The sequence below is a fragment of the Thermobia domestica genome, chromosome 14 (genome assembly GCF_964235325.1).
Source record: "Thermobia domestica chromosome 14, izTheDome1.hap1.1, whole genome shotgun sequence".
In the NCBI taxonomy this organism is placed as follows: Eukaryota; Metazoa; Arthropoda; class Insecta; order Zygentoma; family Lepismatidae; genus Thermobia; species Thermobia domestica.
In genome coordinates, this window is record NC_137467.1 from 62,334,175 (window position 1) to 62,406,263 (window position 72,089).

Here is a 72,089-nt window from a genome sequence, read left to right on the forward strand (position 1 = left end):
TATAAGATTTAGCAAAGTTGACATGGTGTCATAGGATTCCTTAATCTTCACTGAGTGCGCAAGTGGTATAGAAGGTTTTTTATTTCCATTATGTAAAAGGACAGCTTTAAGGCTGACCTTTGACGCGTCGATAAATAACCTCCATTCTTCTAGAACGTAAGGAATTCCTACCTCCGCCATCAACCCATTTATATCCGTACATACGCACACATTATCTTGCATTGAGAAATAGCTTGAAAATTGAACATGCCTTTTCCTGTACACTGATATGTTCGTTTCTGCATCCAATAAGTTCCACTGCTGGAGCCTTGATCCCAGAAGTTCCGCCTCTTGTTTTGTCAGGTGCAAATCACGGACTAGGTCATTAAGTTCACATTGCCGGATGAAATGTGGCTCGCGAACACAGTCAGGGATGAACATTGGATCCTTGGATGTACACGTTGATGTCGATGGTTCATCAAGGTCATGATCATCATCAGAGTCTTTTGGCCATATCTCTTCCCAGTTGGTAGGGGGCTCGGGAAGTGGAAGTTCATCCCCGTGCGGAATAGGTCTAATTGCGGATTTAACGTTGGAATAACTTATTGTGTATTTGCTTTTTTTAGAATGTCCCTTAACTACTGTGAGACAAAAATAACAATCATCCAGATGGTTGGTGGGTTCTCTCCACACCATTGGTACAGCAAATTTCATGAACCTCCGTTTTCCTTTGGCCCATGCAAGTAAAGTGACGTAGCACGACGCACAAATTATGTTGGGTGCCCAAGTTTTGTCCTGATCTCCCACACGACATCCGAAATATATATAATATGCTAGTTTCACCGATGGCGTAATGGATCTACACTGTCCTTTAACTACCAACTGGCCACACACATAACAAAAACTATTTGGTGAGTTAACACACGAACGCCGTCCTCTTGACGCCATTGTACTGATCACAAACTAAACTTCTGGTCTTAGTTGGGTATAATGCCGTTAAGATCAAACATGAAAGCACTCTTAGCAGCAAAGACAACTTTGAAAGTGAAGTAGTGTTAAACCACAAGTCAATACAAAAATGTACAAAACTCCCTCACCAGGTGTCAAGAACACAAGAAAGAAAGAAATGCGCGGGGGGAGGGGGGAAACGATACCGTAGTGGAAAATTCAGACTGCATTAGTTCATTGTTGTCAACAATGAGTCTGTATTCCATTCTGTCTTTCTTTTGCATTCTGTTACATTTAATAACAAATATTGATAACCATTTCATGAACAAAACGAAAAAACTTGGAGAATTGTATATATATATATATATATATATATGTATTAAGATATACATATACTGTACGTTTAAAAAAATATACGTTGGAAGTATTTACAGAGAGTAATACAAGTGCGTTGTTGACTATTGTAAATATTCATTTTTATGTCTGTGTTTGTAGTAATAAAGCAAATCGTTTTTACCCCAACTCAGGAGATCTGAAAGCATTACTATCAGGTGCAATAAACAGTACACACAGTATACATACAAATATATTTATTTCTCTAGAAAGAACAAAGCGATTTTTACGAAACTTTTAGGGTTTATTAAATATAAATCAAGATATACTTAGGTATAATTTCTATGTTACTATATGTAAGGGGACAGGAGCTAGGGGAATAAAATATCTGAAAGGGGAAATTTTTGAGGGAATTTCCCGAAAATCCCTCTGTTACGGGAAAACTGTACGTGATGGAAAGAAACCGAGTGCATATTCGAATTCAGCGCAAAAAGTTCCTTTAAGATCAGGTGATTTTTCTCATGTAACAAACAAAAAGTTTAAATTTATTAACTAGTGTTATTTAAAAGACATAGGGTAAAATATGATTATCGATAGAACTCGTTAAGTAGAACAAAATGACGTGAGAGTAAATCTTCATTTATAGTTTTAGAAAATGTACAAAAGCGAATGAAATGTAGAACTTTCAATTGTGGCCAACAATAACAGACTCAATAACACGGCACCATATTAGAGTGAAACTGATTCTAAAACATATCGCTTAAGTTTTCCGTTATTACCTCTTAAACTTGAAAATGATTCAATAGGAATTTTGACAAAATTCATAATTGTATCTCTAATTATGTGTCCCTTTCAAATGGGATCGTATAATTTTTACTGCCACAGAAAAGGTGCCCATAACAACTGACAAGCCTGAAAGTGGTCGCTTCAAGTATGACTAACTGATCAGAGGGTGATGTAGACATTCCCGTGGAATGATCTCCAATATAGAAGCAAATCTTCTGATGGAAGTCACGATAAGGGATGTGTACTCTTGAAATGAGATTTACCCTATTAACCTCTTATTTCCAAGGCTTTTCTTTCTTTCTTTCTTTCTTTTTTTTTGCTTATTTTTCCAGATATTTTGTAGTCTCAAGGTAAAAGTCTCATCTAATGAATAAACTTTTTCTTCAACTATCACCTATCGTTCTGAAAATTGACGTAGAACATGTCATAGCGACATGTGCCACTGAACACTTGTAATTAAGGTTTGTTATTACAAAATTGTTCGAGATATGTGCTTTTCACGAACTAGGCACTGCTATGAAAAGATGTGCAGAGTACTGTATTTTCAAGCAAGAAAAATCCATTGAATAATCCGTTTCGAAGCGTCAACTCACTTCGGAATTGAGCACTCAGTGAGATCTCATAATGCTGTCAGCAATTACCTTTAGCAGACGGATAATATACAAATGGTTGTTGCAAGACTAACGAAATTCTGACCTCATAACCATCTCTATCGTTTGTTTCATCAACATATGTCTACTTATTAGTATAAATAAAAACACCAGAAAACAGCAAAAAATGGCAATTACGACATTCAACCAATACCTCAAGCTAAAGAAGAGCTGCATCCACTCTTTGTGGGACTGGGAAAATGTAGTTATATGAAATGAAATGCAATCTTTGAGTTTTACATCCCACGGTTATGCCGGTTAGGCTAAAGGAGACGGTGATGATGAGTAATGAATGGAATGGTGAAATGAAGAAAATGGGAGGAAACGGGAGAACCCCGAGGAAACCCACGCACACGGTGTTTGTCCACCATAAGTTCATTCGGCGGGGGCTGGGATCGAACTCGGGATTCCAAGCACCAGAGGTGAACCCTCTACCACTTAGCTACCGCGCCCCTAAATGTAGTTATAAAACATGTGAAGGAACGAAATAAAGGATGTACATCTCACGTGCAACAAACAAAGGACCTCAGCTAAGCAATCGAGGTGAAACGATCGGATTAACCACCCAACAAACATGATCATGCTTAATCTGTTGGCTAGCTGACCAAAACAGGTAACCGAGAACTCAGTGAGAAACTTCCACTCAATGCATTTTCTAGAATATAGTACTCTCAGATTAACATTTCCAATCGTTAGCAAACAATCTACGAGGCACTTTCTTGAAGTACAACATGCAGATGAAAACGCAATAAGTTAATTCTTGGGAGTAGACCCGGCGATTTCTAACTTCGAAGGAATGATATGTTAGTGGAACATTGTCATAAAGTCGTGTACAGCAAATATATATATGACTGAAACACTTGGATATATATACAGGTGTCTAACCTAACTTCGCGACCTCAAATATTTCCGAAATGACAAAAAAAAATTCTGTAAACAACGAGTGCCCCCAGGAGTCCCATCATAGGGCTCCAGGGGCCAACTTGAAAGTTTTAAATGGAAATTCCCTATTTTTATTGTAGATTGTGATTCTGCAACCAAAAATAAGCAAATTTTGCTTGAAGTACTTTTAGTTATCCGCCTAGATAGCACTGTAATGACAAGAAAAAGAAATATCATCTACGCTACCTGAGGTTGATGATAAACTAAATATCTCGAGAAATACACATGCAAATACAAAGCACGAAATACGTGTCCAATATTTTATAAAGGCTTAGCATAAAATAAAATTGCTTTCATTTACATTTCAATGCGACTGTGGTAGACCATTATGATATGGAAAGGAAAGTTTTTGTGTTTTGCAACAAGAAACATCTTCCCTAGAATTGTAAAGGCCAAGTAGACCAATATGTTTGTTAAATATCACGTGACACAGGCAAATTAAGTATAATCATTATTTCACACTAGTACGTAAAAGCAAAAATGATAAAAGAGATTTCACAGAACAGATTTAGAAAACCGGATAAAGCGCAAAGAAACTTAATTGATATACAGGGCTATTGTAAATGATCTCTCGATTTCAAAGGTTAATAACTCACGTGAGTTTAGTCACAATGACATGCTGCTTATGTTAAATGACAGAAAACTCAAAATTATTTTTTTGCTTATAAATACATGCGTGTTATGTTCCTAGACAAAGTTGCTCAAGATGAGTGCCGTTTGTAATTCAACATACATCAGTTTGTTAGTTTAATTCTTGGCACACTTTTTTTTTTTTTTTTTTTTTTTTTTTTTTTTTTTACATTTCACAGCCAGGAGATCGATCTGCTTCTTAAATGCACTCTCAAAGTTGAGTTTAATTGTTAGGAATGGGTGACTGAAACACTTGGATTTAACATAAGCCTAACTTCGTTGAAAATTTCGTTTCACATGAAAGTAGAGAATAATAATAATAATAATAATAAAACATTGTGCTGTCTTCGTTCCCCGATAACTAGATTTACTGTTACCCTATTTACAGAATGCGTAGCTACACCATCTTTACTAGCCATGTAGTATCTTCCAGTTTTTTTTTTTACCCCGAAAATTTTATTATCATGAGTCTCCTTCCTTCTCACGACTTGGTTGTCTAAAATTAGCAAATGAACAAAGTGGAACTGATATTTCACAAACTGCGCACCATTTTTGGTATGACAGTGAGCAATTCGATGGTGAAACACTAATACTGCATTCCTGATGACGTCCAGTTCAATAAGTGCAATTTCATCAATAACCCTTTAACGAAGATTTTCCAAAGTGGTTGGCATCGTTTGTTATACTCGGGTTTTTAGATAAACCCGGAAAAAGTAGTCTAGTTGCGATAAATTAGGGAACAGAGAAGCAGCGGGATACCCACATTCACCTCTTCTGTAAATCCGTTATTTAGGAAATTCCGTGTTAAGAAATTGCCGCATATTTAAACGGTTGTGCGGTCCTGCACATCTCGCTGAAACTATCTCTGGGCAAAATTGTCTTCTGCAGTGTCTCCTATTGCTGGAACTACATGATTTCGAAGCATCTCTTAACACAGTTCAGAAGTCAAATTGTTATTAATAAAAAAGGTCCAATTATTGTATATTTAGTACTATCGCCCAGATATTCAATCTTTCAAGATGTAGAACGTGTTTAAAAGAACCAATGAGATTGCCGTCAAATCAAAACCTGCAATGACCTTTGTTAATGTAACCGGTTAGGCGGAACGTGACTTCATCAGAGAACGCATTGCTGGTAAGAAAAGTAGGATCATCATTGATTTATTTCATCATATCTTCACAAAATTCTACACGCCGATCAAATATATATTCATCCAGCTGGTGTATCAGATGAACTTTGAATGGGTGGATCATCATTTTCTTCATTCTTTTTGCAGAAATGTGACTAGTGTCATGTTTTTCAGCAGCTTTATGAATACTAAGTTGAATATTTTCACCAAATAACTGCAACATCAAGCTGTATGTCGCCGATTTCAGTCGACCAGGAATGTTATAATCCTTTATAGTTACCGTTCCCTCGACACGTCTTACGATGCATTCAACAATAGATCTCGAAATGGGATTATGTGGAACGGGATTATTTTTGGTTAGATATTACCCTTACTTCATCACATGACCTTTGGAGATTGCCCCATCCTCGTATCATCAAGAGCGTTAGAACTTTACTTTGAGAGCTCTAACACAAATCAGTTGAAATACAGCTTGAGTGTTCAGAGGTTCTCTGTAATAATGATTACTGCTACCAATATCTAATGGCTTCTACGTTGCTGAACGTAATTTACAATCAACCATAAGAATATACTGAACATGACATATTGGTAACACATATGTGTCTTCTGGTCAAATGTTATTTTTTCCACTAAGTTTGTAAGAGCATATTTACTCTCTTAGATCTACGGATCAACTTTACAATGTTCATATTTACTTACACTTCTCAGATGGAATTACATGCAGTTTCAAATCAAATCGTAATTATGCACATCTACATCACCGTAACAACAAAATGATGATGTCCTTTTAAACTTTAATAGATCCACCGATCAACCTTACGTGTTCACGTTCACTTTTACCTCTCAGGTTTATACATATCTACATAAACATGAGAAAAATTACTAAATTCTCTTTTGACACTATGTCCGATTATCAATCGAAACTTCATGTCCTAATAAAGAGCTAATCAACTTTCATAGTGTCACAAGCTCACACAAAAAATCTCATTTCTTGAAGAATATTGTTACAAACATGTTCACAACTTTATTTGTTTGCAAGTCTTAGCACCAACATCACACAGCATGTCCAGTTCTTGAAGCGGGTTTTCATTCATCAACCTCAAGTGACATACAATATTATTATTATTATTATTGCGGTTTATGTGTTATCTAGGAGGGCAACGAAAAAAATAAACTAAAAGTTGCTTACTTTCGGTCGCAGTATCCGAGTCTGTATTAATGTAGAGGGTTTCCATTTGGAATTTTGGAAAGATGAAGGAAACTTTATTTTATGTTGGTTGAATAGATGTTTTAAAATGATTGGACACACACTTAAATTGCAAGTGCATTTCTTGAGGTATTTAGTTGGTCAGCCTTAGGTAGGTAACTTGATATCAATTTTTTTTAAATTACAGCTCCATCTATTAGAATAACGAAAAAGTGCTTCAAGTATAAGTTGCTTAGATTTGATCGCGGAATTGGAATCTGCAGTAAAAAAGAGGGTTCCCATTTGAAATTTTCAAGCTGGTCCCTCGGGCCCTATGATGAGAAACCTGGGGGCATTTGTTGTTTACAGCATTTTATAGGTCCCTGACATGGGTACATTCTTACGGAACTAGATTTGTCACATTTTTTGTCGTTTCGGAAAGATTTGAAAAATTAAATGAAATCTTTGAGTTTTACGTCCCACGGTTATGCCGGTTAGGCTAAAGGAGACGGTGATTATGAGAAATGAAGAAAGTGGGAGGAAACGGGAGAACCCCGAGAAAATCCCCACACACGGTGTTTGTCCACCACAAAGTTCACTTGGTGGAGCAGGGTTTGAACCCGGGACCCCAAGCACCGGAGATGAACGCTCTACCACTGAGCCACCGCGGCCCTCGGAAATATTTGAGGTCGAAAAGTTAGGGGACGTACGTACGATGATATTCAGTTTTTTGCGATCAATATCTCGCGAAGTATACAGATCAGCAAAACAAAAACAACACGTGTTAAATAGTTTTGAAAAAGGTATCCAAGGATACCAAATTAAACTCACTATCCCCACCCCCTTTGGGGGTACGGGGGTGAACTTTAAAATTTTAAATGGGAGTCCCTGTTTCTTATTGCACACTTGGATTCTCCAGAAAAAGTTACAGTGATTTGACCCAAAATTGAAAACAGTATCTTCGCAGATAGCGCTTGAATCGACACAAAAAAAGGCGGTGCAGCAAAACGTTACGAAAATGCTGATTGTCAGTTCCGTGCTCTGTGGCCGTAAGAATAGCGTATTGGGTTGCGGAAACAGAGGTTCTGGTTTCGATCCCCGTTCAAGGCAACCATTTTTTCTTTTATTTCCTCAAATAAATTCCCTACGTTTTAATTTCAATTAGTACTTTTCAGAAGTTACTTAGAATACAAATTTCGATAATTGTTTTGCGAACTAGCTTTATGAAGTGGCTCTTAGTAATAGGGTTCTTTACAACAAAAATAAACCATTTTGTCGCTATTTGTATTGTCTTGCAAATTAATAAATATGGACAAATATATTATTTTTGTCAAAGTTAAAATGTATGAATTCATTATTTGGGTAAAAAAATCACAAAAACGTTACCCTGTGCGGGACTCGAACTCATGACCTCTGATTCTGCAGTCCAGTACGCCAAACGTATGGCCACAGAGTACGATACTGATAGGCCACATTTGCACAACGTTTTGCCGCCTCCTTTTTTGTGTCGATTCAAGTGCCATCCGTGAAGGTACTGTTTTCAATTTTGGGTCAAATCACTGTCACTTTTTCTGGAGAATCCAAAAGTGCAATAAAAAGTGCGGATTTCCATTTAAAGTTACATACCGTACCCCCGAAGAGGATGGGAATGGGGGTTGCGTTTGGTATCATTGGGTAGCTTTTTGAAAACTATTTAACCCATGTTACTTTTCTTTTGATGATCTGTATATTTCTCGAGGTATTGAACCGTTCCGGGACTTTTTCCGCACCCTGTATATATATATATATATATATATATATATATATATATATATATATATATATATATATATATTAGGGTGGTCCAAATTTATATGGGGAAAAATTAATTTAGGAATTTCTTTGGACTCACCCCCTAAATGGTTCCATATGGAACCAAATTAAGCCAGGAGAAAAATTAGATCCATTGAATAATTTTAAATGGTGCCCCAAACGACCCAAAATTTTGAATGCGTTTACAATACATAGTGTATGGGGAAAAACTGGAATAAACTCTCGTAATTTAGAAACGGCTAAGGGAATGAAAAGATATCTTGGATAATGGAACTAGAGGAAGAGACCACCCTAATCTTGTATACGTTATCATGGCGGCCGTCTTGAAGTCCGCCATCTTAAATTCAGGTCAAAATTTTTAAATAGGAAGAGGGTCATGTGACATATCTTTTTGAGGTAGCGTTTTACCTGCACAAATCTGGTATTATTATTTTAAGTTACCTATATTCATGTAAGAGTTATTACGTTTGAAAAACAAAATGCTTCATGTAATATTATTTTATTGCAGTTATGGAACACATATATGTAAGAATTTTGGAAGTCTTTTACATAAACTGAAACAAACTGCTTGTTTCGCTTTGAACTACAAATAAGTTGTTTTCCATCAAGATGATTCATAGACCATTATGAGGAAAAAGAAAAATTATAACTTAGAAGAAATTGAAATATCCCTTATTTATGTAGTATCTTTATACTACATAAATAGTACCAATGATAAAATATGAATCATATTCAAGATAATCATTAAATACAATCCTTTCTACTGTATGTCACCATACCACAATAAAATGCAATAAAACAGATACAAAAAGTGCGAAATTAATGAACAGAGCTCATAATGCATAAGATTCTTTCAAAAACTGATTTTCTGTTAAGATAACTGCGAATATAGGAGTACTATATCTGTGAAATGATTTCAGAGCGCATGGCACTGTTTTCAATTTTATTCTAGTTTATTCCATTGCATTCTTCGAAACGTAAGTGAAGGGCGCAAAGGTGAAATAGAGGAACGAAGTTCTTAAAAAAGAAGGTACATCAAACCATCTCGTTTAAAATAAGATTAATACATTAAATTTATGACAGGAAATGAAATGAAATCTTTAAGTTTTACGTCAGACGATTATGTCGGTTAGGTTAAAGGACACGGTGATTATGAGAAATGAGTGAAGTGGTGGAATGAAGAAAGTGGGAGGGAACGGGAGAACCCCAAGGAAACCCACGCACACGGTGTTGTCCACCAATAAGTTCACTTGGTGGGGGCTGGGATCGAACCCGGGATCCCAAGCACCAGAGGTGAACGCTCTACCACTGAGCCACCGCGGCCCTTGAAATTTATGACAGGACTTTAAAAGAAAGAAGAAAAGAAATATTAAACAAAACAGACATCTACTCGAAAGTATAAAATGTTAAGTAAATAATTATTACAAAAATAATCACAAAACTTTTTGCTTTACTTTTTTAAATGATCATCTACAAATTTATCTACCACTAGCAAAAGATATATATTATTCTCGCACCTTCGCATATGTTTAAGAATTAATTGACTTTTAAAACTTAGTACAATCAAACAAGTTTACACGATACGTTTATCGCATTTGGTTACCTAATATGTTTACGGTTTGTGTGAGCGCCGTACATTGTACATTGAGAATTGCCTGTTATGAAGATTGTCAAGCTCATGTTCAGTATCTGAAGTATGGCAAAACAAAATACGGACGAAAAGATAGTAAAATGTTCAGTCAAATCGAAAATGTTAATCTGAAAACGTATACTGTCAGCTATAGAAGATAATGCATAAATAATAATAATAATAATAATAATAATAATAAATTAGTATAACGGAAAATTGCTGGTATTAAAAGATAAATAATGATTATAACTGAAATGAACTATAATGTATACAAAAGGAAGAGCGGATCTGAATACAATGCACGCTTCTTCATATGTAATTCGTCGCTGTGTAATTCACAAGACTGATGTTTTAAATTTGTTTTCATGCTATGTAATAAAGCATATTAAATATAAAAGCTTCACAGATTATTTAAAAATGCATGAGAAAAACACGAAACAGATATGGTGAAAGTAACACCGTAATTGTATTTTTATAAATACAAAATAAATAAATAAACTTTCTGCGCTGAACACGATCTATTGTGCGATATATTTAAAGGTTTCTTTGTATTTTACTGCATGCAGTTTTCCATCTGAATGCTGTTAAAGGAACTAAGATCCTAGTGTCACTAGGAAACCAGTCATCACTACATATTATCCATACCATATTTTTTTTTTTTATTCAAATATTCGACAACTAGCGAAGCACACAAATTTTAGATCTTAATTTAAACTACGGGTAAGAGAAAGATAATGCAAATACGATGTAATACAGGTAATTTAAATAGTACAAACAAAAGAATTTTCCAAATTAAGGATACTAAATCAACACTGTGTGTAGCAGTACCATACTCATACACGACGAAAAGTAGATTTTCAGAATTACGAATTCTATATTTTTTGTAGTTACAAAATACAAAAGCGCATCGAAAAGAATCTCCATTACATGAGACATGGATTACAAGTACGACTATCAATAATATTACGTGAGAAAGAATCTTAATTATGGAAATTATATACGTGCACGCTTGTGAAGCAAGTAATGAATTCATTTGTTGATAATAGTTCTTTGTTCTTATCCTGTATACATTGAACATTGTAAGTAGAATTAAAAACTACGAGAATATAAGTAACTTTAACAATAAACTTTCTGTTCCATAACTAATAAAGCGGAAGTTTAAGCAATTGTAGGCAATGAACTCTTCCAATTAATAACCTTAACCATGTTACTAAACTACGCACAAATCATAGTTACATGCCATTTTTTAAATTCCGTAGCTTCTAGAACCATCAATCGAATTATATTTATCCTGCTCATCACAATATTCTTGCCCTAGTTTATTCATGAAACTACAATGGAATATAACTCACATACTTTCGATATACACATATATTACAACAAAATCAAAAACAGACTACTACATTTATCCAAAAGTAAATATTTCCAATAATTTCTATCGCTCAGAACTATTTCAACACAAATATATGAGACAATGTACAAAGACACTAAAAAAACATATACGTAGTACATTCTTCTATGATTTTATTCAATTAGTAGGACAAATATAGTATTGTTGTAATTGACTGTTCTGGAATCATATTAACTTGTTCCAACATGACATTTAATCACGTGCCTTGAAATATGACCTTTACTTCTGTATGACCTACCACACACATCGCAAATGAATATATTCTTACAGTTACTGTGTATTTGCATATGAATATTTAAGTTTTCTTTGATATACTCCCCGCACAGAGAACAAGTGTTATCCAAATGCCATTTCATATGAGCATAGAGACTACCTTTTGATGCAAAATAATCGCCACACTTGTCACATTTGTGACAATACGATGGGTAATGGATTCCTATATGATTGAACAAGAATTCTTTACGGAGAAATGATTTATTGCAAATCTCACAGGAATAAGGTTTCTCGCTATGCGTTTTCACGTGGTTAACTAGGTAAGGTCTAAACAGGAAATGCTTACCACACTCATTACAAGTGTAGGTTTTCTCCTCATCGTTTCCATGGAGCATTTTATGTCTGTATAACGCACTATTATCAGCAAAGGATTGAGAGCATTTAGAACATTTGTAGGGTTTTAGTTTACTATGAATGATTTTATGTCTTCTGAAGGCACTTGGATCAGCAAACGACTTTTCACATTCATTACAATGATATGGTCTTGTACCGGAATGAACATGAAGATGCCTGTCTAAACTAGTTTTCCAATTAAAGCATTTACCGCAAATTTTACAGACAAATTGCTTCAAACCTCTGTGAAGGTTCTGATGCAAGGTCAGTGTAATTGGTTGAGTAAAACCTTTTCCACACTTATTGCAAATAAATGGCCTAGCTCCTGTATGTACTCTAGAATGAGTGAGTAGTACTGAAGATGAAGCACATATTTTCCCACATTCATCACATGTGAAACGATTGGATTTGGAGTGAAGCTCAATATGAGCTTCCAAATTGGACTGAGTGGCAAAACATTGTCCACATCCAACACACAGATGAAGATCATGTGATTTTAAGTGCTTATGAAAATCAGTCATAGAAGTAAAACATTTTCCACAATGACAACATCTTGTTACGTCACTCCGCAAATCGAATACCAGTTTCCTATCGAGGTGGTTAGGAATTCCCTTCTTCACACTTTTCATTTTCTTTCTCGCTATCCGCTTTTGTAACCGAATTGATAACAACTTGTTACAACTTTTAACAACATCGAGTTTGATGAAGTTCATATTTCTGTCGTTATTTCTCGGCGAGGTAGTGGTGTAAGTCCTGTGAAAATGAAAACATACAGAAATTTGAAAACAAGTGAGATAAAAGACTAATATAAGGTAAAACTAAAAAGAATACATATTACAATATTATGTTTTTACTAAAATAAGGCTTTAGGAAGCAATAAAGTCGGTTGATTTTATATAATTCCTGTTATCAGGTTTCCCAGTATAATTAGTTTGAAGACAAAGCCGGTTTTTTCTACACCTTTGTATTTTTCAAACAAAATTTCCTTTACAGTTATTTTACAAATCCAGTGAATTACATCAATAGGGGAAACAAAGAATGATACTAGTATAGGTTTTAGCCTGTAGAGTACTGACGTTAGCTTTGTTAAACGTGTATCTTGAGCTCGAATTTGGAATTAAAAAGTGGATTTACTGTACACCATTCAAACGCTGTTTTCAAAATTTCTGACATATCCAGAGCACACTGCACTTTTGAATTATTTTCTGAATTTTCGGCAGAGACAGAATTAAGCTTCAAGTTGACTGACAATGGGAAGAGGTGAGAAAAAAACTGTTATGTATTAGTTCAATAGAGATACTGAGTTTAATTGTCACATAAGACCAATAAGTAAGCTCATTAATATTAGAAAAGTAAGCATTTCGAATTAATAAATTAAAAATGAGTGAAATAAATTATATCTAATAACAGAATTGAAAGATAACTATACTACCAACGATAGCGTAGAGATTAGATCATTAGTGCCGGTGTAGGGTACATTATTTATTTATTTATCGACACAACAGGCATTATTGCCCAATTACAGTATCTACATATGAACTTGAATAGGTAATGTTAGAGTATAACGTATAACTTGAATACAAAAATTACATTATAATGAAGCTGTTTCTTGACAAAGTACATCACCCAAGTGTCCAGCTCCGATTTTAATGGAGGTTCTTTTTCTGATAGAGGGAACATATGCATTATTTGTGATGACAAAAATTTGTCATGGTGCATATTTCCTATTTTTTTAAATAATTTTTAAGCGTTGTGGTGAGAGGTTACTGCATTAGCTCCTTGCTACCCTTTGTAAACGGAGTACTAATGAGAAAAGTGAAGAACAACAATGTGGATACATATAGGGCCTAGGGTGAAGTCGTATGGTAAGTATGACTTTGACGGCAGCCATCTTGAAATCTGCAATTTTAAACTAAGGCCAAGTTTTTAAAATGGGAATAAGGTAATATGATACATAATTTTAGACTAGAATTTAATCACGAAAACATTGGTGAAGTTAGTTTTCAGATACGCACATTTGGGGAAAAGTTACAGGCATATTAATTGTTTATATTTACTGTGTAATTCCCTTACCTCCGCTTCTAACCCGCGTATTAATGATAATAAGTATATAAGAGCTTGAGTAATACATATTAGGCCTAGAGGAAAGTGGTACGGTAATGGTAACCTTGATGGGAGCTATCTTGAAATCCACCATTTTGAATGAAAGTGAAGTTTTGAAAAATGAAAACCATAGCATGTGAGACAATTTAAATCGCACATTTTCCCCAAAAGATGCTATGCTTATTTTTGTTCTATAGTTAACCATTATGGATTTAGGACTACTTCTAATGTGTACCAAACGTCTATTATTCGATCTTTCAAACTGGCAACACTCCTAATTTGCACCGCTTGTTTTAAGATTCCAACTAGCACTTTGCAATTGTTGCCATGGCCCATGTTTTGTAAATTTATTAAATTCTTTAAGAGTTGCTATTTGTCAGTTCATAAATAGTATTGGGATAAGCATCCAGCAATCTTTCTGAATTTTGAAGAGTTGCAATGTAATTATTTATTTCAAATCAGAGTACATGAGAAGCCTATAGACGTATGTGACGTAAAGAAATACAAATGAAATTATATAACAAATTGTTATATAAACACAAAATTATTAGGAAATGTAGCATTTATGTTGCGCAAATGACAAATAATAAAATATTTTTAATAAATACAACTTTAAAGGAACATCAGCAATGATAGAAAATATCAAAGAGACATAATATGACTGTTCCCAACATGCTGTTTGTACCATGACCATAATATGAAAACAGGAAACTTGTTTATAAGAGGTGTAACTTGATCGAGTTCCCGGTCAAAACAGATTATAAATCTTACAAATATGAACCTTCGACAATCGCTAGAACACGAATGGCACTTTTGTCTGACTAGCTAAAAAATTGGCATAGAAAATAAATAAAGAAAGAAATAAATAAAAATAAAACAAACGACCACATATTTACACAACTATCATATTTCGTTTTCCTTTCTGAAATGAATTTTCATTTGATTTTTCGTCTCATCTACTATCAATTACGTCTTCGTTATTACCTGAATGCGAAGTTGGAGTTATTTCGTTGTGCAATGATAATGGACGTTTGGTGCACATTAGAAGCAGTCCTAAATTTATAATGGTTAACTATAGAACAAAAATAGGCTTAGTATTTTTTAAAAAAAATACTATTAAAATGAGGTATCAAATGACACGGTTTTCATTTTTCAAAACTTCTTTTATCCAAAATAGTGGATTTCAAGATGGCTGCTGTCAAAGTCATACCTACCATACGACTTCCCCCTAGACCTTATATGTAATGGACTTCAGCAGTAATGTCTAGTTACCACATCACAACTCTTAAAAATTATACATATATATATATATATATATATATATATATATATATATATATATATATATATATATATATATATATATATATATATAAAACATGCACCATGACAAAATTTCTGTCATCACAAATAACGCATACATGCCCTCTATCAGAAAAAAAAAAACTTTCCTTGAAATCAGAGCCGGATACTTGGGTGATATTCCTTGTGAGTATATATTAACACATTTTACTTAAACTTTTTTTTTTACAGGACACTCAATTTTTTTAATGACTTTTTAGAACAATGAAATTATTCTATATCTTCATAACTGTTTAATGATTTTATTGTACGTGGCACACATTTTGCGTGTAAGTGACATGCAGTGCATTTGTACGTGCCTTCCTGCAGTAGAACAGGCGACTATTTTCCTTGCGTATTTCGAGAGATGGAACCTAGGTCTTAATTTTTCAATTATGTCTATACAGTCTATTTTATTCGGCAAAAGTCTGTGTAAGAAAAAGAGGTCGTTCAAAGTCTGTCTTTGTTCAAGTGTCTGAATTGTAAAGTTAAGTAAATTACCATACAGTTCGTATTTTGGGTAAAGTCCTGTCCTCTTGTATGTAAGAAAAGGTATGAATTTGCTTTGTATCTGCTCTACTTTCTGACAACTTCCATCTTACGTAAGAAAAATAAAGCGCTTTTACACTGTTTGATTGTTCTGATAAGAAACACAAGGTTTCAATATGCATTCTTGGTGATATTTGCACAGGTGCAAAAATGTTATTTTTTCTTTTGTCAAATATCGCACATAGATCTTTAATTGTTTTTAATGTTTTAAGCTTGTTCCATTGATCAGTAAACAAAGTCAAACGTTTTTTTACGCCCACTGTATGTCATGATTTCACACTTACTAATATTTACTTCAAGTCTATTGGTAGTACACTATTTTAGTATATTAATCAGACCCAGTTACAAGAGCAGACAGTCATGTATAGATTTCACATTTACGAATATTTTTAAATCATTTGCAAAGAGTAACTTGAGACTTATTAATATAAAATGGCAGATCATTAACAAATAATAAAAACAGAAGGCCCAAGATTAGATCCTTGAGGGATTCCGGAATTTACACGAACGGTTTCATTTTATATTCTTTATACAGAACGGATTGTCTAGTTCACGCAAGTAATATTAAAAATATATATATAACATAGGACTAAAATTGAAATTACCAATTTTCTGAATTAGTATGTCATGAATCACAATACCAAATGCTTTATTAATACCCGTATATACAGTATAACATCTACCTGCCCATTATTATCCAAGGATGAAGTTATGAAATCTGGAATGATAATGAGATTAGTTATCGTGGATCTCTTCTACAGGAAGCCATGTTGATATATTGAAGTTGAAGATTTAACATGATACATGACTTGATCATAAATGACATTTTCAAATACCTTTGCAATTGTTGGTAATATACCTACTGGACGATAGTTTTCTATGCTATTTTTATTGCCGGCTTTTGGGACGAGCCATATTATTGACTCTTTCCATATTTCCGGAAAAATATTTGTCATAATTGAAAGATTAAATAAGGTAGATAAGGAATATTTCAAAATATTACAACTCTTCACAAAATAAGGTGGTATGTTATCAGACCCAATTACATTATTTGGTTTGTTTCTTTATTGCATTTTCAATATCTTTTGTACTAACCTCCATGGTATAAGTTCTGATATTCCCCTTGTAGGTACTTTTTCTCATGTGAGTCAATACTATTTTTAGTTGAGGACTTATTGTAAATGGACTGGAAGTGTTGAGCAAAAACTTTTGTAATTTCATCATTTTTAGTCAGACTGTCCGTCATAGGTCATAGGCTCAGAAGAAAGATGTCGGGATATATTTTAATGTAGACCCAGAAGTATTGTGGGTTATATTACTTTCAGTATTAGAGATAAAATCATTATGTGCTATTGCTATTTCACGCTTTACTTCTCTACATAGCCTGCAGTACTTGCTGTAATGATATTGGTGATTAGACGTTCCTCTCCCCTTAAGCCATTTTATGCGATATTGCCATTTAAGTTTTATGTTTTGTATTATACTTGTAGTAAACCAACTAGAAGCTTTTATGCGCCGGTCTTTTTATGGGAATGCACTTCTCAAATATATCACAAATTACTTTATAGAATATTTAAAACTTTTTGTGGTAACCGAAATTCGCCAAGACCTATACGGAATGAAGCTCCAGTTTTTCTTTTGCGTGAAGAAGAAATATTTAATTCACATTAGCACGATGAGAAGAGTGTCGAACTTTCACTGTAGTTGTGGTTGCAACTAATCGTTCCTTCAGAAGCCTTTTAATACAGTTTTAAACCGTTCTTGATTGTCTAGCTTTGGAAATATGAATAAAAGCTGAATAACAGTTTTACACTGGTACAAAGAGGTTTTACTTCCTTTCTTGGTTTCCTACAGCATCAAGGAAAATGAAATGAAATTTTTAACGTTTCATCATTATACTAGTTAGGCTAAGGGAAACGACGATTAAGGCAAGTAAATGATAATAAGAGAATTAGTGGAGTGGACATGTAGAAGGAAATGGGAGTATCCGAGAAAATCCAAGGACACGATGTTATCCATCACAAACTTACTTGGCCGGGGACCCCACGCAACTGAAGTAAGCGATATACCACTGAGCTACTGTGCCCCCTATAACACTACGGAGAATATACAGAATATGTCTCCAAAAAGAGCACAACATCAATTGTAGTCGTACCAAAACTTTAAACTTAATTGGTTGCTTAACTAACAGTACTAACAAGAACAGAAAGTAGCAGCAACACCACCAAGAAAATTAGTAAAAGGAATACAAGAGAGAAATGTATAAGAAAAAATTACTTAGCATTTCATACAATTCAGAAATGATTTGATTGCACATAGGTCTTTTCAAATTTTGCGAATCGCAACGCAACCTAAAAACATCATAAAGTACACCACCGTATGCTTGTCATCGCTAGCTAAAGCGCAAATTTCGTATCAACGCAAACTACTACGGAGTAATAGTGATGGTCAGTGCGAATATTCCCGGTGGGGAGGAAAATAAATAAAAAAATGGGAATATTCCCGGGAAGGAATTTATTTCCATTTTTTTAACTTTATCTTCCACATTATAAGAACCATATGACTAATTACTTTATTTTTAATTTATTATGATTTACTTCTAGGTTTTAAAATGTCTGGAGGTTAAAAGAATGAAATTCGTTGACTTTACTTTATATAAATAATACAATTTATTTAGTTCCGTTTCCATTTGCACTAAAAAGTGGCAAAGTACTAATTTACAAATGATGAAAAGGAACCAGTTTATAAAGTAATGTAGAAATTATGAAGAAGTAGAGATGAAGTACTATTAATACACCCCGAACCACCGTTAGTGACAGACGTCGGTCTGTCTCCTGTCTCTGACTCGAATTTCTGAAGAGATACTCAGACCTCTTACATGTGAATTAACGCATGAAATTTCGAGAAATAGGTAAGAAGAAAGGTCGTGTGTGGCAATCTTAAGTGCAAATTATAAAGTCAGTATCTTGTAAATATTGTGTTAATATGAGCAAATGTTGATAAAATGGTGAGACATATGTCTTCTGGCAGTTACCCAACCTAATTTGTTTATAAAATTTAAAATGTTTACAATATCAGTAGTAGAGTCAAGTTTAGAAAATCCATTTGCATATAAATTTAAACTGTTTAGCGGTGTGAAAGAATGTGGACTTACTATACCATTCTTTTCACACATTTACTTGCATAGAACCTACTTAAGTAAATATACATTTATGCGTAATCTCTAAATATAATAAAATAACGTAATACCGTTCAGAATATACATTTTAAAGAATTCTCTGGAGACAATAGTAATAATATATTGTGATAAAAAACGAACTTTGAAATCATAATATAGTAATAGAATGGAATTTTCTTTGTGATTGTACATAAATTACCGGAAAATTCCCATTTGTGGGAATCTTCCCGGGAATTTGCCCATCATTACGGAATAAGGCCGAAGGATAATGAATCCCCGCTGCCGAAATACATGGCACCAACTGAGTTAATATTGAAGAAACTTACTCCGTTACATGAAATTTAAACGAGAGAAGATGAACTTGGTGTTATCCAATAATTATTATAAAAGTACTTCTTATTTTCGCTGTCTATTTACTGCAAAATAAACTACATTTAATAAAGATTTGGGTACACGTGTTACTTGAGCGTGGATCTGAGAATTTTACTTGCGTGACGCTTCTCTTCTTATTGTCAAGTGCAGTTATGGTTGCATGTGCTTATATTAAAGTATTCAGATATACAGACTATAATACTAAACACTTTTATGAATAGCTACACAAAGAAATTTGAGTCATTTATCGTTCACTTGTTCCCAGAATAGAGGCAACAATCAAATTTTAAAGTAATTCTGTATAATGTGGATTGAAATAACCGGTCATGTATTCTATTTCCACTGGCTACACTACTGTGATGTAATTGAAGTTCTTCAGGTTGATATTATATTAACCTGAAAGAGAATAGCCTAAAACCAATAACAAAGTTTAGTAGAAACCAAAACAGATTATGGTTTGAGCTTGTAATGCCTTTGCCATACTATGGATATATTAAGCACCCCTCATGTCAAGTTCTCTCAATTTCTGATGGGTTGTTAATGATGAATGTGGACTGAAGTTTCAGCATGGTATACGACACTTTCTGTATCAGTCCCAGCCGTTTCTTCCGAATTCTAGGACACTCACACTAGCCGTGATCTGTATAGTTTCAAGTCCTTCGTTCTTTCCAACGGCAATAGTTCATGATGCACGACACCCTCCTAATCCCACTAAACGCAAAACGCTAAACGTAAAGTTGACACAGACTGTGGAGCTGTTCCCCTCTTTCACCATGACTTTCTCGCATTGTTGTCATAACCCATCTAATTATAATCACTGTTAGTAATCGCTTTAGACATGGCACGAGTTCTTTACTTCTGAGTAGAGATTCGCAGACAGAAAGTCGAACGAGTTATTTTTTTTTATTATTATTATTATTGATAATGTGAAACCTACACGTCCAGCTTTGTGTAGCGAGTTTCCTTGAAATGTTAACACTTTGGTAATAGATGTTTAGATGATTGGCGGCGTCACAACAGCTTACATACTGGTTTTGCACGATTTTTCCAGAACATTTATTTTTTCTGATTTGTCGCTCACTGCTAGGAACATATTGAACATCAAAATTTTCAGAATGAAAACACACACACACACACACACACACACATATATATATATATATATATATATATATATATATATATATATTCGCATTCTTTGTGTCTTTATCGAAATGATATTGTAAAATATAGCGGTTTTCCGTAATGTTCACTCATCTTCATGGCGCATTACCTTAGACTAATTATAAGAAAATACTTGTTGCATATCCACTTGCTTCAACTTTCCACTGGAAATTGGAATTAATTCCCGCTGTAACTCACATATCTTCAGATTTGGGATACTAACCTCAACTCGTGCGAAAATGGCTCAATACTTCTTCGACCATGTCATTTTTACTATTCAAAATTGTAGAACTTTGATTCCCTAAATTAAAATCTTGTTTATATAATGTATTTTTGTACACAAATTATTTAGACTACGTACATGGACTGGTCTAACTGAAACTTCCTCATAGTGTAACACATACAAGTTTAAATTCAACGTCATTGTAAACAGTACCCCGAGTTACAATTTGGAGGATTCTTATATCAATGAATTCCCTGTAAAAGAGGTGCATTACTGTTCCCGTGTGGTCAAATATCTTGTGACAAATCTTTCAGTGTTGAACCACACGAAAATTGAAAAACGAAGCGCCATTTTGCGGAAAGTCTGCTAATCTTAAGGCACAATCCCATACAACGGCCTGATTACAAGAATTTCAAGTCTTTTTACGCATCTACCAGCTACAAATTCAAAAGTTCATGGATGATTCTGAGAAATTCCCCAAACGTTTAATAAGTGTTAGTTTTGAACTTTATGGAAAACGTTTACCACCTAAACATCCTGTGTAAGACTTGGGTTTCTTTTATGAGGAAAAGGACAATTGAATGATAATGTATTTTGTGTTTACTGCTCGAAGGTTCATGAGTAATAGTATTTTATCAACACTAGATTTATTCCGTTCCATTTATCTTATTATCTCCTCTTATTTGTGCAACATATTCGTCCTATCCTCATGAAAACCGCACTCCTGCCTCATGTATCAGTAGATCGGACTATTCGAGACATCGAAACGTATGTGGTCAACACCGTACTAAAATACGTTTTCTTCGTTACATTATCGAAGGTACTTATTTTAAGGAGGCTGAGTGAATCTCAGAGCGGTACTGGAACGACAGGATAAAAATTTCTCGACCACACCAAAGATTGGAACCAAGTCGGCCAGTTCGAAACCAGACGCTTAACTGACTACACAATAGGACCTTTTGCATGGCACAAAGTTTATGTTTCTTGAATATAAGCAATTACTATTCTTGTTTCGAATTGCATCTGGTGAACTATAAGGCGATGCAAACATCAAATATTAATAAAATGGTTGTCTAATAAGATGTTAATTAAATCTCATTCCTGAAGCTCATTTTCGGAGCCATGATAGCTTACATCGTAGACCTTCCATGAATAGTGTTGTATATTACAAAACTGGCCGCATTTAAGAAGAAAATTAAATAACATTATCTTCTTATCACATTCTTTCAGTTCTTATTAATTTTGAAGTGTTGCATGTATGTTAGTATTTTTTTTATAAAAAAATAAATAAATAAGAACAAGAAATGGAACTCGATACAAATTTTAAAAAAATGTTTGGATTTTGACTTGGAAGTCTATCGACTACACCACACAAACTCCTCTGAATTAAACTCCTACTTTCCACCACACACACACGTTTTCCATTCATACAGAATCGCTTCGAGCCTCAAGACAAGGTTTATTTCTGTTTGTATATTTTCTTACGAAATTTTAATTACAGAATCCAATATATGCACGGCAGAAAATAAGGAATATAAATTTAAACGAAGAAGTGCTACAATCTAAAACAGTGTGCGAGGTATAGGTCAAGTAGAAAAGGTCAGTCCATCAATAACTTTTCTGGCAATTTTTTTCTGAAATCAGTGTATAAAGGTTTGATAATACTAGTTAAAAATATAAAGTGTTGGAAAAAATTGCGGAACTGTTTAGAGATACGTAAGTAACATGCAAATCATTCATTTTCTAAATTAAACTTCTCAATAACAGATATCGATGGGGACATGATACTTTGTTTGGAAACAAGGAAGTCCGTTAAAAAGAGGTAACACATATTTAGATTACTCACAATGAACGTGTTAATTTATACTGTATATAATAAATACATTAGTTTTAAAGGTAAAAATACTCGAATTAATTCTCGAAGTACTATATACAGCAAATTACTGGTGAAAATTCTTATCAGTAAAGACATAAAAAGTACGTTTGGAAGGTGGATTATATTACGTGGACTAAAAAATATATGCATCTGTGAATTTTTTGAAGTTCAAATCATATTTCTATAAAACTCCTTTAATTAGCTTACTGATTCTATTGTAGGTGAAACTAACGCACTAAGAGTGAAATGAAATGAAATTTTTGAGTTTTACGTCCCACGATTATGCCGGTTACGCTAAAGGAGACGGTGATGATGGGAGATGAATGAAATGGTGGAATGAAGAAAGTGGGAAGAAACGGGAGAACCCCAAGAAAACCCACGCACACGGTGTTTGCCCACCACAAAGTTCACTTGGCGGGAGAACGCACTAAGAGTATACAAAATTGTTATCATATTTGCATACTTTATTATTAACTACTGAAAATGCAGAGAGAACTAACCAATCGTGGCGGCTTATCAATTTCTTGAGAAAAAAGTCTGCAGTCTTGAGAAGAATAACACAAATTCATCATCATAGACAGCTGTGATGATGAATTTGATTGTGCTATTGTCAAAATCACAACTGGGGGTAAAACAATTTTTATATGTGTAGATTCAAATTCAAGTATAGATGTGTATATATATATTATTTTTTTTGAACGTATTGAAAGTAAGTGTTCCCAAAGCTGTTCTGTTCTCCTGGTTGGTGATTCTAACATTAGATAAATAGAAAATAATGAATTTAATCTGGAAAATAGTAACGTAAAATTTCAAAATTTACATAATTTCATGGCTTTTTATAATATGAAATCTTTTAATCAAATACAAAACAATAATAATCGTACTATAGATCTAGTTTTATAAACACTAGAATGTTGAAATTATCAGGGAATTACTCTCATTAGTGCCAGATCATCAACATCATCCCGCTATAGTAATAAATGTGCATCATGAAAGTCCCTCAAAAAGTAGGTCATAATTCTAACATTTTTGGCTACAATTTTAGAAAGGCGAATTTTATGAAATTATATACTAGTTTAATGCGTGTCGCTTGGGAATGCCTAAGGGAATACAATAATGTTAACAACCTAGTGGGTAGGCTATATGATATTACCTATGAAGCATTCGATACTTGCGTCCCTCGCAGGAAAAACTCTACCTCGAAATTTTCGTGCTGCTTCACTAAGGATATAATTAAAGAATTGAGGACTAAGGCAAGTTATCGTAGGAAATTTCAACTAAAAACTAGCAATAGTACTTCCTATCACATGGAATTTGCTCGTTTGAGAAGTTAAAAATGACATGAAGTTAGGCTATGAAACATTCTTACATAATACTGAAAATATTATTACTAAGATTTCAGGTGCATTGTGGAATTTTATTACAAATAGGAAAAGACATCTACCGTCAAAACCATTAAAGTTTCAGGGTCATAATTTCTGTAGTAACGAGGAAATAGCCAATACTTTCACGAAGTATTTTGGATCAGTGTATGTTCCCTCTTCAGAAACGATAATTGATCCCAACATAGATCTGGGAGATAACAGATATGGTAGCATAGGATCACTAAATATTTGCCAGATAGATTTGAAGGAAATAGAAATGGCTATTAAGAACCTTAAGTCCAAAACGGCAGTTGGTTCTGACGGACTTCCCTCCTACATTATGAAGGGTTGCGCTGATATATTTAAATATCCCCTATTAATTGCATTCAATTTATCACTAAGAACAAGCACTTTCCCAAACAAATGGAAAACAGCTTTAATTTGTCCATTTCCGAAGTCCAACAATAATCAGGATATTACCAACTTTCGATCCATAGCAATATTACCTGCTTTTGCCAAAATATTTGAGCATATCTCCTATCGACGAATCCTTAATCATGTCAAACCGGTTATCTTAATTAAACAACATGGCTCTATTTTACAAAGATCCACAATAACGAATCTTGCAATTATTACAATTTTATAGCGAATTCATTAGATGTAGGCAGCCATGTAGATGTGATTTATATTGACTTTGAAAAAGCTTTTGATAAAGTTAATCATAACATATTACTAGAAAAATTAAAGCTTTTCCACTTTTCTCCGTTCCTGATTAAATTCTTCTCATCATACCTATCTAATCGTAAACAATCCGTTCCTTTTAATGCATACAAGTCTAAAGAGTATATTGCATCCACAGGAGTCCCTCAGGGTTCAAATTTAGGACCATTGTTATTTCTCTTGTTTATTAATGATTTACCTGACTGTATTCCTGACCATGAAAATTACTATATGCCGATGATCTAAAACTATATGCTAAAATCAATTCTGTGGACGACAACATAAAGCTGCAGCAAGGTCTAGATCATATTGGTAACTGGTGCTCTTCGAATCAACTTGGGGGTCAATGCAAAAATGAAATGAAATCTTTAAGTTTAACGTCCCACGTTTATGCCGGTTAGGCTAAAGGAGACGCTGATAATGAGAAATAAGTGAAATGAAGAAAGTGGGAGGAAACGGGAGAACCCCGAGAAAACCCACGAGTACGGTGTTTGTCCACCACAAAGTCCACACGGCGCGAGCTGGGATCGAACCAGGGACCCCAAGCACCGGAGGTGAACGCTCTACCACTGAGCCATGGGGTCAATGCAAGCAAGTGCAAAGTATTATCATTCACTAGGAGCAAATCACCTCATCACTTTATGAAATTAATAAATACATAGTAAACAGGCGTGAATCAGTTAAAGATCTTGGTGTTACGTTTGATGCTAAGTTAACGTTTGACAGTCACATTGTAAATATAAGAAGTGAAGCATTCAAGCTATTAGGATTCATAATTAGAACGGGAAAATAATTTAAGAACTGTTCAACATTACAGAAGTTGTACAATGCATATGTTCACTCAAAGTTAGAGTATGCTTCTACTATTTGGAATCCGACTTACATAAAACATCGTAAGCAATTAGAAAGAATACAGACAAATTTTTTTTTAAAAACTTCTAACATATAAAGAAACTCACATTTATTCTGCTTATGACAGCTGTAAAACCATACTTGCTAACTTTCATCTTCCTACACTAGAACAAAGGCGACATATGATTGATTTATTATTTATTCAAAAAGTAACGTCAAGTAATTTGGATTGTCCTGATTTAGATTCTTTATTCAATTTTCATGTTTCCACATTAAAAGTACGTAGAAACACTGGTATTTATTACTGCAAAAAAATCGAGAACTAATATAATGATGAAATCACCAATCTGGAGGACAACAGCTTTGTATAATAGAATGTGTTCAAATAACAATGAATGTGATGTATGTGATATGTCGCCTAAGAAATTTAGAAATGCCATTATCATAAGTTATGAACATGTAATTGCGTAATTTACAACACTGCCATTGGGCTATAGCCTGTTGTGTTGACAATAAATACATAAATAAGTAGTTATCAGGCATATAAGTTTGCTGGCACTAAGAATTAGGAAGTGTAACTCTGGGCTTTTGGCATCTATGGTTTTTGAAAGCTGGTCGCATATATGAGATATGTCCCTCGGCGATCACACTATCCGGGAAAGGGGCTTGCGATCTGTATGTTAGGTACTTGCCTGCTGTGAATGACGAAAACCAGGAAAAATCTCATTCAGGATGGTTGAGTTGGAAAAGTTTTACACATTTCCGACCAATCTTTCCCACTTGATACTAACGCAGTACCGTTTCTATAAACACTAATATTAATCGAAACTTGCTTGTAACTCGCGGATTAGTTGGAATCAATTAAAAATTTATTTATGAATTGCGGCAAGTATCTTCTGTGCTAAACAGATTTAAGCTGAGAATAATTCCTATCTAAAAGTGGTTAATAAACCGTTGGAGCTCAAACAAAAGGGTTTGTGTCCATAAAAAGAGTCTTCTCAAATAGTAATACAATATTTTTGCCGATACACAAAAATCTGCCCATATTATGCAGGTTTCACTGCATTTACTTTGAACATCTCAACATGAAGTATAAAATTAGTACCAAGTAACTTCTATTTCTCTTTTCCATGTATTATAAATAATGGCTCTTCGAAATTGAAAAATGCTTTCCCCCTTCCTATTAAAAATTTTAAATCTGAATTTAATGTGGTTGATTTCAAGGTCCTTGCAATGAAGATGTTACACAGGAATAGATCTGGTTTTGCTTCTATTACTTTTTTATTCAAGAAATATGGTTTTACTTGCTGCAGCCATCCCCAAATTATACGGGCAAATTACACACTGTTGCGTAATATTGTATACTGTAAATTCTTTGAAATTTTAGGTTGCTTGCAGCCCTATTCAATATTATTCAATTCAGATAATTTTTCTCTTCTCTTCCTTTGGTCTGGTATCAAAATATTTTAGGGAAAAAAAAAATCGAAAAATAATGATGATCCTAACAGCGTGTATTGGACAACACATTTTAAACAGACAATTATCGTATGTATTTTAGGTTTCATCAACTTCATATCAAAGGCCTATTTGTTGTTGAGTTTATTTTGAGTTTAACGTCCCATTCAGCAGCGAGGCTAAATGAGACGTGGACCAACTGATTAACGTGGAATCCGAACCACTTAAGCTCCCACCGGGAATCGAACCCGGGTCTCCCACGCCAAGGCCTATTTTTGTGCTGCCCAGGTCTATTCCCTTCGGTTGCCATAATTGTTACATGTACGTTGGATTGGGTCTGTCCAAGTTCTGATGCATCAGCAAATGTTGGATAAAAGCTAATGGAACTATAGCAGACAAGAGAGAGATACTTATGCTGGTAATTGCAGAATATAAAATCAACGTCTCACAAATTATGCGTTTCACTGACAAAATTGTCGTGAGTTTTAAATGTTTTGGGTCATAGGTCAAATCCAATGCAAGTGAAGATAAGAAAAATAGAAAGTTTTAGAAATATGTGGATTTCGATCTAAGTGAAGAAATATTTTTTCCATTCATGCTAGCAGCTTGGTGTACAAAGTATGGCGCCCAATGTTAAATGGGAAAGCAACTTTTTCTGGTCAGTATGCTTTCCGAACGCAATGTAACTGCAACAGCACGCAAAAATGACGAGGAACGAGTTCGTTGTTATGTGAGTGGAGCTAAAAAATTTTGTATCTCTCAATAATGCTGTGTTGTTACTATGATGAGGGCTGACGAGAAACGTTACCTTTCTTGTTTAATAAGAAAAAAAAAAATGGTCGCTTCACCGGTGGTGCACAAATGGCTATTGCGGCTGATGAAACTCTATCTTCTTAAATTGAAGACACCAATCCAGGAAATTTTTGTCTTTCCATTTTCTTCGTACTTTTTCTCATAACGGAGTTGGACTATGAGCCGTGATTTTTGGCACAGCAATATAAAAATAAGGAAATTCTAGAAATGTATTACATTTAGATCTTTAAAAAATCAAATAGAGTTCTTTCCAAATAAAAAAAAAAGAACTGAACCTAAAACAGTTCTGTAGAAGTTGTACTGTGGGTCAACAAGTTTCAGCCTTTCAAGCCAATATAATTACACTACATAATCATCAGGCTCAAAGTAACCAGAAGAAATATTATGTCTGTGTCAGCTCATTCTAAGGCATCATTTATGTAAGAAGTATAATTTAAAAAACTGACCTCATATTACTAATACGTATATGCCTGATAAAACACGCTTTCAGGATAAGAATTATAAAGTTAAAACATACCTAATTACACACATATGTATACGACCCTCGGCAAGTACAAAGATATCAAGCAACACATTTTAATCTAGAAAGAAAGCACTTCCGGGTTATAAGACTTTATACCAGAAACTCTGTAGGTTACAGCTAATTTCCTGCTCATGAATAAACCATGCTTATAGCCATTCTTCTATTAATTTGCGATTGGGAGAAAAAAAGACCATATGAAGATTGATAATTTTACCATGTTCTAATAGGGAAATATTAGTACCAAAGTATTACGGAAATATATTTTCATACGAAACTTGCAGTAACTTTTTTTTTTTTTTTGAACAAGGAAAAAAGTATAAAAATCGAGAAAATGAAAAGTAGAGGAAGTTATCTAATTCGGATGTCGCTTAAATAATTCACTTTTTGCAGATTGAATTTCGATTAGGATAATAAATTACGAACAGTAATGGTCCATCCATTCTCTCTCGTTGGGAGTTTGACCTACTCTACGGTAAAGTTGTGAATGTGAAATGACTTCGGATGTATACGGTATCTACTTCCTTTTATTGGTATTTGTGAAACTTGAAATGTAGTATTGAAATATGAAATTAACACACGTAGCCTCTTAATTATTTATTAATATATTTTTCCATCTTATTCCGAACTAACTTTATTATCCATGAAAATTTCGATTTTGGCTTATACCTTGTTATACTTGCAGGTTTTGAAGCCATCGTTTGTTTTACTAAACTACAACAATTTATGTCCACCGTAATTTATATCGCTTTTGATTTAAGTTATTTATAGCCTGTACCTTAAAGTTATTTAATGTGTTTGGCTTCCTTCTTGAACTTACCTAATTACTTCGTTGTTGTTTCTAAATATCATACTCGACTCATTTTCCCCATTTATGGTTTTTATATTTGGAATATTTTTTATACATGAATCCGTACGTTTATTGTGAAAATCACTCAGTAATTCAGTTTTACTGCCTGATATCTTCGAAGTTCTTTGCGAAAACGAAAGCATATATTTATCATGTTCATTAATTGGTGGTAATTTTTCGCACAACACAATTGCTGTCTTAACCTTTGCATCCAAATATAACGACTGATTTTCATTTTCAGCTTTCGGCTGTACTTTAAAGTCGTTACCAATTTCTTCTCTTTTTGAAGAAATATTTTTGTTTACTTTTGTAGTTGAGCACAATGAAGACATATTTTCTATCTTTCTTACAAGTATTGGTTGGAATTTCAATTTCATTTCGTCAATACCAGTATCCATTTCGACGTGGATTACTTACGTAAAAACCTAAAAGTAAAAATAATATTGACAACATTAATAATAGGAGCAAATTATTTCATAGCATTGCGTTACAATAAAAGAAAAATATCTTCAGTTAGGACCAAGAATAACGCATTTTCAAAGTAATTATGTGACATATAATCTTTAAAAACAGATAATATATACTATAAAGGAAACAAAAATTCTCACAGATGGTTTTTTAATGCATGGACAGCAGTGTTAAAACATTAAAATAAAGTTTTCACTTGAAAACTCTTCAGTTTCAATCATTCACAACACACACACACACACACATATCTATATATGTATATATCGAAGATATTAAGGTTCTACATTTATCTTAGGCCAATTTACTAAAAGCATACGTAACGACAATGCTACAGGGTTTGAAATTGATTCGGTTTGGAATAATCTATCCGTGATTTAGTAAATTTGACTAAGTGATGTAAATTTATCTACCTGGTAATGAAGAAAGTTTAAATTGTTCAAAGTAATGTACACAACAAATAAGAGAAAAATTAAATACTCAGAACAAAACACAGAAAAAGAGTTCGTGTAAAAGAAGACATGCATGTACTATATATCCAAAGATGATGTTTTGTGATAAAACTTTCGTTGGGTCTTCGGTAGTAATAACTCGGTAAACAATGTTACGTTACACAATCTCAGAATATTTCTGACATGCCTATCATATTGAAATACAAATGTTGCAAGATAGGTCAATGCTTTGACTTTTAAAGCTTAGCCATGTATTTTTATTATTGAACTTTACGAAATCTCAAATCCTGTGCAAAGTTTATAATTCATTTTTTACAATCATGATATGGAACTGTATGAAAACGGTGAGAAAAAGTTAGATGCTGGTCTGAACGGAATGCAACATATGCTTAACAGATAATTTTAACATGTACGCCAACAAGAGTAAAACATTTATAAAATGCCCAAGAAAAAGAACAAAACATGAAGATCAAGAATAGAGATCGGCTGGTGGAAACTATGCAGGTACTTAGGACGTAAAATAAAAAGCGGTAATAGGTGCAAACAAAATAGAACCACGAATAGTTCAGGCAAAAAAGGCATTTGAGGAAAAATAATACTGTAGCCAGAAACTTAGCCTTAAAACTTAGTTAAAGGCTAATGAAAGCAGAAGTACAGACTGGCGTTATGTAGATGTAAGGCACTGACTGTAGAAAATGAAGAAAAATGCTGAATGGAATTCTTCCAAACGTACTGCTATAAAAGTGTTTTGAAGGTCAGATGGATGAATAAGCCATGAAAAGAAATACTGTAAATCGCAGAAAAAAAAATGAAAATCTTCCCACGTTATAACCTTTAGGGTTAAGGGAGATGGATGGTTAAAGGGAATGAATGAAGAGGAAAATGGCATAATGGGGATGTGGGAGGAAAGCGGGTGTCCCGAAAAACATAAAACGATGTTCTCTGCAATTACTTGATAGGGGATCGAACGAGGGACCCCACGCACCAGAGGGAAGCATCCACCACCGATCCACCATGTCTCCTGTAAATCTCAGAAAACAAAACACAATAAATAATAATTCAGACAGAAAACATGATAGGAGAGATTAAAAGGTCATGAGCAAATCATACTGTTAGGTATAAAATGAATCGCAGAAGGAAATATAGGCAAGGGAAGACTGTGATTAAAATATCGCGTGTACAGTGTACAAGGAAACAAAGTACACTTTACGTTATTTTGTACATTTCATTTTTAAGATTTCTATCTTCAGCTTCTTTTAGAACTTTAAGGTTTTGAGGGCTCATACTTTCAGTAACTCATATAAAGTAAAAAAAAGCGTTCACTTTTCCCTGTATTTAAGCGTACAATACAACCTTTGTCCCTTTCCTCTACGAACTTGAAGCTAAAGAGCAAGTCAATTCCGAAAGACACCTATCAATCCTAAATTAATCAATTGTTGGTATCGTGACTTCTGCATTTAACAGATTGCTCGTTTTATAAAGAAATCAAATAAAAAGTAACCAACTTTTATACAAATATGACCTGTGGCATTCCGTATTAAGTACATACAGGAGAGGCTACTTATAACACATAAATTGTAACATTGAAAAACCATAGGAAAAAACTGCAGCAGTGAAACTCTCCGCTCTCCCGTCCCGCGCGCTCGCCCAGTAACTGAGGTAAACACAACACTACCGCCGTTTTCGCGTTCTTAAGGCATAGTGCATGCATATATTCTACTGTACTGCAGTTATGTCTCTCTCCCAAGTTAGGGTACTATTTTCCGAAGTTTTAGAAATTCAGATGATCTTCCTTTATTTATGCACTTTTAATATGTTTGATTGGGATATCGATATTCGAGTATGGTAAAAATTATTACTGTATTTTTGTTGATGTTTAATTGTGCTCTATTATCTTCAAGCCATAAATATAATTCGCCTATTGTTCATCTCATTTTAACATGTATTTCCCTAACGGTGTATTGCGTAATGTCCTGACTTGCAAGTAGTGATGTGAGGTGGAAAATTTTCCGTTATAATTATCCGGAAAATTTTCCGTTCTAAAAAAAAATATCAGTGGATCAAGTAACAATTCTTCAGCAATCATAAAATTGATTGAATTCATGTATAGAAATGTTAAAAAGGGAAAGATCGTTTAAAGAATCTAAAAATTTTCATGGCTCAGACAATTTTAAGTACTATGTAGGAACAAGTGAAACAATTTTTAAAGCATCGAAGTATTTTCTGTCTTGTATGGAAAAATTGAAGAACTTTTTATGAGTAGGAAAATTTTCATCATTTTGAAGATAAAAGTAAAACAACTTTTTGTGAATCGGAAAGTTTTACTGCTCTGTAGAAACAAGTGAAAGGAATTTTCATAGATCGGAAAATTTTCATCACGATGTAGAAACAAGTGGAAAAAACTTTTCGTAGCCGGACAATTTTGGATACTATGTATAGTGACGTTCGTTTGGTCGAAAATTTTCCATTATATTTAACTGCACATAAAGCTAAAAAATTAAATGTCTGTAGAGGAAAGTTAGTCAGCAACAAATTATAATTTCCCAATTAGCTTTCGGGAACAGGAAAAGTTTCTAATATATCAAATTGGGAAGTAAAATTTTACAGTGTTTGTGTCTCTCTTCCTCTGCGAGCTCCTTCGTTGCTAAGCGGTTAGCATACGCGCCTTTTGCATGGAAGACCTGATTTTGAATCCCAGCGGGAGCTCATGTAGTTCGGATTCCACGTTAATCAGTTGGTCCCGTGCTGCTGAAAGGGACGTTAAATTCAAAATCAACTCCTCTCTCTCTCTCTCTCTGTGTGTGTGTGTATCCAAAGTGCAGAGAAGATACAACGATATCGTAGAGTACACATATCCCATTCTATTATTTAAAATTTCAATTTATTAAAAGTCATGAATATTTTCCGATTCATAAAAACATACTCAACTTATTCTTACATCATTGTTTAGGGTACAATTTATATTGGTAATAAATATTGTCTTAAAAAGTTTCATGAAGTGAAAATCTTAAGATTTTTCATTTCAAGAATGTTTCAAAACCTTCAATGCGTTCTTCCCTCAGAATCCACCTTTGATCTTACAATACTAGATTTCGTCAGTTTAATACGCATAGGACGATTTTCTGATAGCTTCACTACTTTTATAGATTTACATACTGCAACATTTATAAATAACTAGATATAATAATGAGTGTCTACAGTAAAAATTTTGACTACCCAAAATTCGAGTTTAAGTAACTAATGAAAACAAATAGTGACAATTTTCTGGAAATAAACATTTATTTATTCATATATTCATTCAGAAGATAAAGTGAAATATAACTAATAAGGAAGCTGATTTGTACAGCTGTTCTTCCAATAAAATAAAAGAAACATAAAGAGCTGCACTTTTAGCGCTGAGTTCCAAAAGCAACAACAAGTAATATCATTTTAATTTACAAAATGAAAAACATATTTCCTTATATATATATATATATATATATATATATATATATATAAATGCATTAGAAATAATGACGTTCCATAGAACAAGTACATATATACATATATATATGTACTTGTTCTATGGAACGTCATTATTTCTAATGCATTTATATACATAATATTGGTAGTTTTCCAATACAAATATCTGCTCTAAGATGTTGATTATACAAAATTCGAATATTGAAATTATGATTTACGAGTGTTAAACACAATAAAACAATTTTTTCTTATTTTCTTTTACAAATATAATCTTCATGGCGACTTTTATGTAGTTATTTCACTACACAGGCAGGCCTACATATGAAGAAATAGTGGAATTTTCTGTTTCTGAAATTGATAAATTCACAAAGGTTTCTTTTCAATTTCTTGTTACATTTTAAATATTGGAATGGGATATTTGTTCTCTACGAATTTGATGTATGTTCCCTGCACTATACACACACACACACAAGCAGAGAGAAAGAGAGAAACACTCTATATTTCTACTTCCCAACTTGAAATATTAGAAAATTTTCTGGTTTCCGAAAGCTAATTGGAAAAATGATAATTTGTTGCTGTCTAACTTTCCTCTACAGGAATTGAATTTTCTAGCTGAAAGTGCAGTTAAATATAGTGAAAAATTTTCCACCAAACATCACTATACATAATATCCAAAATTGTCCGGCTTATGAAAAGTTTTTTTCGCTTGTTTGTACATCGTGATGAAAATTTTCCGATTCATCAAAATTCCTGTCGCTTGTTTCTACAGAGCAATAAAACTTTCTGATTCACAAAAAGTTGATTTACTTTTTGCTTCAAAATGATGAAAATTTTCCGATTCATGAAAAATTGTTTTACTTGTTCCTACATTGTACTGAAAATTGTGTGAGTAATGAAAATTTCCAGATTCTTTAAACGATCTTTCACTTTTTAACATTTCTATACATGATTTCAATCAATTTTATGAATACTGAAGAGGTGTTACTTGATCACTGATATTTCTTAAGAACGGAAAATTTTCCGAAAAAATATAGAAGAAAATTTTCCACCTCATATCACGGCTAAACAACGATGTAGGGATAAGTGGAGTATGTTTTTATGAAACGGAAAATTTTCATCACTGGGTGCAATATATTAGTTAAGGTTACATTATGTTAGGTCTAAATAATTTCGTCATGCATTTGTCCTGTAAATCTTGTTTTTCACGTGGTCTTGAACCCCTTCTGCTAAACATAAGCCCCACATAACTAATTATGCAATTAATAGTATAGCACTTGTGCCGTATACGCGTAAGCGAGGGTGCGTTTTGGCGGTCATAAAAATTTCAATAACACTTGTCATGATTTCATACTTGCAACGCTTCACTTGTTAACATACAATACAGCTTCCGTACATGTGCAAAGATACATTCAGTTAGAAGTCACTTACTTTCAAAACTGAGGCTTGTAAATCTTTCCAACTTGAGGAAGAAGACAGTGTACAATAATTTCTTGGGGTTTCTTTTCCTTAAATAAATACTCCGCTAAATAGCTCTCGAAATGCTCTTCCTTCTTCCCCAACGCCATGCCTTTCGTGCTACTATATCATATGAAATGTACCTCTGTGCGAAATAGTCCTTCCGCCTTCACACACACTGCCGCCTACAACATTCTTCACATTTACTACTTCACTTATCGGCATTACTCGAGCCGACGGCTCTTCCAAATTTTCACATTTATCGCATTTTCCGCTTATTCCTGCAGAGCATGCATTAAATGAGGAGCTAACGCATAAACCACGAACTAACTTGTGCTAGGTGGCCACTAAAAGAACGAACGCTATCTAACCGAGTCAGCCTTGAGCGCAGCGGGAGGGCGCGTTAGCGACGGGGGGCATACGCATAATCTTTCACTCATTCCTACTTACAAATTCTGCAATTGACCCGGTATATTTCGTAAAATTGGTCCGGCGATACGGCACTTAACCCAATAGAATTAAACATTCCACGATATAACCAGTTTCTTCGTCTGGAGGAGAAGAGTCTGAACAACGGCGTGGGTGGACTATGAGAAAGTCGAAAAAAATGTACTAAATTAAATTAGGTTACGATGCAACACAAAAATCGAAAAAAGTACCAGAATGAACTAAAGTATGTTAGATTAGATTAGGTTATCAACACTGCCTTTCCCACCACTAAATCATAACAAATGTACCTCTCTACCAAATTTCTCTTGCTGCCTCCTCATACAGTATTGCTTACAAGATCAAAGACAACGAACAACCACTTCTTCTGAACATTAAGTATTCCCCTCAACTGACTTTCATTCAGTGATGCCAGTTCCTTCAGAGCAGTTTTCCCTTCACAAGCTTCAGAATTTCCCTTTTCTGGACAAAATTTCCCTTCATCCAAACCGTTCAAGTACTGTATTTAGTAAACGTATTTTTAATCCTTTTCGCTTCCACTTCCTCACCTCCAATCTTATAACCACATACAAGCAGATACCTGACAGCCTTCCATTTAGCTTACGCAGAATTTGAACTTGAATTGTTGTTTAGGTATCTAAGGCGTAGCGATAGAAGGGGGGAAAGGATATGGAAAGGTGTAGGTCAGGACCTATGTTAAAGGTTCAATATCTGCATTTGTCGGTGTGACTGAGGAAAAACCCTATAAATACCTCGGTCAGGACGGACAACCTAAATAAATAAAAAAAATACAAAATAAATGTAATGTAAATTAATTTTTATCCTAGATATCATGATAGATTTTAATATTAATGTAACCTAAGGTACTAAGAAAATACTAAGTATATATTTGGTATGTACTTACTTAAGAACAGCACTCCCATATTTACTGAAACGAATACGAACAGTTACAAAGAAAATTCTAGCTGCTACTGTCTTTGGCTGTACACGAGGAATATTCGTAAGCACAATACAAACTAAATCAATGTTTAGAGATGCGGAATTCTTAAGAATTTATAATTCTGTGCGCACAGTCACCAGAAAATTTGTAAACTTACAGAAACACACATACACTAATGCTTCGTTTAATTCATGCCGGAGACGCCTTCATTCTGCAATCAAACCGTTGCCATCAAGGTATTCAGAAAAATGACTTCGAAGATGCCCGATATCAATTGGCTTTTATTTTTTGAATCGAGAGCTACATCCGCGCTCAAAAGTTCCATTTAATTAAACAGTGGCGAGTCAAGTGGAAGCCGTGCTTATATCTCTATTGCAGCCTCAATATAAAAATCAAGACAGCGAAGCCTAATAGCTTTCATACCTTCAGGTAATTCAAGCAAAAAATCTTCGCATTCTTGCCCAAGAAATACTTCATCTAACGACAGAAGATTTCTTGGGTTTGAAACATTTATGTTATATTGGTGTACTAATTCAGCTTGCAAAAAATATTGGCCTAGCGTTCGAAATAATTTCCTTGAGTTTTCTGCAAAAAATGGAATAAAAACCATCCGGGATTGAAAAGTGCATTAAAGGAGTTGAGAAAATTTAGAGCATATTTTAGAAAAAAGAAGTATGCTTTCGTATAAAAATTGTTCAGTTCATTTAAAATAAATTCGGAACTCTTTAGTTTGTCCTCGAATACAGCTAGTTGGAAGTAATTTTGGAGCACTGATCAATTTTCCAGTAGCCTTACAACACACTGATGAAGGGATAACCACCTGGTTCCGGACACTTTCAAAATACCTTTTATCTTAACATTCATTTGCGCATCTTAACATTCATACTGCGCATCGCTTCGAACTTCCTGATATATAAAGAAAAAGACAGCTTTCTTACAAGGGTGGCTAGAATATTTATTATAAAAAAATAAACCATATAATAAATATTATAATAAATATTCCAGCCAGCCATGTAAGAAAGCTGTGTTTTTTTTTATTCAAGATGGACACAAGGCCATATTGCCATAATATCCATCTTCCTGATATATATGTAGAAATAGCGCAAAGCAATTCCTCCGGAGCTCGCGGTAATTTTTCGCATGCCTTGCTAGCAACTAGCGCAGCAGAGTGACAAATGCACTTCATCATTATTAACTTCGGACAGTCATTCTTTAACAATGAGGAAAACGAATTGTTCGTACCCACCATCACGTTTGCACCATCACCCCCCAAGCAGATAATGTCCTTTAGTGGGATGTCTTTCTCCCGAACATTCACAGAAAGCGAAATAAATGGCATTTGCTGAACAATCTTTAGCGTCCAACTTCACTAACTCGAGTAACTGGCTTTGGACCCGACCATTAAATGGAGAAACGTATTGGGCCATAACACACAACGTTTTTTGGCACGAAATATCAGTGCTTTCATCCACGAGAATAGAAAAGGGACTTGCTTTAAGTTTTCGGCAATCCGTTCTGTTTCGACCCGAGCCAACACATTTTTTACTATCGCAGTACATTTTGACCTCCTTAATTTAATGTTTTTCGCAATTCCGGAGTCATGAAACACATACTTCAAAAGTGGTACAAAATGGTCAACTACCTGGAAGGCAACGTCGTGCTCAGCGAAGAATGCTGCAATTTTAATTTCCGCACTTTTCACGACTTCAGATGTATCGTTTGGCATTGATGTTCGCACAAAATCTTTCAACGATTGCACGGAGCGCAAACTTTTCATATTAGATGCATGTTTTGTCCCCGAGAATGTTTTTCAAGATCACTTTTCCCACAATTTAGCACAACATTACAAGCAACACATCGGCACTTCAAGTCACAATCCTTCCCTGGCTGCAGCCAATTTTGAAATTGCGGGTCTTGCATCCATTCAGGTCTAAATTTTTTAAACTGCTTACGAGGAACTTTCTCCTCTGCGGAGAGTTCATTTCTTTTTGCCCGTTTTTTCACTGGAGTTCCTGCAGATTCACGCGAACGACTGCCGTCTTCCATTCTGTTACCACTTAACAGTATGGTACGCTGGTAGATATAACACTTCAGATCGTTTTAACAGTTGCAAGAAAAGTAAGCCAGAGCTACGGACTAAACTGTAAACGCACCAACACAACACATCCCGAACACGAATGCAAACCAAACTGTTATAATAGTTGGAATGATAATTTAATTGAGAAATATTTCATCTTATTGTATTGCATTTAATTCAACAACGGGAAGATTAATTTTGATAAAAGATTTTAAATAAGCATTGTTGTAATGTTTCGAATTTAACTGAATATGTTGATCGATGTGTAATGTTGATAAATATTAATGAAAGCAAAGCAAGATAACTTGTGAAAATTTATGTGGAATATGTGCAACGGATTATGTTTGGAACAAATAGGATGTTGAATTTTAATGAGATTAATCAGCTACGTAACACGTTAGCCGCCAAGCCAAATTTTGGGGGTATTTTGGACCATACTATTTGTGCATCAAAATTATGCACATGGCGGTAATGATTGAAGAGAGGTTCAAATTTCCCTGCAAGATTGAGAGATTACAAGCAATTTCCCTTTTCTCCAAAATTTACTCAAAATTTCCCTGCGCCAAGCGAAATTTCCCTTCAACTGGCATCACTGCTCTCAGTAGCCTATGCAGAACGCGTATTTTCGAAATACACTGAACTCTAGCCATAGGGCATTGTGAACGGGGTTACGCTTGGCAACAATGTAGGAAAAAGGAATGACGTTTATATCGCGATCACGAGTCATGACGTACATATAGCACAAAATAAACGCGAGCTGCTGTCGGCCTTGGTAGCCGAGCGAGCTAGCGCAACATGCTAGTAAGGAAAATCGTGGTTGGCTTGGTTTCAGATCCTGTGTTAGGAAAGGTTTTCTTATTATTTTTAATTTTTTATAATACTTCTTTTGTTAAAATAAGATTAAAATAATATTCAAAAAGTGATTTAACGATTATTTTTTAAAATTTTCATTAAACTTCTTTCATTAAAATAAGTTTGCCCTTGTACTTATACAGATCCATAGCAAAAGTAATAATAACAATAATCATAATATAATAGTAGTAATAGTAGGAACGCGATAGAATGCAATGTTTCCGTGCGATGTTGCCAAACCTAATGCCTTCTGGCTAGGGCTGAGTGTATTTCGAAAATATGCATGCAGAACAAGACTAGCTCAAGAGAGTTATGCTCCCGGAAGTAGGAACGAAACCACAGTTCTGATTGGTTGGCGTTATCTATGTCTTGCCACGTTGCATTCAAATAGCGAAATTTAGATGTTTGTTGTTGTCGGTTTTCGTGGCCAAGTGGACTAGCGCTATATGCTAGTAATGAAAATCACTTTTGGCGTGAGTTCAAACCCGGGCCGAACAATTTTTTTAAAAACATTTTTATAACACTTTTTAAATTAAAATAATACGAAAATAATACTAAAAAATGTGATTTACTTACTTTAGTGCAGATACGTATTAGTAGTAGTAGGAACAGGTTAGAATTTGATTTGATTTGATTTGATTTATTTGCGTTCATTTGACCATACAGAGTACACAAATTTGTACATATGGTATAGAACATGTCATTTCACAATAATACATTGGTTAAATACAGAGTTAATAAACACATACAAATAAACTATAAGCATACGATATAAAACTAAATTTTTTTACAATAAAAGAAGGAAAAAATAAATATTTGTTATTTAATCTAATGGTTATAATATATCTACGTACTAAGTTTTATTGCCTTCAGAAATAATAAAGAATTATTCACCTATATACTCATCTACAGAATAATAAGATTTACAAATTAGCATATTTTTAACCTCTCTCAAAAACTTTATATCATCTTTTATGTATTTCAATTCTCTTGGTAATTTATTATATAGCACCGCACCTCTATAAAATGTAGTTTTTTCAAACATACTTGTTCTGTGTGACGGTATTACAAATTTATCACAGTTTCTAGTTTTATATTCATGTACGTCGGCATGCGTTAAGTAGTTATCTATGTTTTTTCTCACTAATTTTAATACCTCATATATATACAAACTCGGTATCGTAAGCAATCTGAGTTCACGAAATTTACTTCTACAACTACTACGAAAATGGGAATGTGTAATGATACGGATTATTTTCTTTTGTAATCTAAATATTGTAAACAAATCATTAGTGACACCCCAGAAGGCAATACCATACTGTACTCGGGAATAAAATGACGCATAATATAATGAAATTAAAGTGTCTAGGTTAAGAACAGAGGAAAGTGTATAAGCCATATAAACAATAGAAGATAAATTTTGGCATAAATTGTTTATATGATGTTTCCATTTAAGTTTGTCGTCTAGGTTTAATCCTAAGAATTTAGTATTTGAAGCACATTCCACATTATTATTATTAATTGTAAACGAAGGTTTAATTGGTGATGAATTAGTTGGGAAAAAATATAAACATTTGGTTTTTTCGGTGTTAATAATTAAGTTGTTGTGGTGTAACCAAGTTTCGAGCTCTCTTGCTGTTATATTTACATTATTTTGCAGCTCAGTTAAATTACTTCCTTTTACAAGTATATTTGTGTCATCTGCATACAGAAATAACTTACCATGAGTGATATAAAGTGGTAGATCATTAACATATAAAAGAAATAATATTGGTCCTAAGACTGATCCTTGAGGAACTCCTATGTTAACCATAGAAGGTGTTGATCTGTGAGTTTCGATATACAAGTTGTCTTCATTAATGAAATTTATCTCTACAAATTGTTGTCTATTTGTAAGGTAAGTTTGAAACCATTGGTTAGCAACACCCCTTATTCCATATGCATTTAATTTACTTAAGAGTAACGAATGGTTGACACAGTCGAAAGCTTTACTTAAGTCACAAAATATAGATAGTGGGTATGATTTACTTTCTATTGAGTCTACTACTTCTTGCATGAAATGAAGGGCAGCTGTAGATGTGGATCTATTTTTAAGAAAACCATGTTGCGAGTCAGATAAAACATTGTTACGTTCCAAATGCGTAATTAATCTATTTTTCATTATGGATTCTATAATTTTCGAAAATTTAGAGGAGAGAGCTATTGGTCTGTAATTTTCGCATTTCTTTTTGTCACCCTTTTTGTGTAATGGTTTTATAAGGGCCCATTTTGTTGCCCTTGTACTCCATGATATAAGGCTCGTTTTGTTCCCCTTGTACTAAATGATATAGATTTTGTGACCAACTTAAAACAACTGACTAGGATAGCGCGTAAACCAACTGGTTAGAGTAGCGCGAGAAAAAACGTACTTCCGGGAGTATTACTCTCCCGAGCGGGTCGTTGCAGGGTCATGTCTTCTCGTAGACCATTACCGGTCAAATAGGTTGGTGCACCAGCTCGCTACTCATGTGAGCTACGATGGCATAATTGTCAAATGTGTACCTCACAAGGAGGATTTATGATTCAGGAACAAAAATGAATAAAATACAGGACACAATTGGGAAGAAAGGGTCCAATCAGGAAAAAGGTCAAAGTCAGGAAAAGGTCAAAATCGGGGAAGAACTTCAGACAGTGAAAGAGGGCGGATAGCCAAGTTAAACAGGGCAAAAGTTGGGGGAGAGTGGAAGTGTAAAATGAAAAAGAACAAAGAGTAGAAAAAAGAAGGGGATGTATGTACGTGTAAATGTAAAAGAAAGTGTAATTGTGGTGTAGGTGTATAAGAAATCCCACTCAACACTCTTTCTCACAGAGCATCACCAGCCACGAGGCACTCGCCGTAATGGCCATTGTCGACCCCTCAAACCTATGATTTTTACAGAATTTTTCGGAAACAACTGTCATGGTCACAGTTGCCAACACTTATTGGCAAATTGTCGCTAAATTAAGCTCGGAAAGTTGCCAGAAAGTCGTTAAAACTGATATTTCCCTGATTTAAGCCTGAGAGCAATTTTTCCCTCCTTTTTTTTGGGGGGGGGGAGACAACAAAAAACGTTAATGCACACAGAGCTTCCTCGTGACTAAGCAGTTAACGTACGCGATTTTGGCGTCACAGGCCTAGGTTCGATTGCCGGCGGGAGCTCATGCGGTTCAGATACCGTTAAGCAGTAAGTTCACGTCTAATTTTTTCGCTGCTAAAGCGACTCTAAACTCCAAATCAAATCAAAGTAGACATGATCAGTAAAAACAGAAGCCATGTAAAATAGTTATCTATTCGCAAAGAAACACTGTCTCCTCCTTCTTGGGGTTTACTATACTTAATTTTAAAAATACGGCCCTTTCGAAGGGAAGAAAAAAAAATTCTGGTCGCACACTTTAGTCTCTTTAATTTATCAATTACACTGCATTCACAGTAACACTAAAACTGGATTTAGGAAAAGAAATCATTCGAAATACCCTAGTTCATTGATGGGCAAACTACGGCTCGCGGGCCATATGTGGTTCCCTAAAAGGTCCTCACCGACCCGCGACATGTTATCTACTCTGACGAATGAAATGAAAAATTGGGTTTGTTCGAAAGAGTTGTATTATAAAAAGGGCGACACATGAAGCAATTAACTTTATTTCTGAGAGTCGCTGCATCCCAGTTCGGACCAGATCGAGAAACTATTCCTTAACAAGGAATGATACATATTGCAAAATTTGTCAAATGTTCCATTCTTACTTTCATAAATTATACCTACCCACCTAAGATTTCCCCCTATTTTTCGCCTTTGATCCTTTTCTAGAAAATTTTGCTCCATAAGTGCCATAGTTTGTTTTTATGTTTGGATAACGAACGTGCAGTAATAGTCCGCAAATAGTTTTTCCTGCTCTTTCCCGAAGTGTCAAGTGCTAATTGACTTGACACGCCACTGCCGATGCCACGATATTGTTGTCAGTTATAACAAGTCACATGGGAATCCTTGAATGTAACACACATTGTGCATTCAGGTGGCGACGTTATGAACCATACAGTTTATTTCCGAATTTACCCAGTGGAACGCACATGATCATTCGTGTTCATTTTATTCACTAATCTCATGACAATTGCTCAGTAATATCAAAATTTTAAAAAAGCAATGCGCTAAAAGAATTCGCCAGTTTTGTCGCCAGGACACTTCAAATGTCTCTGAAAAAGTTGTTACTTGCTTTTGTATAAATGTTGCCGATAAATACCTTCCCAAATCGCTAGATTTAGCGGACTTGTCGCTAATATTGGCTACACCGGTCATTACTAGTTGTAGGAAAATTAACGGAAACATATTTTTCGGTAATATTCCAGGAATTTACGTAAAAACACATGGATAATTGCGTGCTCTTACTATAATATCAGTTCAAAATAAAATTCGTTGTTTTTATCACAGTATATTTATTAAAGTTATCTTTCTGTAAAATGTGCTATGTTGTACAATTTAATTATGTATTATGTTATTATATTGAGAGGGTACGCATAAATGTACATTTACTTACAATATGTTATAAGCAAGTAAATATGTTGGTAAAACATTTGATATATAAGTCCACACTTTTTTACACCGCTAAACAGTTTGGGCCTCATGTAGAGTTTTTTGACATCTGCTTATCGCCATACTTTGAGGTTGACTAAATGGTTGAAAATTGTATTCGACATACTACGAGGTTAAAAATTGTATTCAGAGTCTCTGATTAGGACGTAGCATTTGACGAAGTTAATCACATGTGACTAATTAATCTAGAGTAGAGGCTAATCTTTTACCCATGGTTCAGCGTGCGACACAACACTTCCTAATTCGGATTTCATATATTTTCATTTTTACAGACTACGCATGCGCTCATCTACCTTTCCGTAGTGTCCACATTTATTTTTCTCACCCGACACATTGGGATTATATAAGTTAATCATACTCAAATCAATTTTTTAGTTGTACTCGAAGTAGAGTCTGAGGGCCTTATGCAGAGTCATTTTGACGTCTAATTAAGGCAATACTACGGGGTTGACTAACAAATGGTTATCAAAAGTGTATTCAGAGTCTCTGATCAGGACGTAGTAATCGACGGAGTTCATTAAATGTGGCTAATTAATCTAGAGCAAAGAGTACTCTTTTAGCCACGGTTTAGTTTGTGCGACATATTTCGGATTTCATATGTCATGTATTTCCATTTTTACAGACTACGCATGCGTACATCTCTTTTCCGTAGTTGCCACATTTATTTTTCTCACCTGATGCATTGAGTTATATTAGTTAATCAAACCCAAATCAATTTTTAGTTGTACTCAAAGTAGACTCTGAATACCTTCCTTACTGAAGTGCTAGTATGACTCTAACTAGTCGGTGACCAACTACTGATTAACGAATTCTCTCTGAATACCGCCCTGAATCCCAATGATAACATTTGGAATCGCTAACTTTTTGTAATCAAAAATCTAATATTAATTCATGCAGTTTCCCCATGTAATCATAACACTCTTCTTTCGGGTCAATCTCATAATTTGGTACCTCTACTTACTCGCGGTGAAGCAAAACAGAGGATCTAGGACGTGGCATCATTGCAAGAGGAAATACTGTGAACATATGTTTTTCCAACACAGAAAAAAATTCGGGCTGGAAAGGAATAACAAAAAGTTCACCGTCCTTAGTAAAGAGCTCGTATGTCACTAAATAGTCGGTGACTAAACTTCGATTAATTAATTGGCTCTGAATAACGCCCAATATGTTTATGATATCAGAAATAGGGTCAAGTTTAGGAAATCAACTTACATATAAATTTAAAGGGCGGTATTCAGAGAGAATTCATTAATAGAAGTTTAGTCACCGACTATTTAGTGACATACGAGCTCTTTACTAAGGACGGTGAACTTTTTGTTATTCCTTTCCAGCCCGAATTTTTTTCTGTGTTGGAAAAACATATGTTCACAGTATTTCCTCTTGCAATGATGCCACGTCCTAGATCCTCTGTTTTGCTTCACCGCGAGTAAGTAGAGGTACCAAATTATGAGATTGACCCGAAAGAAGAGTGTTATGATTACATGGGGAAACTGCATGAATTAATATTAGATTTTTGATTATAAAAAGTTAGTGATTCCAAATGTTATCATTGGGATTCAGGGCGGTATTCCGAGAGAGCACTTCAGTAAGGAAGGTGTACTGTTTGGTATTCAGAGTCTACTTTGAGTACAACTAAAAATTGATTTGAGTATGATTAACTAATATAACCCAATGCATCAGGTGATAAAAATAAATGAGGCAACTACGGAAAAGAGATGTACGCATGCGTAGTCTGTAAAAATGGAATTACATGACATATGAAATCCGAAATATGTCGCACAAACTAAACCGTGGCTAAAAGAGTACCCTCTGCTCTAGATTAATTAGCCACATTTAATGAACTCCGTCGATTACTACGTCCTGATCAGAGACTCTGAATAAACTTTTGATAACCATTTGTTAGTCAACCCCGTAGTATTGCCTTAATTAGACGTCAAAATGACTCTGCATAAGGCCCTCAGAGTCTACTTTGAATACAACTAAAAAGTTGATTTGAGTATGATTAACTTATATAATCCCAATGTATCGGGTGAGAAAAATAAATGTGGACACTACTGAAAGGTAGATGAGCGCATGCGTAGTCTGTAAAAATGAAAATATATGAAATCCGAAAGAAGGGGATGTATGTACGTGTAAATGTAAAAGAAAGTTTAATTGTGGTGTAGGTGTATAAGAAATCCCACTCAACACTCTTTCTCAGAGAGCATCACCAGCCACGAGGCACTCGCCGTAACGGCCATTGTCGAACCATCAAACATATGATTTTTACAGAATTTTTCGGAAACAACTGTCATGGTCACTGTTGCCAACACTTATTGGCAAATTGTCGCTAAATTAAGCTCGGAAAGTTGCCAGAAAATCGTTAAAACTGATATTTCCCTGATTTAAGCCTGAGAGCAAATTTTCTCTCCTTTTTTTTTGGGGGGGGGGGAGACAACAAAAAACGTTAATGCACACAGAGCTTCCTCGTGACTAAGCAGTTAACGTACGCGATTTTGGCGTCACAGGCCTAGGTTCGATTGCCGGCGGGAGCTCATGCGGTTCAGATACCGTTAAGCAGTAAGTTCGCGTCTAATTTTTTCGCTGCTAAAGGGACGCTGAACTCCAAATCAAATCAAAGTAGACATGATCAGTAAAAACAGAAGCCATGTAAAATAGTTATCTATTCGCAAAGAAACACTATCTCCTCCTTCTTGGGGTTTACTATACTTAATTTTAAAAATACGGCCCTTTCAAAGGGAAGAAAAAAAATTACTGGTCGCACACTTTAGTCCCTTTAATTTATCAATTACACTGCATTCACAGTAACACTAAAACTGGATTTAGGAAAAGAAATCATTCGAAATACCCTAGTTCATTGATGGGCAAACTACGGCTCGCGGGCCATATGTGGTTCCCTAAAAGGTCCTCACCGACCCGCGACATGTTATCTACTCTGACGAATGAAATGAAAAATTGGGTTTGTTCGAAAGAGTTGTATTATAAAAAGGGCGACACATGAAGCAATTAACTTTATTTCTGAGAGTCGCTGCATCCCAGTTCGGACCAGATCGAGAAACTATTTCTTAACAAGGAATGATACATATTGCAAAATATGTCAAATGTTCCATTCTTAGGCTAGTTTTAGACGGAAGCATTTATCGTAGCAAAAATCGTATCATCGATATTCTACCGTGTAAAGTAGCAAATGCTATAACATTTCCCATGCCATGACATATCCTATGGCATTTCTTGTCGATAGAACCTGCTCTATTTCGAAGCATTTTTCCCAGCATTTCTGCTCCGATTGCAGCACCGTGGTGTGTTAAAAGGAAGCGAAAGATTTTGTCAAATATCCATGCTCTTTGTTTTGTATGGGAAATTGAATTGTAGTAAAGAAAAACGAGTTGGAGTAGGGATAGTATTATTATGTTGATTAAAAAATATGAGGAACATCCTTGTTTGTACAAAGTTAAAAGCGTGCAGTTTCACTATACGGATCCACACAGAAATTCTTCTCGTTTCATTTATTGTACCTACAGCAATCATTTTTGAGGTGTGCTCTTACATTCTCCGGTGCAGGTTCACTTTAACAGGTCTTCTTCAAGACAGCTGGCAACGTGTAGTTTTACCATACGGATCCATAGTATAAGTAGTAGTAGTAGTAGGTGGAGGAGGAGTAAGTAGTAGTAGGTGTATTAGTAACTGGAGGAGTAAGTAGTAGTAGACGTTGAAGTAAGTAGGTAGTAGTAAGAGTAGAAGTAGGAGTACTTAGTAATAGGTTATGTGTGTTGTGGTATGTCCTCTTGTATCTCGGATCTAAATGTTGTAGATAATGTAAGTTGCCAAAGTAATACTCCCCTACTAAAAGCAGTAGATATAACTACCGGTAATGTTCCTAATCAAAAAGTAGAAGACGTAAGTGAGTCAAAAAATACCAGTCTCCGAATCCTGCACCACAACGTCCAAGGATTAGGAAATAAAATAATCGAATTAAAAATTATTTTGGAAAATGAATTAAGTAAAATTGATGTCTTGTGTATATCGGAGCACTGGCTGAATAAAGAAGAAATAGAAACAATTTCACTCACAGGTTTTAAACTATCTGCGTACTATTGTAGGAAAAATATATCCCATGGCGGTATTGCCATATTCGTCAAAGAGGACTTTCGTATCAAAATTCTAAGGAATACCCTTACATTGAACGTTGAGAAAACTTTCGAATCTGTAGCACTTGAATTTTGCGATCATAATTTAATACTTATCTGTCTCTATCGCACGCCGGACAGTAATGTCAATGACTTTTTGAATAAATTAGAAAGGCTTATATCGGAATTCTCGTCCTCTAAAAAGTCGTTAGTAATTTGTGGTGATATTAATATTGATTTTTACTAAATAATAGCAAAGGAAAAGAAGATCTCATTTCGCTCTGCACATCATTTAATCTGAAACCTATCGTCAATACTCCTACCAGAATAGGCAAAACAAGAATCTCTGCTCTTGACCAAATTATAATTCCACGTGATGATTTCGTATCTCATGTTGATGTACTAAACCTAGGCTATTCTGATCATAATGCTCAACTTCTCTATTTTTACACAGAAATAATTAATAAGAATACAAACGTGGGCGTGGAATGGTCTGAACGGCGTTCATTTACACCCACTAACGTAGCATATTTCAGATACTTGTTGAAAACTGAGTTGTGGGAGGATGTTTATATTGAATGTAATGTTAACGACCAGTTTAATTCCTTTTTATGTATATTTACTCATTATTTTAATATTGCTTTTCCTAAACAAAAATTTAAGATAAATAAATCGGTAAATGTCAGTTCGAAGTGGAAGACTTTTGGAATAAAGGTTTCTCTAGAAAAAATGCGCTATTTATATCAACTATCCCGACGGTGCCGTACTCCCGTGTTTAAACGATACCACAAAATGTACAGACGAGTTTTACATAAGGTCATAAAACAGGCAAAAATGTTAGAGAATGATACTTACATTGGGAAAGCTTCCAATAAAATGAAAGCTACATGGCAAATTATTCGGAAAGAATCTGGGGAACGAAAACCCTCCTCTAAGATAACTAGCGTTTCTTGTCAAAATAAAATTATTAAAAATCCGACTGAAATTGCAAATGCTTTTAACGATTATTTCACGAATGAAGTGGAAAAGCTTATCACTAATAACGTGAACAATAAACTACCTAGCAAACAATACGTTAGTAGACATAACGATATTTTCGAAAAATCATTGTTCTTGCACCCAGTAACTAGTCAGGAAATCTTAAATACTACACTGAAAATGAAAAATAAGAGTTCTTCAGGATATGATGAAGTTCCTGATAAAATTCTAAAGCAATGCTCCTATGAAATTGCTGATATCTTATGCTTTATAGTAAATAACTCTTTTAGTAGTGGCGTTTTTCCTGAGGCATTGAAGCTAGCAGTTGTTAAGCCCTTATATAAAAGTGGCAAGAAAGATCTTACATCGACTATAGACCAATATCATGTCTGTCTACCTTCTCTAAACTTTTTGAAAAACTTATGTATATAAGACTAGTTAGCTTTCTAAATAATTTTAACTTAATATCTCCTGCTCAAAATGGCTTTAGATCAAATAAGTCTACTGAAACTGCTCTTTACTCCTTTCTCTATTCTGCTTTAAATTCAATAAACGCTAAGAAATATACAACCGGCATATTTCTTGATCTTAGCAAAGCTTTCGATACAATTGATCATCAAATTTTACTTAAAAAATTGCAAGATTATGGTATTAGGGGAAATGCTTATGACTGGTTTAAATCGTATATTTCCAACAGAAGGCAAACTGTTGAAATTAACTGTCAAACTCAGGGAGTAAGCAAATGTTATTCAGATACAAAAGAGTTAAAATTTGGAGTTCCTCAAGGTTCCATCTTAGGCCCTATTCTATTTTTAATATATATAAATGATTTGCCACAATGTTTAGACTCTGCTAAAATTGTTCTGTATGCTGACGATACAAATATTTTAGTAACTGGAGAAACTTACGTTGAGTTATGTAATGCAGTAGATTCCACCATGTCTGCCGTCAGTGACTGGATGGATAGAAATAAACTAATACTAAACACAACAAAGTCTTCGTGCATGTGCTTTCACGTAGTAAAAAACGAGATAAGAAAACGCCCTTGTGTAACAATTAACGGCAAAACGTTGAATTACGTCTCGGATATAAAATTTCTTGGTCTTTGGGTGTCAGATACATTTGATTGGAAAATTCACATTCAAAAATTATCTAGTAAATTGGCTCAAACCTGTTACATGTTAAAGCTTTTACGAAATAGTGTCAGTCAGCATGTTCTGCTCACAACTTATTTTGGACTTTTTCATTCTAAATTGAAATATGGTATTATATTCTGGGGATCTACTGCACTGCTAAATTCCATATTCGTTTTACAAAAGAGAGCTTTAAGGTTTATGACCGGAAGTAAACCTCGAACTTCTTGTAAGCCTCTATTTAAATTTCTTGAAATCTTACCTCTTCCATGTTTATATATATATGAACTTCTAAAATTTGTAAGAAAAGATATACAGACAGATACAAGCAGCTTCCGGTTGAACTCAGATATTCATATGCATAATACAAGACAAGCGTCTGATCTTCATGTAGAGTCCTCACGTTTAAAAGTACATAAGAATAGTACATTTCCTATGGCAGTGAATATTTATAACAAGCTTCCTTCCACTTTAAAAAACAAAACATCTGGTTTCAATAAAGCAGTCAAGTCCTACCTACTCGAGTACTGTTTCTATTCTGTAGAAGAATATCTCGCCTGTAGTAAATAAGGTTTAATGTATATATATTTTGTATATCTATAATGTAAGGTTTTATTAACTGTTTTGTTGTTTTATATCGATGTATGTAAATTAGAATAATGAAAAATTGTACGTTTTTTTGTACATAAATTCACACTATTTTAATATTGCATGTAGATCTAAATGTATACATATGTACACATTCAGTGTTCTTATGACGTGTCCAACTCATACGTTCACATTGTGAACAATTTGTATGAAAAAGGATGAAAATAAATACAATACAATACAATAGTAACAGTAGGAGTAGGTATAGTAATAGTAACAGTAGGAGTAGGTATAGTAATACTAAGAGTAGTAGCACTAGAAGGAGTAATAGGAGTAGGAGTAGGAGTAGGAACGGGCAGTAGTAGTACTTGGAATAGGAGTAGTAGTAGTAATGGGAACGGGTTAGAAGCTCCGAAGGGGTTGGTTGGGTTCTGTTCTCGATACAAAATGGGGAAATCACAGACTTTCCAAAATTTTATGCCAGCTTATTGAAGATTACGTGCATTTCAGGTTCGACTTTAATTTCTATATTTCCACGTAAATACGCATCTCAGATGTAAGTGCACACCATATTTCCATTACTTACACTACTCTATTAAAATATTAGAAATTTTTTCTGTAAATTTTAAAATCTATGGATCTGTATAGTATGACTGCACCGTTAAAAGTCCTTTGTATCATAATAAACATATGCGAAAAAGGGCTTTAGAAGAAATAGAGACTGAAATATCTGTTTTTAGTTTTGGAGCCATAATTGGGCTCTTCTGCAGTGATTTGTTTGCTACGTCACGACAAAATGCTTATCAAAATGCTACCGTGTAAAAGCACAATATACTTTTGATGCCATAGAATATAATACGAGATTTTTGGTAGCACGTCTGCTACGAGAAATGCTACGATAAATGTTTTCGTCTAAAACTAGCCTTACTTTCATAAATTATACCTACCCACCTAAGATTTCCCCCTATTTTTCCCCCTTTGATCCTCTTCTAGAAAATTTTGCTCCATAAGTGCCATAGTTTGTTTTTATGTTTGGATAACGAACGTGCAGTAATAGCCCGCAAATAGTTTCTCCTGCTCTTTCCCGAAGTGTCAAGTGCTAATTGACTTGACACGCCACTGCCGATGCCACGATATTGTTGTCAGTTATAACAAGTCACATGGGAATCCTTGAATGTAACACACATTGTGCATTCAGGTGGCGACGTTATGAACCATACAGTTTATTTCCGAATTTACCCAGTGGAACGCACATGATCATTCGTGTTCATTTTATTCACTAATCTCATGACAATTGCTCAGTAATATCAAAATTTTAAAAAAGCAATGCGCTAAAAGAATTCGCCAGTTTTGTCGCCAGGACACTTCAAATGTCTCTGAAAAAGTTGTTACTTGTTTTTGTATAAATGTTGCCGATAAATACCTTCCCAAATCGCTAGATTTAGCGGACTTGTCGCTAATATTGGCTACACTGGTCATTACTAGTTGTAGGAAAATTAACGGAAACATATTTTTCGGTAATATTCCAGGAATTTATGTAGAAACACATGGATAACTGCGTCCTCTTACTATAATATGAGTTCAAAATAAAATTCGTTGTTTTTATCACAGTATATTTATTAAAGTTATCTTTCTGTAAAATGTGCTATGTTGTACAATTTAATTATGTATTATGTTATTATATTGAGAGGGTACGCATAAATGTACATTTACTTACAATATGTTATAAGCAAGTAAATATGTTGGTAAAACATTTGATATATAAGTCCACAGTTTTTTACACCGCTAAACAGTTTGGGCCTCATGCAGAGTTTTTTGACATCTGCTTATTGCCATACTACGAGGTTGACTAAATGGTTGAAAATTGTATTCGACATACTACGAGGTTGAAAATTGTATTCAGAGTCTCTGATTAGGACGTAGTATTTGACGAAGTTAATCACATGTGACTAATTAATCTAGAGTAGAGGCTAATCTTTTACCCACGGTTCAGCGTGCGACACAACACTTCCTAATTCGGATTTCATATATTTTCATTTTTACAGACTACGCATGCGCTCATCTACAGTTCAGTAGTGTCCACATTTATTTTTCTCACCCGATACATTGGGATTATATAAGTTAATCATACTCAAATCAATTTTTTAGTTGTACTCAAAGTAGACTCTGAGGGCCTTATGCAGAGTCATTTTGACGTCTAATTAAGGCAATACTACGGGGTTGACTAACAAATGGTTATCAAAAGTGTATTCAGAGTCTCTGATCAGGACGTAGTAATCGACGGAGTTCATTAAATGTGGCTAATTAATCTAGAGCAAAGAGTACTCTTTTAGCCACGGTTTAGTTTGTGCGACATATTTCGAATTTCATATGTCATGTAATTCCATTTTTACAGACTACGCATGCGTACATCTCTTTTCCGTAGTTGCCACATTTATTTTTCTCACCTGATGCATTGGGTTATATTAGTTAATCATACGCAAATCAATTTTTAGTTGTACTCAAAGTAGACCCTGAATACCAAAAAGTACACCTTCCTTACTGAAGTGCTAGTATGACTCTAACTAGTCGGTGACTAACTACTGATTAACGAATTCTCTCTGAATACCGCCCTGAATCCCAATGATAACATTTGGAATCACTAATCTTTTATAATCATAAATCTAATATTAATTCATGCAATTTCCCCATGTAATCATAACACTCTTCTTTCGGGTCAATCTCATAATTTGGTACTTCTACTTACTCGCGGTGAAGCAAAACAGAGGATCTAGGACGTGGCATCATTTCAAGAGGAAATACTGTGAAATTATGTTTTTCCAAGACAGAAAAAAATTCGGGCTGGAAAGGGATAACAAAAAGTTCACCGTCCTTAGTAAAGAGCTCGTATGTCACTAACTAGTCGGTGACTAAACTTCGATTAATGAATTCTCTCTGAATACCGCCCTTTAAATTTATATGTAAGTGGATTTCCTAAACTTGACCCTATTTCTGATATCATAAACATATTGGACGTTATTCAGAGCCAATTCCTTAATCGATCGTTAGCCACCTTCTAGTTAGTCGTGAATCAACTTTTAGTTCAGCTAAAAAGTTAATTTGAGTACGATTAACTAGTATAACTCCAAAGTATCGAGTGAGAAAAATAAATGTGGCAACTACGGATAATTAGATGTGCGCATGCGTAGTCTATAAACATGAAAATATATGAAATACGAAATCCGTAATGTTGTGTTGTGGTTGACGGTAATTTATAAATAGTTACAACGAGTTTACTCATTCTTTACTTGTGAGGGATAAATTTACTGAAGAAAGATGCAGGAATCAATTAGTATTAACAACAATACCAGAATTATCTTGTAATTATAAGCACTGGCACAATCCCGGTTGACAAGGGGGAACATGTCCCCCACATTCTTGAAACCAGGGGGGACTGTCCCGCCAATAATCTGACTTCAAAAGTGCTTTTTGGGAAAAGTGTGATGATTTGTGTCCGACTACCACAAAGGAATGTAAGATGAAATTGATTTCTCTTGGCTTTTCCAATTTTTTAAAAAAGGACCGTATTATGTACTATTTCAAACTGAACTTCGTACTGTAGTGCGATTAGTATTCTCATCAATATGTATTAAATCCACTTCCGCTACTTGGGCACAAATTGCAATAAATGCCAGAGGAGGATATGCCTCTCTCCTCATGCTGCATAGTTCTCTCAGTTGTAGATACGGGCAAAAATTCCGGGGAAATGGGGAGGACATGTTCCCCCCAACATTGGAACTAGAGGCTCTCCCAATAATCCGATTTGAAAAGTGCTTTTTGCAGATAAGTGTGATGATTTGTATCCGACTGCCACAAAGGAAAGTGAGATGAAATTTGTTTCTCTTGGCTTTTCCATTTTTAATGAAAATAAAGGCGTGTGAATGTGCGTGATGTAACCTGATATGAAATCTTATCTCCTCCTCTCCCTTAGGCCCTACCACACGAAGAGTATATAGACTATCCAATGTCAGTAGAACCCATCTTTTCAGTAAATGCGCATTTAATCTATTTGTAGTATCAATCTAGGCATCTACTCATACTTCGCAAGCTAATTAACTCTACAGCCTATGGAATCCGGAGGTTCAATGCCGCGTTCACAAAAGCTTTCCATTGACTTCTATCCTTAGCTAACTGGATCCAGTTTCTAATTTGTATTTCTACTTTTGCGAGATCCATCTCAATATTGTCTTCCCATCTGCGCCTAGGTCTTCCCAATGGTCGTTTTCCAATTGGTCTTCCAGTTAAGAATTTGAAGAGATTGGAGAGATTCAATTTAAATAAATTAGAAGAGAGCCAGGTAAGAGAGAAATACCAGATTGAAGTTTCGAATAGATTCTCGGCTTTAGAAAATTCGGAGTGCACTAGTGTTGAGGATACCTGGATTGAAATTAGAAATATCATTAAAATTTCAAAAAAAAATTGGGACACGCGGAAATACGTAGGAAAAAATCATGGTTCGACCTGGAATGCACAAAACTTGCAGAGAAGACAAAACAGGCAAAATTACGCTGCCTACAAAAACCGAATGAAATTACTACACAAAATTTCGCAGATATCAAGCGGGAAACTTCCAAAACTTTTAGAACAAAGAAACGCGATTTTCTGAAAGCTAAAATTAAGGAACTTGAAGATAATAGTAAAAATAAAAACGTCCGGGACATGTATAAGGGAATCAACGAATTTAAGAAAGGCTATCAACCTCGTGCTTATATATTAAAGAAATCTGACGGTACAGTTCTCACAGACACGGATAGCATCTTAAATAGATGGAAAGATTTCTTTGACGATTTGCTTAACACGCAACAAAAAACTAGTGTGCGTGGAAAAAGGAGATACACACTGCAGAACCATATATTCCAGAACCGAACCGAATAGAAGTAGAAACCGCTATAAAGAAATTAAACAAACACAAATCTCCGGGTGTAGATGAAATTCCGGCTGAGTTAATTTTAGCTGGAGTTGAAAAATTGTGGACCAAGATTCACAAACTCATTCTTCCTATCTGGAACAAGGAAGAACTGCCACAAGAGTGGAAAGAATCATCATTGTTCCAATCCACAAGAAAGGCGACAAAACTGACTGTAATAATTATCGAGGCATTCCTTTTCTGTCAAAATCCTATAAAACCCTTTCAAATATTCTATTAGCAAGACTGACCCCATACGCAGATGAAATTATTGGAGATTATCAGTGCGGATTTAGACGAAATCGATCAACTATCGACCATATATTTACCACTCGCCAAATACTCGAAAAAAGTGGCATTACAATACGCCGGTACATCAACTATTTATTGATTTTATAAAGGCGTATGACTCGGTTAGGGGAGAAATATTATACAACGTTCTTACAGAATTTGGAATACCGAGAAAGCTAATTAGATTAATTAAGATATGTTTAAATGAATCCCAAAGTAATGTCCGGGTAGGAATTTTTTTCCACGAGCTTTCACGTCGAAAATAGCCTGACACAAGGAGATGCGTTGTCGCCATTATTAACTTCGTTCTGGAATACGCTATAAGGAAAATCAAAGATAGCAACCAGGGCCTAGAATTGAACGGTGAAAATGAAATGAAATGAAATCTTTCAGTTTTACGTCCCACGGTTATGCCGGTTAGACTAAAGGAGATGGTGATGATGAGTAATGGATGAAATGGTGAGTAGAAATAAGCTTATATGTATTCAGGAAGTCCTCTTTGATAAGACTTTAATTCCCATATTAAAACCTATAGTATACAGTGGAATTTATCACTGTGTGTTCCCTTGAATAGCACTGGGGGAGATTAGACCCGGAAGTGATAAAAATTATCAAGAATGATTAATTTTGTGAGTCGATAATTTTTAATTGTAGCGGAAGAAAGTTTGATACTTTGAAAATCTTTTATGATAATTTTAATTAGAGCGGAAGAGGCTGTGATATGATTTCTTTTATCCCCTTTTGTAGCGGAAACTGAATATAAGATATGAATAAAGTCACGGAAAGCAATATATGCTTTGAGTCACGTAACTTGTGTGTTCGATTAGAATATCAAAGGAAGTAATGATATGTGTATCATTTTGTTTAATTGGAGCAGACTTCCTTCCTTTTGCGTGGGCAAAAGGGAAGTTTTGGATAATAAGCATAGAGATATTGATTTCGTTTGCATGAACGTGGGATGAAATACGTGGGCGAAGATAAATCCCTCCTCCTTTTGTGGATAAGAAGCAAAAACTGATTTATAAATAAAGTATATTGCCTTACATGATTTTAATGTTGTGTTTTTAAGTGCTAAGTTGTTTGTAGACGGTGTAATTTGATTGGAACGGTTGGATTTATTATTGAAGGTAAGGAATTTTATTTATTTATATCAATTGAATATTAAAAAAATATAAGATGAGATAAATGCCCTGTTATTAGATATATAATGGTAGTACTTTGATTGTTGAGTTGCTTTTGAATTAACTCAATTATTGGCAATTATTAATTATTGGCAGCAAGGCTATATTGTTGTATATGCTTACAAGACTTTGCTTGTAATGATTATATTAACAATTTGAAAGACATAAGATGGCGCCGGGAATGGAACCCGGCTTTGCTATGGCAAAGACGCGCACGCTAGCCGTTGCCGCGGGGAATGGAACTCGGCTTTTGTACGGCAAAGACGCGCACGTTAGCTAACGCCGGGAATGGAACCCGGCTTTGCAACGGCAAAGACGCGTATGTTAGCTGTTGCGGGGAATGGAATTTGGATTTTTTACGGAAAAAATGCGTACGTTAGCCACAATGGATGTTTATTTTGGTGCTGGGGTTTGAAGCTAAGCGATTTAAACTTGGAAGTTAAAAGAGCTTTATTTGAAAAAAAAGAAAAGAAATGAATTTTATTTTCTTATTTCTTTTAAAACAGAATTATAAAAATAATAAAGAGACTTTGCTTGGTTTTTAAAATGGCTGAAGTCTTGTTAACTATCACTAGCGTTGAATGACAGTAGGCAGGGCTAAAGATATTGCTATCTGGCAGGGGGTTTAAAATTGACCTAAAGGAGTTTTAAGCTGTTGAAAATTGACAGGAAGGCGGGGCTGAAGACATTGACAGAAGGGTTGCCTTTAATGGGTGGAGTGTCGGTTAAGATAGATTGGTCATTGGTGGTTTTCCACCATTTTGTTTTTTTTAGCGGAGTAATTATAACAAGCAATGGCGAACATAAAGATTTTTTGTTTTTGAATGAATAAATGGTGTACAAGTTTTAAATGACATTGCCTTATTTAAATATATAGGGGAAAAAAGAGACTGTTTTAGCATACAAAGTATGGTACATTTGCGAAATGAGATGTGTGAGTTTAACGGGAGACGTATGATTAAAGTAAGTGAACGATGATGGGCGGAGAAGGGGAAATATTGAGAGAACTATGTAACGATTTTATTGTGTTTAAGTTTTACGTTTTATGGTCATGCCGGTGAGGTAAAAGGAGACGCTAATTTTTGCACTATTGGTTTTATGAAACTTGTAAAGAAAGGTATATAGAAAGTGGAAGGAACTCCCGAAAAAATTGCACGCATACGGTTTTTGTTTGTCATGTAAAAATGTTGAAATAATTGGCGGGGACCCCCAAGTACAAGAGATGAATGCTCTACCATTTTAGCTTGCAGAGAATGATGAAATTTAAGTTAGTATATTGTTCTGTTGGTCCGAACTTATGAATAGTGGAATAAAACAAGAAATAGTTTACTTACCTAATGTCCATATGGCAGAACACACTTTACGTTATGGTAACTGATACTAATGTATAGTAGAAACTGTACATGTTTTGAATGAAAGAACATAGGAATTTACTTGATTTATAGTAAACTGATTTTATATGTATGCGGAATATACTTTTGTGAATGATTTTGTGTACGGAACTTGATTTGTTTTGCGTGACCGCTAATTTTGTTGAGTAAGAGTTTGCAGCGGCACGAGGAATTTCCGTGACGAAGTATATGCGACCCGCCTTTTGCTGTGGTGGGATGAAAAAATGCGGGCATTGCGTATATGGTTTTGACGGTAGCGTATTATGGTGAAGCGTGCGTAAGAGATATTTGTGGAAATGGCCGCTTATAGTATTCAAAGTCGCAGATTTAAAACAAAGATGGCCGACAATGCCAAGTTTTATGTACAGTGAATATTAATGGCAATAAATGTCACATTGTAAAAAAGTATATTATATTGCGTATAGGTACACCGTGAGTAGTAATGGCATTAAATATGCACAACAATAGATGCTGTGCTATATGCAGTATACTATATTGCATATAGGTACACCGTGAGTAGTAATGGTAATAAATGACCACAACAATAGATGCTGTGCTATATGCAGCATACAATATTGCAAATGGGTGAACAGTGTATAGCAAATTCAATGGATAACAGCGGGAAGGCATGATGTGTTGTATATATCGTATGGAAAATGCAAAATACATATATAATGCGTGTTGGGTGACACTAGTATTAATTGATGATGTATATAGCGTACGGAAGGGCAAAATTAGATGGATGCAATGGGTGACAACAGCATGAACGGATGGCGTATATAGCGTATGAAAATGCAAATTTAGCATTTAGTAAATATGATGGTTGAGAATGATATTAAGGGATGACGTATATAATTATACTTATGGATATGTAACTTAGTTGTATAGCGGGTGACAGTAACATGGTATGAAAGATACAGCATTAGCACAGCGGCGATATGATAGCGACTGCTATCGTGTACATAGTATACATTAGATCCTATGGATACGGAAAATAGACGCAAAGCGCGTACTAAATAGAACAGCTTCCACATTGTTTATGTTAGCGACTGCTATCGTGTACATAGTATACATTAGATCTTATGAATAGTGAAAGTAGACGTATAGCTGATAGTATACGCAGTAGGTGCCACACTATTAATGTTAGCGACTGCTATCGTGTACATAGTACACATTATTGCTAATGGATGATCAGTAAACGTATAAAATAAGAAAAGAATAGAGTGAGGAATTTCCTTATATGCATTATATGTAATAAACATGGCGACCATGCATTATACAGACATTGGCGTACACTGGGTGGCATGGATACCCTATAATTTAGTTTGATTTTGTTTATGTATAGCAAATAGGGGCGGTTACCAGTTATTACTGGCACAATTTGATTTTTATGCCTCGTATATATATTGATATACATAATACATGGGAAATATACCGCATAATACGTAATATTAGCATAAAGGGTTTATATTAGAATATAATAAAGTATTGGAGATTTGTTACTATAATAAAGTATTAGTAGACCATTGTACATTTATACATTGCCCGGCTAGCTTTTAGTAATCGTGAAACTTTCCCGCCGTTTTTATATTAGTACGTTTTAGGTGCTATATGTAATAAAGTATAGTAGATATGATCAATGCATACCGGATATCAGTTAGTACTAATATTAATGTGAACATTTTCACCTTTGCTACGGTATATGGAATAAAGCATAGCATAGAACCGTAGTGGTTGCCATATGGGCCGTATAATTTTACTATGTAATAATGTAAGGTAATATATGCAGTGAATAGATAGCAAAACAGTTTGTATTAGGTTTACAGCATACATATATTACTATTTGAATGAACGTATACCAGCTACAACTTTATGTGATACATACCGACTCATATTGTAGACAGCATGGAAATATTAACAGATTTTTTATTTTATGTGTATAGGAAATATATACAATGGTTGGCTACCGCTTTGTATGAAGCTTACATGTTCATTTTATAATACATATATTAATATACCATTGCACGTATACACACTAATACTTTGTATGAGGCTTATTGGCTTATTATACGGCAAACATATTTTATTGACTTTTTTATCCGATATATTATAAACTGTAGTGGGTAACGATAAAATTTATAGTAAACAAATATTAACTTCTGTTTATGTATAGCAATTGGTTACTAATTAGTATTCATGTTCCGCCATTTTTATATTCATTTGTTTTATATGTTGTACGTATTAAAATAGTCATAGTGATTGGTATATGTACAGTATAAATTAGTTAATTTTCCACCATTTTTATTTTACGTTTGATTTTTTAATTATAGTACGTATAGCAAATACGTACAGTGCATATTAATTTGTATTGGGAATATATTAGTTTGTTCTAAGTGGAATGCACAGGATACGTACCGGTTAGTATTAATGTGAATGTTGTGCATACTATAGGATGTAGTACATATATATATTTTAATTGAGTTGATTATTTAATACTGTTTTAGTATCTTTTGGAATATTAGTTGGTTCACTTCATGTTGAAGCTCCGAACAATCTGATTGTTATTATTTATTGAATCGCTTCTTATAGAAGCTCTGAACAATCTTTGTGATCGAATAAAATTATATGTTCCGAAATTATAAATAAGTCCTTTTATATTTTCACGGATCGTTTGTTATACAAACACTTACATTGTACACTTATAAATAGTTGAATTGCTTTTTATAGAAGCTCTGAGCAATCGTAGATTGTGAACCTACAAATAGTTGATTCGCTTGTATAGAAGCTCATAAAGAGTAACTATGTTTCGAAAATAATAATAAAAAATAGCAAAAATAATAACAATTTTACCTATTGTGCTTTCGTCAACAGGATTGTTGTTATTTGTTTTCTTTAAGAAAAAAAGAAACAAACGGAATTTATATCAATACGAGTAGTAAAGATTATGTTTGACGGTATAAAGATTGTTTTCGGTATTTTTCCTCCTTATTATTAGTAAAGTATTTTCATTGGCGCGGCATTTGTTTGTTTTTTCTCCCCTACTATTGTTTTATCAGCGATTTTTTTGTTTGTGTTGGCAGATGTGTTGAAACATGCTGAAACTGGTTTGAACCAGTTTATTATCTTGTAGTGTATATATACTGCATTGTTCAGGGAATGTTATCATAGATTTGTTGGCGAGGATAGCTGTATGACGTGTTTTATTGCTTGTGCAAATTTAAGCTAATATTTTTATAATAAAGATATCACAGTTAATACATAAAAGAAGTATTGTAATATTCATTATATTGTTGCAGTTGTACATATAAAAGGAAGATTTTAAGAATAGCAGAGAGTGCAAGAGACAGCATAGAAAACGCTAAAGGGAAAAAGAAGAATTGTTGTGAGACTTCCAGCAGAGTTAGCAGATTAAATTAGAAAAAGAAAATCGTAAGTACATTTATATTATACATACTTGATCATTTAAGGTTGATTTTGAAAGAAATATTGAATGTTAATGAAAATTATACTTATTAGGTTATATATATATGTATATATATATATGCGAGTATTTGAATAATGCAATACAATTATTTAAACTTAATACATTTATGTATAACGATTTTAGCGAACACATGTGTTTATTATTTTCAAATCATATTTTAAATATTTTTTGGTTTACACTCATTAAGTGTTTTATTAGAATTTTAATATTACCACAGTATAGCTGTTTTGATGATTTTTTCAAGATGAAAATTCTATTGTATATGTTGTATGTATTTTATTTTGTTTATTTCAGATGGAATTCCTCGGCACATCGTTGGTAAACGAGTTCAATGAAATTGACGAAATTTACTTAGCTGCTGTTATAGAAGGCCTGCACACTAAGGAGCGCGTGTTGGAGACTTGGTGGCGTATTATGGATAAGCAACGCCAAGGCCTACGGGGAAATGAAAGGTATGATACCTTGCTTTCCACTCTGTTTCAATTTTATCAAAATGATCAGGCGGTAATCTTACAATACGCAATGTCTAGCGCTGACATTGTTGATTTGTTTACACACGGATTTTTCCGTGAACAAGTCATGTACCAGTGGGCACATGACAAATTTATACATTTAAATTATTTTAATCAAGGACAGGTTGATAGGATAAATGCAGCAGAGGTAGCCGAATTTTGTAATTATGGTTCGCGATTTATTTCGATTAATAACGTGGTGCCATCTGTTGTTCAGAATCCCGTAACTTCGGTCCACCAAGAAAGTGAACCCTTGGAAAATACACTTCAAGAAGAAGACTTTAATTTAATTGATGAAATTCTTAATGAACAATTACTAAATGAGACAGATGGTACACACATGAATCAAAATTCCGCTGTGGTTGTGAATCGTGATGAATACGGAACATCTGACTATGTGGAGGCCTTGTTTAATGAATTATCTGAAATTGGACAAAATCAAGTGAATGTTGTACCTGAGGAAATAGAACAATCAAGTTTACAATGTTCACGCGATACTCGGGGTTACGGGATGAGGTCTCCACAGCCCGGGACGTCTGGGTACGTCCCTATGGTACAACGTAGCGCACAAAAAGATGTTGAAAATACAGGGGAAGGTAACTTCGAAGTGGTACGTGAAAGCAGAAAAAGTTTCACTAAGTTTAACTTGGTGGGACATGAAATTGCGGTTAGGCCAAGGGGAAATCAAGACATTAAAAATCCTGCGGCCTATATTGAAAACTTAATGAACTTCGCATTAAATAATGTACTTACTGATGCGAGACCTAATGATTTTGTTGGGATGTACATTGATTCCTCAAATAGTAAGGATAACAAGGAAATGTATGTTACGTGGACACCCCGCAAAGATATTTCTGCACAATCCATCTTAGCTTCTATTACTAGAGTGTTAAATATTATGAAGACTTCCTTTTAGGTCATCATGTCCTTTTTCGTTTTCAAATAGTAAACGTAATGTTTGGTGCTGGAAAAAGTAGAGGTAATAATTCCTCACTGAACAAATATTTACCCCTGAACGAATTTTTAGTTCAACATTTAGTAGATCTTCCGGGGAGCGATACGGACAAATTTTGTTTGCCAAAGAGTATCGCTTGGGGCATAGCTAAGCATACTGAAAACCGTGTAAATTTAAGTAATTTAACAAACCCTGATCGAAACACATTAAAGCATAGAGCTATTGCCCTCTGTACGCGTGCAGGTGTTAGTGTTAAAGGAAGAAATGGTTGTGATTTTAATGATGTTGAATTATTGCAAAAACATTTAAGTCCAAACTATCAAATTATTATTTATGAAAAAGTTCCGGAAACAATACGTGAATTTAGAGTACGTTACCCAAGAACAGAAGTAGAGCGAACAAATTTACAGTGTGCAAAACCAATTTACATTTATTATGACGAAAGGGGGAGTATTGGTCATTTTAGGCCAATTAGAACCATTACTTCATTTTTAAGAAGGAGAAAGTATTGTTTACATTGTTTAGTTGGTTATAATGGAAATCCTGGAACACAAGTGTGAAGTAGTGTGTTCATCTTGTGAACATTGTCATCAGCGAGATATTAACATGTATAAAATGAAATGTAATGCATGCAACAGATACTTTACTAAGGGTGAATGTTTTGATAATCACTTGAAAGGTAATAAAGTTGGCAAAAGTGTGTGTGAATATGTTAAAGTTTGCACCAACTGTAATGCAATCTATGATTTAAGAAGACGGAAATCGGATCATACATGTAGGGAATACTTTTGTAGTACATGTCATGCACATGTACAGGAAGGTCACACATGTTATGTGAAGAAACTGAAACCAACTCATATCAAGAGGTTTCTTTATATTGTTTATGACGTGGAAACCATGCTCAAGCCGGAAAATGAGCGTGGGGAAAGGGAACATGAAGTTTGCCTAGTTTGCCTTAGACATGTTTGCCATGTATGCATAAACAAAAACATTGATGAGCCCTGCACTACATGTGGTGATGAAAACGGTAATCGTTCGTTCTCTTTTAAAACCATTGATGAGTTTATTACACATATTTTATTAGATAGACCTCTATTTATTAAGATTTGCGTAGTGGCACATAATGGGGGTAAATATGACAACATTTTCTGTTTGAGATCTCTCATTGAGTCCCAGCATATTATTCCAAAAACTTTAATTCAGGGTCAAAAGATTTTTAGTATTTCTATTCGAGATAAAATCATTTTTAGAGATTCTTTTCTTCTCCTTGGATGCAAATTAAGCAAATTACCAAAGACATTAGGCCTTTCTGGAAATTTGAAGAAGGGAGATTTCCCATATTTGTTTAATACTTTAGAAAATCAAAATTATGTAGGACCATATCCGGAAATAGAATACTATGACCCTGAATCGCGGAGTGCTGAAGAAAAGCAGCGGTTGGAGGCATGGCACGAAGAACGTGTGCGTTTGGGAGAGCAATTTAATTTGCAAAAGGAAATGCTGGAGTACTGTGAAAACGATGTGAGAATTCTCACAGAAGCTGTTATTAAATTTACTAATATTATAGAAGAGAAAACGGATGGGTTACAATGTTTTCTTGTTTCGTCTACAATTGCAAGTTTAGCCATGCAAACGTATCGTACATCATATCTTCCTGAAGAAAGTATTTCTGTTATACCACCTTTGGGGTTCCATCATAAAACTAAAACTAGTGAAAAAGCAATAAAATGGCTAACATATATGGAACACCAATTGGGTATAGAAATCCAGCATGCTGGACGAAATGGAGAACAATCTTTTGGAAGGTATAATGTTGACGGATACCACGCAGAGCTTAACGCTGTTTTTGAATTTCTGGGCTGTTTCTGGCACGGGTGCCGGCTTTGTTTCCCGTATAACCGTAATGCCGTAGTAGATAACGCACATGGACCGTATAACACATTCGAAAAAAGATACGAACATACGGAACTCCGTCGTAAATATTTCAAGGAAATTCTAAAAATGAATTTGTATGAAATATGGGAGTGCTCTTGGGATGATAAAGTTCGCACAGATGTACAGTTGCAAAAGTTCCTTAAAGAACATTGCACTAATGCAAGCGACTTTCTTATTCCTAAGAGTTGCTATAACGGAGGACGCACAGAAGTCTTTCGTTCGTATGTGGATTGTACGGATAATGAAACCGTAAAATATTACGATATTACATCGTTATACCCCCATGTCATGGCAAGGAAACCTCTTCCGGTGGGACCACCTAAGGTGCATAAGGGGCCAGTTTTCCCAAATGTGGGAAAAACAAATGGGATTATAAAATGTACTGTATTGGCTCCAAAACAACTTTTTTTCCCATTCTCCCGTACGTGGCACAAGGCCGATTACTATTTGGACTTTGTAGAACATGTATGGAAGAAGAAAGTATTGACAATTGCACACATAGCGATTCTGAACGCGCAATGACTGGAACTTTTTGTACACCAGAGCTTCACCGTGCTCTTGAAAACGGTTATCAAATCGTCAAAATATATGAAATTTGGGAATTCGAACTTATGGGTTCTGAAGATCGGAATTCACCTAGTTTATTCCGGGACTATGTGAATACGTTCCTTCAAATGAAGCAGGAAGCTTCAGGCTATCCTGCTTGGTGCAAAACTGAAGAAGACAAACAAAAATACATTGACGATTATTATGCTCATGAAGGCATCAAATAAAATAAAGAAAATATTAGGACGAACCCTGGACTTAGGCAATGCGCAAAGTTGTACCTCAATTCGTTATACGGAAAATGGGGACAACGTACAGATATGACGCAATGTGTGATTGTTGATAGTGGGGCAGAGTTCCATAGGTATCTTACAACACCACGATATGAGGTTCATAGTGTTATTCCAGTTGGTGACGAACATCTTATTCTCACATATAAAGACCTGGAAACTGAGAATGTACCTCTGGAATTTTCCAACGTTATACTTGCTGGGTTTATTACCTCATGGGCTAGGCTAGAATTATATGACTTGCTTGTAACTGTAGGACCTGATGACGCTATTTACTGTGACACTGACAGTATTATGTTTACGTGCAGAAAAGATAAGGAACCTCCGTTAAAGCTTGGAAACTATTTGGGTGATCTGACTGATAAAATAGAAGAAGGGTGGGAGTTTGTAACATTTATAGGTCTTGGGCCCAAAAGCTACAGTATTAGGTTTAAAAATGCCTCTGGGGAATTTCGATATATACACAAAATTAGGGGAATTACATTGAATGATAGAACTTCTCAAAAAATAAACTTTGAGAGCTTCTATGCATTAGTTAGTGGTGAAATAAATTCAACAACTATAGAGAATCCAAATAGTATTGTGCGAAAACAGGGGTTCAGGATCTTTTCACGTAAAGAAACAAAAACACACCAGGAGGTAAACAAAAAACGAAAACGAATTGAAGACATACATTATACTGGACCTATACCAAAGACACGAAGTTTACCTCATGGTTATGTACCGTAATTTTAGCCTGACCTATAAGTGATTAATTTATTTGATCGTTTGCTGTGCAATTTTAATTGGATCGTATGCATGGCATACTCTGAACAATCTTTGATTCTGAACCTACAAATAATTCGTGTTATTTATAACACTCGTTGTTAAAATGCGAAAATAATTAAATTCTTATAGAAGTTCATAAAGAGAAACTACGTTTCGAACTTGTAAATAAATCGCTTGCAGAGAAGCTCAGAACCATCGCAGATTGTGATTATTTATAGGACCGCTTCTATAGAAGCTCTGAACAATCTTTGATTGTGATCGAATAAAATTATACGTTTCGAATTTTAGTTGGTTCGTTTGCATAGCAAACTCTAAACACGTTTTTAAAGAACACTCCGAAGAACTATGTTCCGAAATTATAAATAAGTCGCTTCTTATAGAAGCTCTGAACAATCTTTGATTGTGTTTATTTATAGGATCGCTTCTGAAGAAGCTTCGTTTATTTATTAGATCGTATGCATGGCATACTCGTTGTAAAAAAAATGTTTGGAACTTGTAAATAAGTCGCTTCTTATATTTTATATTCTCCTTTTCTATTTTTCACGGATCGTTTTTTATACAAACTCGTAAGAACACTTACAGTGTGAATTTTAATTTTAATTAAGCTCATAAAAAGAAACTATGTTTCGAAAATACTAAAATGTGTGATTATATTAAGAGCTCATTGTAAAATGTTAAATGTGTGTGTGTGTGTGTGTGTGTGTGTTGTATGTATTTGAATGAATGTATATAAAGTAAGGTATTTGTTGTATGCATTCAGTTTAAAACAAAATGTTAAAGTTTCAACATCCTTCTACTATTTTAATTGCTGGTCCTTCACGTGCAGGTAAAACCTGTTTTGTGAACCGTTTATTAAATGAACGCAATGAAATGTTTACTATAAAGTTTAATGAAATTGTATGGTGTTATGGTGCAGTAATACCAAATTTGGATGCAAGTGCACAAATTAGATTCGTAGAAGGAATTCCAGATATGAATAATTTTGAAATACAAGAAAATTCATTATTAATATTAGATGACTTAATGTCTGAAACCAATGGTGATGTTGCAAACTTATTCACAAAATATGCAAATCATAAAAAATTAACTGTTATATTCATTGTACAGAATTTATATCCAAAAGGAAAACATACACGTGATATAAGTTTAAATGCACATTATATTATAGTATTTAAAAATCCACGTGATAAATTACAAATACAATATTTAGCTAGACAAATCATGCCCCGATATAGTAAACAAGTTGTAAATGTGTTCGAAGATGTAACACGCCAACCTCACACTTATTTGTTATTTGATTTAACGCAAAAAACAAGTGATGCATTACGATTACGTACAAATATTTTTCCTGGTGAAACACTGCACGTATATGCAAATGTAAAAGACAGTAATTCTGTAGTTTACGTTTAGTTTAGTTCAAGATGTTGAAGGTGAAACAACACATTGATAGTCTCCGTGCTTTGTGCAAATGCAAAAGTGCAAAGCGGAAGCAAATGATTCAACATGCGTCTGGTGATTTAATACGTACTATTTCACAAGTTGCTAAAAATACAATAAAAGGAAACATTCCGTTAAATTCGCGTCAGAAGTAACGTTTACGTAGACATAAAAAGATCTTGCGTGCTTTATCTGCGCAACGTTCATCACTTAAGAAGAAAAAGAAAATTTTATTACAAAAAGGATGTGCATTTTTACCATTAATCTTAGGACCATTACTTGGTGCAGTAGCAAGTAGTTTATTTGGAAGGTAGTTATGTCAGAATTTCGTAAAATGATATTAGTTCCTGAAAATGCTATGCAACAAATGCATGCAAATATGAAATCAATAGATTCACATCAATCTCGTTTAGATGAAGAAATGAATAATATTTTAAAACGTAATGATCTTAGTATTGATGAAAAATGGAAATTGTATCAACAAGCATTGCAACAGTACTTAAATTATACTTCATCAGTTTCACAAAATCCTATCACATTACCTATTATTGAAAAAGATGTTGAAACAACAACTGAAGAAAAGAATAATTCTATTTTACCCTTTGCATCTGATATTTTACAATCAGTACCAAAAACACAACGAAGGAAAACAGACCTATTATTAAAACAGTTAACAAGTTCCAATAAAATTCATTGGGATCAATCAGGAGCAGTGCGTATTCAAGGAAAAACAATACCAGGTTCTAATATTATAGATTTAATAAATGATGTTGTACGTACACGAAAATATTCAAGAAATCCAATAGGCATTCATGAATTTAAAAGTTTATTAGATGATCTTAATGTACCACGTGAATTTATTTCTACTCCTATAGTAAAATCACATAATAAAATTAAAAAATCACAAAGTCCGTCAATAGTAGCCAATATATTTAAAAATTGGAAAGATTATAAAATGTGAAAATGGTAAAATTATCAAAATTATATTATGTTTATACCAATCCTGCTTCTTTATCTAGTATTAAAACAATACAACAGAAAACCAAATTATCAAAAAAGAAAATTAAAGATTGGTTAGCTTCTCAAGATGCCTATACATTGCACGCACCAGCACGTAAAGTATTTGAACGTAAACAATATTATGTTAGTGCACCAAATGAAACATTACAAATGGATTTAGCAGATATGCAAAATATTGCAAAGTATAACAACAATTATAAATATATGTTGTGTTGTATAGATATTTTTTTACGATACGCGTATTGTGTTCCCTTAAAAACAAAAACAGGTCCTGAAATGGTAAAAGCAATCACAAAAATTTTAAAAAACTTTAAACTACCTCTGTTTAATGTACAAACTGATTTAGGTACAGAATTTTATAATCGTCATGTAAAACGTTTATTTAAAGAATATGAAATTAATCATTATAGTGTGCATTCAGAAATTAAATATGCATTAGCAGAACGGTTTATAAGAACATTAAAAGAAAAATTGTATCGTTATTTTACTGCTAAAATACATATCGTTATATAGATGTTTTAGATCGATTTGTAAAAAATTATAATCATACGTATCACAGAAGTATTAAAATGGCACCTGCTAAAGTAAATGATTCTAATGTAGATCAAGTGTGGAATACGTTATACGGTGATAAACTGGATAAAAAGAAATTAATATGTAAATTTCATCCAGGTGATTATGTACGTGTTAGTAAATATAAACATAAGTTAGAAAAGGGGTATTTACCAAAATGGTCACAGGAAATTTTTATTGTTGATAAATGTATTCCAACAAATCCTATTACGTATAAATTAAAAGATTGGAATGGGGAAGAAATTAAAGGTATATTTTATACACAAGAATTACAAAAAGTAAATCTTAATTCAAACAAAACATTTTTAATTGAAAAAGTCTTAAAACGAAAGAAAGATATGATGTATGTAAAATGGTTAGGTTATCCGTCAAGTATGAATTCATGGATTAAAACAAGTTCTGTTCAGTCTTCAAAATGAATTCAACGATAGAACATGATTTCTATGTTACTCTTCCTTCAAATGCTAGTAGTGACATTTTTAGTAATAATACAACGTCATCATTTATAGTAAAGCTTGCACAACCTATTCACTTAAGTGAAGGAGAATGGTATGTTGCATTAACACAACTTAATATACCATTTAGCTTTTATAATGTTCGTGAAAAGGAAAAAATTGTAATTCAAAGCATCATTAATGATGAACTTGAAATTAATGATATTCATATAATACCAGGATATTATTCTTCCGTTCAATCTATTTTAGATATGATTCCGGAACATGTACGCATGTTAAAATATTATAAAAATAAAAATCAAATTAACACTAAGCATTCTTTAAAATTAAAAGATCAATGTATAATTGGTATAACAGAAGGATTACAACATATCCTTGGATTTCTAAATGAAAATACAAGCTATGCTCACGATACTGTTTTTCTAAAACCTTTTAATATAGAAGTTCCATCAATAACACGAGCAAAATTTCCATGTAATTTAGAGTACAATATACCAAACATTATTAATGTTTGTGTTGATATTGTAAAACAGCAAGAAAATATTGGTCCGATACTTCGTAAAGTTAGTGCGTATAATATTGAACATGGGCATGTAAAATGTTTTCTATTTCACACACCACATTATGTAAAAGTTGAAAAATCATATTTTAACACGATTGAAGTAACCTTAAAAGATGAGCACGGTTTAAAATTGCCATTTCAATTTGGAACTTCAAACTTGACACTTCACTTTAAACGAAAATGATTTCTGAAAGTATAGATGATAGTTTTTACATCACATTAGTTTCAAATGCTAGTACCGATGTGTATCCTAAAAATAATCCGTCACATTTTATAAATCAACTAAAAAATAATATTCAATTATCACAAACCGATTGGTATGTAGGATTAACTGAATTACACGTTCCTTTAACATGTTATAATGTTACCAATGGTGAAAATGTTATTTGGAATAAACTAAAGAACAATGAACCGCAAAAAAGTAAAATTGTAAGTGGATATTATCCATCTGTACATCATATCATTGATGAATTAAATAAAGTATCAAACGATATAAAATTTTCTCTATCAACTATTGTGCAAGTAGATTGTAATGAACGCGTTGAATCGGTTACTTTGTCACCAACATTAGCTTTACAATTAGGTTTTCCTGAAAATAAAAATCTTGTAATTTATTCTCGCGGAATTAAACAAACGTACGTTGATATTGGTTATCCACATCAAATTTTTATTTATACTGATATCATACAATATCAGTTTTTAGGTGATACAAAAGCACCTTTATTACGTATTGGAACAATAT

The 72,089-nt window shown here is 34.1% G+C and overlaps 1 protein-coding gene across 2 annotated transcripts; it reads right to left on the reverse strand.

The window, feature by feature from the left end:
- Window positions 1-8,899: 8,899 nt before the first annotated feature.
- Window positions 8,900-36,123, reverse strand: LOC145669693 (uncharacterized). Of its 2 annotated transcripts, none has more exons than XM_081737982.1 (3): window positions 35,916-36,063; window positions 29,393-29,847; window positions 8,900-12,795 (listed from the first exon to the last, which is right to left on the reverse strand). In XM_081737982.1, exons 2-3 carry the CDS (start codon window positions 29,818-29,820, stop codon window positions 11,607-11,609), a joined length of 1,617 nt encoding a protein of 538 aa, XP_081594108.1. In that variant the 5' UTR covers window positions 29,821-29,847; window positions 35,916-36,063; the 3' UTR covers window positions 8,900-11,606. The 2 variants fall into 2 exon arrangements, with proteins under 2 accessions (XP_081594108.1, XP_081594107.1); XM_081737981.1 differs by having other exon boundaries at window positions 8,901-12,795; window positions 35,994-36,123.
- Between the last annotated feature and the right edge of the window lie 35,966 nt (window positions 36,124-72,089).

Bases quoted from the DNA above. Each gene is read 5' to 3' on its own strand.
- LOC145669693 (XM_081737982.1), bottom strand. From the start codon at position 29,820: ATGGATACTGGTATTGACGAAATGAAATTGAAATTCCAACCAATACTT. The intron at 12,796-29,392 runs GTAAGTTCAAGA...TCATTTTCACAG, and splicing joins AACAACAACGAAGTAATTAG to GACTTACACCACTACCTCGC.